The sequence below is a fragment of the Ascaphus truei genome, chromosome 2, assembly GCF_040206685.1.
Source record: "Ascaphus truei isolate aAscTru1 chromosome 2, aAscTru1.hap1, whole genome shotgun sequence".
Lineage (NCBI taxonomy): Eukaryota > Metazoa > Chordata > Amphibia > Anura > Ascaphidae > Ascaphus > Ascaphus truei.
Genome location: NC_134484.1, coordinates 106,793,654 through 106,865,742, shown reverse-complemented (window position 1 = coordinate 106,865,742; position 72,089 = coordinate 106,793,654).

The window sequence follows — 72,089 nt, the reverse complement described above, 5'->3', positions numbered from 1 at the left end:
AGCCTATCAGAAGTTTGTTCTCGTCGTACAGACGCACATGTACTGTAGGATATTGCTTGAAATGCTGCTTTAATTCCCAATGACGCGACTTGACACATGCGCAATATTCGAAATAATAGCATCACTTTTTTTCCCCCAGAAAAGAAACTTTGACATCAAGCTGAAAAAGGCAAAAGGAGGGATTTCGATGGACCTCTAATATCGCTTTTGTAAAACATTGCTTGTGCATTGTTAATCGGATTTAAAAATCCAATTAGGCAAAACATTTAGAGTTATTCTGAAGCCAGGGTCACGTTTGGTATGAATGGGTCCCGATAGCATTAACACAGTTCCCTTTTAAATCACTCCAAGTCCTGTAATATTTCCTCCACTTTATTGGGAAAAGGTAGCAGGGTACAGATACTTGTGGATGGTGTGTAGTGGTGATTATTAGTTAGAAACCGGTAAAAAGAGATGGCCTCACCAAGGGGGATAAACAGAGAAGGGGTTCTTTATACTCACTGTTTCCAGGGTGGAAAAGGAAGTGAGGTGCAGTGTGGGTAAAGGAATAGTCTAGGGGCAGACCATGTCTGAACAAACAGGAGGGGGGGCAGACTAGCCCATTCTGGTGAGGATCTCAGAAACTGCTGTAGCAGCTCACTGATTCCATGCTCGCAGGCAAGGAATGCAACATTGTTGCAAGCCACACAGGCACAGTATGTGTCTGCAGACTCCATGCAGCTGGGAATAAGATCTGACAGGCAAAAGCTGCAAAGGAGAGAGGGGGGTGAGTCAGAAATGTGGTTCTTGTTCCATAACACTCCCCGTCTGGTATCTGTAGATACCACTATATAACAGACTATGTGGAACATATGTGCAATGCATAACAAAAATAACATCACAATAATGCAAAGTCCATGTCCACATAATGAGGTGATACCGGCCGGTACCACTGGCGTGGAAATCCCTTGACAAAGTCTTTTAGCAAGAGATGTTGGGTGGATGAACCGCTCCAGGTTTGCTGGTTTCACCACAATGTCTTTCTGTGAAAGTCTCTGGCACTGTTTCCTTTCAACTTTGTGAGAGAACAGTCCCTTTGACTCTGTAGTTTTCTCTACAGAGTGCATCACCTCGTGGATGTGCCAGTCATGGTGGTTTGTCATCCTATCACCTGGCGTTTGGCGGGAGGAAATGGCTTTTGGTTCCTCGCGGAAGCGGATTACTGTCCCTGGAAGACTGGTTGTCGAATGTAGTCCATTAAAGGGGGCGTCGTTCAGGGAGACTCCCTGAAGCTGAGCGCTGGGGTTGAACATTACCCGTATTTGATCGGGTTCCTGAGGGTGGTAGGCCCCAGGTGATTGGAGGTACCGACATTCTTCGCCTTCCTCCATTAGAGGTGCTGGCTTTGCGTGGCCGGTAAAGAATATCTTCTGGATGAAGACCACAAAGTTGTTTTTGGTCTCTGGTTCCCTTTGTAGGCCGCAGAGGTGCGAGGTGAACCTAGAGATGGCATGTTCTCCATTGTTTGGGAAGCGCCTCCTTGGTGAACGGAATGGTAGCGGAGTCACCCGACTGCTTAGTCCGTCTTTAGAGAGCTCCTTGACTGTTAACTTTGGGAATCCTCTATCTCCCTTGATGGTGTTTGCTTGTCATCGTTCCTTGTTGTCTGGAACGCTGTGCACCGTAGTTCATCGGTACATTTCTCTTGCACGAGAACATCTCCGCGTAGTTTGGTGAAACGCTTTTGTGTTTCTTTGTTGACTGCCATCGGGAGGTTGTTTTCTCCCTGGACATGATGAAGAACAGTCTCTTTTGTCCTTGTAAATACCTTTGGGAAATGTCTCTGCAACTGTCCCCTCTTACGTGTTTGAACGAACAGTCCTTTTGACACTGTGGCTTCACCTGTGGGGCGCAATTTTTTGCGGCTATGCCAGGCGTGGCAGTTGGTTGCTCTGTTGCTTAATACTCTGTGGAGAGGAACAACTGTACGTCTTAATTGTGCCCTTGCTCGCGGGAGTATTGTCTGATTGTTTGTTGTTTTTAGGACGATCCCTTTGTCGGTCACCTTTGGGAGGTTACTCTCTTCCTTCGGTGGAATTGACTCATCATCCTTGGCTGTCTGGACTGCTGAGCATCCTAAGCCATTGTCGCATCCCATCGGCGTGAGGATGTCTTTGTTGGTCTCAGGGGTATGACCTTGCCTTTTCTCTTCACTTGGCCCTTCGGTCACTTGGAGATGGCCAAGACATGGTTCAGAGAGAGATGTGTGTCCACATTCTGTCACCTCCGTTCTTTGGGCATCAACGTAGTCTTGCCCGTGCTCTTTATTGGTGCACGAGTTACCCACTATCACCCATCCTAGGTCGAGTCTTTGGGCGTATGGCGCGTTGTGCGGTCCGTTATGCTGTTTACGGACTTTATGTACCCTCATGATGTCCCTACCGAGCAGCAGCAGGATCTTGGCGCCTTGTTCCACCGGCCGGATGTGGTTGGCTATTCCTTTGAGGTGGGGGTAATGGAGTGCCACGTCTGGCGTGGGAATCTCGTCCCTGTTTGTGGCCATGTGGTTGCACTCGATGTGTGGGAAGGGGCATGTTCACTTTGCCGTCTATTGAGCATATGGTGTAGCCATTCACTCTTCTCCCTGTGGTCTCCATTCGCCCTGCACACGTTCTGAGAGTGTAGGGAGAGGCACCATCTTGTATGTTAAACATGTCGAAGAACTCTGACCTGACCAGTGATCGGTTGCTCTGGTCGTCGAGGATTGCGTACATCTGAATAGCCTTCTCAGGTTGTCCCTGGGGGTGCACTGCGACAAGGCATATTTTGGAGCAGGACATTTTGTCACCTTCTTTTCCGCATACCTCAGTGCGCTGAGATGTGACGGATGTTGACTCTCCTTCTTCTTTCTCCCCGCCATGCTCCGCTACGGAGGATGGGTTCTTGAGTTGGTGGAGTGTCATCGCCTCTGGGTGTAACGCTGTCACGTGCTTGTCACTTTCGCACACTGTGCATTTGATCTCTTCCTTACAGTCCCTGGCTAGGTGAGTCGTGGAACCGCAGCACTTGAAGCAAACTCCGAATTCTCCAAGTAACCTCTTGCGTTCCTCTAGGGACTTCATCCTGAACCCAAAGCACTTGTTGAGTGGGTGTGGCTTCTTGTGTATGGGACATTCCCTGTTTGGGTCCCTTGGTTCCTTGTCTCCGGCGACCGACTGATCGGGAGTAGTTTGGGTCATGGGAGGCACGTCCGTCCTGCGGGCCGAGATGGGTGTTTGGGGGTTACCATATCTCGTCGCTGGTCTCTCGTTCTTCAGGCTGCTTGCACTGTATGTGGTTTGCGCACCTACGGTGAAACTGGGATCGTTCCTTGTCCTTGCCGCTTCGCGGATGAAGCTCACGAAGAATGAGAATGGGGGGTAGACAACCTGCTTCTCCCTTTTGTATTTGGAACCTTGTGAAAGCCACCTTTCTTGGAGGTTGAAGGGTAGCTTCTCCAGGATGGGTCTCACTCCACGAGCTGAATCTAGGGTGTTGAGACCTATTGAGGAATGGTCTTTCCTTGCGAACTCCAGTTCTTGCAGCAGGTCTCCAAGATCTCGTAACTTCGAGTAGTCTTTAGTTGTGATCTTGGGGAAGCTCTCGATTCTTTTGAAGAGTGAATCTTTGACTGCTTTGGGGCTGCCATAGGACTCTTCTAGCCTTTCCCACACTAGGTCAAGACCTACTTGGGGTTGGTGCGCGTTTGCCGCCCGAAGTCTCTGCGCTTGCTCCCTGGATACGTTCCCCAGGAACTTGACTAACAGGTTGAGCTCTTCCCTTGCTGAGAAGTCCAAGCTGTCGATTGCGTCTTTGAACGTGAACTTCCACGTCCGGTAGTTCTCAGGGCGGTCGTCGAAGCTGATGAGTCCTGCGTGCACCAAGTCGCGCCGGATCATGTACTTGGCTATGTCAGTCAGACCTGAGACATCGGCGCGTTTGTCCCGTTCTGAGGTAGTTGCTGGGACGGTCTGTGCGGTCGCCTCTTTCTTGGCGTGGACGCGTGATGGCTGCTGGCCAGTGTGAGGGGCTGTTTTCTCCCGCGTGGGTGTACCTGGATTGCGAGCCTGTTGTGGTGCATCCGTGTGCGTGCTGGCGTGTGGATCACTCTTGTGGCTGTGGCTATCCCAGGCAGCATGTGCCATTGCAGGAACGGCATCTTCTCCTCGTGGGCCTAGCAGGTCTTCGGTATCTGTGGAGTCGCTCCATCCGTGTTGAGATGGTGCGCTGGTGTTCACACTGAAGAGTCTCCTGACGTAGTCTTCAGTGCGTTGGACTGGATCCTCTGAGGCAATCCGTCTGTACGGTTGCTCCCCGCCATCCTGTCGCGCGGCTGCTTCTAGGACTTCAGCTTGGGCTATGGCGGCGGCGGCTTCCTTCTCTTGATTAAGTGCCTCTAGATCCGCATCCAATTCGGCCTTTTTACGCGCAGCGGCAGCGGCGGCATTTGCAGCGGCGGCGGTAGCAGCGGCGGCGGCATTGGTGGCGGTGGCAGCGGCGGTGGCATTAGCAGCGGCATTGGCAGCGGCGGCAGTGGCAGCGGCGGCGGCATTCTGCTCCTCCTCTTCTATGCGCGCTCTTTCTGTCCTTACGGCTGCCTCTCTGCGACTATATTCAGCCCTGGCACGTGCGGCCTCTGCGGCGGCTCGCGCCTTGGTAGCGTTTGTGCTTGCGCTGGACGCGTTAGACTGCGCTTATCTTGCTGATCTAGATGAGTGCCTGGATATGCTTGAGCGCTGCGATGCGGTCTCCAGGAGGAGCTCTTTTCTCTCACTTTGGGCGTCTGCGATGGCGGTCTGCATGACGCCATCGCTCTCCAGGTCAATCGCCTTTTGCAGATCGCGTTCCCGCGTGCTGTCTTCTGTGTTAGTTCTTGTCAGATAGGTGAAATATGCCTGTGACAGCGTTACGTAACGTCTATGGCTTGACTTAATCTGAGTGATAGCTTGCTTAATCTGGGTTTCTTGATCGCTAGCACTTGCGACATTACTTATCTCACGATCAGTGTCCTCCCAGGCCTTCTCTAATTTAGCGCGGTGCGCTTCAACGTCAGTTTCGTATTTTTCGCGGGCCTTTTGTGTCAGTGCGACTGCCCGTTTGGGCCTTGCGCCTGCCTGCGCCTGTTGCAGTTGCGTGGCGGTCTCTGTGTCTGAGTGATCGCTCTCCTGCGTGATGTCTGGTGAGGCTCTGAGTTCTGCCATGCTGTAGGTGTGTGTAGGCCTTTTGCCAGTGCGTGTGGCGTGCGGTCTTTTTACCTTGTCAGCGATGGGCGTCTGTCTCAGATGATGCCGAGCGGTGTCCTGCAGCGTGCAGCGTTGGGGTAGCTGTACTTACAGGTGTCCGTTGGCTCTGACCCGTGTCCTAGCGGGTGTCCGGCGGCATGGCCCTTGATGCCGCTGGCCGTGGGAACGTGCGCAGGGGTAGGTGGGAAGGTGGCTCCTCACTGTAGGGCTGTGCAAGGGGTGGACTCAGACAGAGAAAAAGGCAGTTAGGTATGTGTAAGAAGCACTGTTTACTATTCTGAAGCCAGGGTCACGTTTGGTATGAATGGCTCCCGATAGCATTAACACAGTTCCCTTTTAAATCACTCCAAGTCCTGTAATATTTCCTCCACTTTATTGGGAAAAGGTAGCAGGGTACAGATACTTGTGGATGGTGTGTAGTGGTGATTATTAGTTAGAAACCGGTAAAAAGAGATGGCCTCACCAAGGGGGATAAACAGAGAAGGGGTTCTTTATACTCACTGTCTCCAGGGTGGAAAAGGAAGTGAGGTGCAGTGTGGGTAAAGGAATAGTCTAGGGGCAGACCATGTCTGAACAAACAGGAGGGGGGGCAGACTAGCCCATTCTGGTGAGGATCTCAGAAACTGCTGTAGCAGCTCACTGATTCCATGCTCGCAGGCAAGGAATGCAACATTGTTGCAAGCCACACAGGCACAGTATGTGTCTGCAGACTCCATGCAGCTGGGAATAAGATCTGACAGGCAAAAGCTGCAAAGGAGAGAGGGGGGTGAGTCAGAAATGTGGTTCTTGTTCCATAACAAGAGTGACAGTGCAATTTTTATTGATTAGGATAGAATAATTGTGAGCTTTATAGAAACCTTATACAGTATGCTTGCATGTGTAATTAACCTGCTAAGAAACCCCAAAAATACAAGTGTATATCTTTTATTCTATATGTATTATTTATTATTCAATACATTTTGGCGCATGCGTGTGTGCCTCATTGGAACCTTGTTGAAACGCATATGTGTGTCATCACATTTAGGCGTGTGTGTGTGTGTGTCTCGTTGGAACCTTGTTGAAACGCATATGGGGCTTTGGCGAGAATGACTTCTCATTCAATGTGAATTTCAAGTCTGGAAAAAAAAATAGACCCCTTTTTTGTTTTGTTTCTCGATATGTGCTTGCATAACAATTTTGCTATTCTTAGAATCAATCACTAGCTTTTTAATTCGACACTACAGTCATGTATACTGTACTTTATGAGGTGGGTGGCATACTGTAATTTTTATTTGGGGTGTGGGGTTCAAAACATTCTGATGACCTGTTCAAAAGATTTCTTTGAACTAATAATCCTGCATACACACCTTCCCCCCACACACAATATAAGCCTAACAAACCAAAGTGAATTGAAATGATTATCGACACCTCCCACCAGAGCGATTCATTAGAGGTTGAATGAATTAGAGTAGAGGTTCATTTCCAGGCATTGTTTAACTGTGTAAACTGGAGTAGTATCACATCAACCCTCCCCCTCCCCACCCCCACACACACAAAGTGCAAATGATTCTTATGAATTTAAAGAAGGAACAATTTTATTTGTGCAGGATAATCATGAAAAATTAATAATACAAAAATACAGTAGGTCGCCTCTTCTTCCAAATTTACAATCTTGTCTTTATCTTCTTCGTAATGGCTGCACGACAAGAGATGACAACCCCGATAAGGCCACGACAAGAGATGACAACCCCGATAAGGCCACAACAGAAGGAAAGCATTCTCCCAAATCACCTACCCTAGCCCACTGCCAGAATCACACCAGGTCCAGCACCCAGGATTGTTACACTCCCAGACATCATCTTGAGAGAACTGCCCCAGCGCGTCCGGGAGAAATACAGGATCGGAAGTGCTGGTATAGCCCAGAAAAATGCCTTGCTCATCTTTAAACATCACGTCAGTTTTGAGATGTACATCGATTGGACCCACAATGTAAATTATGAAGGGAATAAAACCAAGAAGGCTCTGCCGGCAAATTTAAGGAACACAATTTTTGAAGAAGTGCAGCGTTATTTTATTGTTAACACTCATGTTATGAGAACCGCGAGGGACTCCATCAATTACTTTTTGAGGCATACAAGGGCTGTTCCCTGGAAGGCCAGCCTATTTCCGAACGCCTTTTCTGTTTGATTGTACTGTACTGTAGTTCAACATTTATAGAAAAATATTTTTAACAACAAAAAAGCCCCCCAAAAACAGTTGATTGTTTTAAATTGTTTCATTGTTTAATGATTTTAATGCTTGGTACTGTATAATCATTTATTTATATTTCTGTTTTGCATGTGCATGTCTGGAGCTGGGCGAAGATAAAGTGCAGGAAATCCCCCCTCCCCCAATATTGGCAGGTAAGACACAGTGCTCCAATCCATAACTAATTATAGTTGTAGTTATACTGTAGTTATACTGTAGTTATACTGTATATAGTTTGACAGTAGTTATAGTCCCATATTGTGAAATACTCAATGCCTTTAATGCACTTTAATGCACTAATTTTGTATTTTATCTTCAGAGCTGCAGCACTACAGGAACGGGGGACGGACATGTGTAAAAGTATTGTACTGTGTGTATATGGTAATAACAGTTAGTCATTTACACTAACACCCCCCCCACCACCGCCCCCTCTCTCAATGACAAAAGAACTACAGAATGCAATGCAGCCATTACAAAGAAGATAAAGACAAGATTGTAAATTTGGAAGAAGAATGATTTATTTTTCCATGATTATCCTGTACAAATAAAATTGCTCCTGCTTTTAATTACAGTGTGTGTGAGTGTGTCTGTAGGGGGGGGGGGGATAAAACCTCCATCTACTTTTCAGCCCCTGACAAAGCTCCACCCATGGAGAGAAACGCGTAGGGCGTATGACGGGATGACATCATGAAAGGGAAGTAGCTTCTGCCTGTGTGTTACTAAGTGTTGTGTCTCAAGACCGTCGCTACTATGTATGTATTGTGTGTGAAGTGTATGTCTTCAGATGCCAATATAGGGCTGTACTAGACTGTATTTACGGCACTAGCAGCTCTGACAGTGTGGATACTAGTTTGCCATCAGCTAAATTATTTGTAGCTAGGTGATAAACGCCAGCACAAGGCTGCATCAGACTGCATTTATTGCACTATTTGCATCAATAGTGTTTATACCAATCTGCCATCAGTTTATGATTCACAGTCTGCTTATATATCATTGGAGAAAGGCTATATCGCCAAAAGGTGTCTCATTTACAGCTATTCAGCTGCACCACAGACAATTGGTATCTGTGTTGCTTGTAATTATACTGTATACACTTTATATCTTTGCACTACAAATGAGACTACCAGATAAATCATTGCCTGATGATTACATTTATTATATAGGCACTGTACCCTATGCACTGTAACAAAGCTGCCAATATATGGCTGCAACAAACTTTATTTATGGCTTTTTTGATCAGTTTATTATCAGCTCAAATTGCGCGATTGGTGTTTGTGGAAACTGGAGTGAGGCCATCACACAAGTCAATTGCTTCATTTCCAACTGCTAATTAATCTGCATTACTCGGCTTCTCAGATAGCTTGCATTTCTGCTTTCTGAGATTATACCAGCCATGCCGCTTTGGAATGGGATTATTAGATAGTGTGTGCATTTTAACATGGTTGTGAATATATCAAGATGCTAGATCTTTGCAATTAGGCTAAGGCCCCGCTCCCAGAGTCAGCGCACCCGCACTGCTGACAGGCGGTGCGCTGAGATACACAGACCGCGATATGCGGTCTGTAGGGAGCGGGAGCCGGAGCGGGAGGTGGGCGGGTGGTGGGCGGTTTGACAGGGAGGGGTGGCGTGGCTTGAGCGGAGGGACCCGCTACTCTCCCCCCCCCCTCCCTCCACGGACTCGGGCTGGAGCTGGAGCTTCGGTAAGTATTAAACACACACACACGCAGGCACTCATACATACATACACACACACACACACACACACACACACACACACACACAGGCAGGCACTCGCACTCATACACACACGCGCGCACACACAGGCAGGCACTCACGCACTCATACACACACACACACACACAGACAGAGGCAGGCACTCACGCACTCGGGCACACACATACACACACAGACAGGCACGCACACACACAGACACACACACAGAGAAAGGCACTCACCTGCTTTCACTCCACACTCCTCCCCGCTCCCCGAAGCCTCTCCTCCTCTCGCAGCCTCCCCTCCCCATTGGCTCACAGCCACACACGTCACGCGTCAAAGCTAGAAAACACCATTCTGTGGTGTCTCCAGCGGCTGACGCGCGACAGCGTGTAGTCAGCTGTGCAGCCAGTGGGGACCGGGACCGGCTCGCGAGGATTCCCCTGCTGGTGGGGAACTCGCTACATTGCCGCCCGCGCCAACGAGCGCAGCGGGACCGAGGCCTTACTTGGCATGTATGCTGATGGGAATATCATCAGATGCCTGAGCCCAGATTCTTTTACATACACAAATTAGAGTGAGCTCTAATTGCAAGGACTTATGAGTTGTGGCAATTCTATTGTATAACTTTGACTGAGGGCATTGAGTTCAGATTCCTCTCTCATAATACAGCTGTACCCCAAACTTGTATACTTCCACAGCCATAGAGATTTCTCTATGAACATATATTCTATCAAATTATAGATTATATTGCACATTTACTATCTATAGACCATCTGCAATATTATATATACCATCATTAATACAATATGCAGGCAATCACATTGTGGAGATTTGCTTAAAAATAATTGGTTGAGGAGTAATTATTGGCAGCGATGTTAGAGCTGCGTCACGCCCCACGTGACTTTCATATCTAGTATATAGATTTTACATCTCCATCTTGTATACACTTCTTGCACTATAGCATATTACCATTCCATTGTATTATCCCCCAATACCAAACGGTCTTGTATCAATACACAATAACACTACCACAGCAGAAATAATTATACTTCACATCCTGTCTTTTTATTTGTTTATCTTTAAATACACATTTATGTTAAATTCACTTGTGTACATATATATTATATGTGCAGAAATAAAAGCTAAGTTTTAATCACCTGAGAGTGCACCACTCTAATGTGCTTATTTTTGGGACAACAGCCATCTTTTCAACTGCTGTCCTTTTTGATAACACATAGATAGCACCAGTTGCCAATCTTGGCAGCATAGGCAACCTCAAATACCCATATCAATTCATTTGTTGAGCGTTGTGACACCTTCTTTGTTTGATCGTTCTTTTTATGTTTTGTTTGGATTTAAAGGAACGGTGGGCCTGTTGGTGTATAATTTAATCCCTGTAAATAAACCCCATATTGAGAAATACAGTGTTTTCAGCCTTAAATTGGGATAAAAGAGATTGCAACATGGTGTGGGCATCACTATATATATATAACATAATATATATATATAATAATAGCAATACGATACCACTTTGACAAAGGTCCCATTCGTGGACCGAAACGTTGGTTTTGTGTTTATTTTTTCAATACACTTGTTTGTTCAATTCTGGAGTGCTGCCTGCTGATTTAGTTTCCAAACGGTATCGTATTGCTTATTCTTCATTATAGGATCTGCACCAACACCTGTGACTATTATTACGGAGTGCTTTCTGTTCTCTCTCTCTCTCTCTCTCTTTCTCTCTCTCTCTCTCTCTCTCTCTCTCTCTCTCTCTCTCTCTCTCTCTCTCTCTCTCTCGATAAAGCAACTGTAAATATTACTGTATGCTCATTTGCATGTCTTAGACAGGTCTGCAACCCTGTCTTTCCCCATTATCGCCCAGCATACAGCGCTTCCGCTGCAGCAAGGGATTCTGGGAAATGACATGCAAATGAGCACTCGGCGCTGTATGCTGGGTGATAATGGGGAAAGACAGGGTTGCAGACCTGTCTAAAACATGCAAATGAGCATACAGTAATATTTACAGTTGCTTTATGCTTTACTGTGGAGGGTTTTTGTCACTTTTTTTACCCACCATAACCTTAATAATTGTGGTGATATATATATATATATATATATATATATATATATATATATATATATATATATATATATATATATATATATACCCGCTTCAGCACGGTCTCTTGTCTTCCCTTCCTAGGGGAATTTTGCCCCACGTGAGTTCAAAAAAACTCTCCTCTGTAAATGCCAAGGACTGGACATCCCCGCTTCAGCACGATCTGTCGTCCTTCCTACCTAGGGTAACTCGGCCCCACGTGAGCTCAGAGAAACTCTCTTCTGTGTTACTCTCTTCTCTGTCCCCCCTTCTCTGGGAACAGCAGTGTCAATCACTCAGTTTGGCAGCTTCCTGTGTCTTTAAAATACGTCCCCATTCCCTCAGGAGTTAAGCCTTATTAATTAGTTTTCAGCTGAACTAGCTACTCTAAGGAAGAGTAACACTTTGAGCGCTGACAAACACCCTAGCTGCCCTATTCCAGCACCTAGAGGAACAGTGATGGTATCACTATTATTAGGTAGATCTTCAGGTGTAAATTACATAACTATGTCATTTGGGAGGCGCCTCCCTACTGTACTGTATATAAAGATCAGAAACGTTGTGAGTTTGGTCTTCACCATACAGGAGTGTGGAAACACATCATGCCACAATCAAAATAAATCTCTGAGGACCTCAGAAAAGCCGTTATTGCTGCTCATCAGTCTAGAAAATGTTACAGAACAATTTCTAAGAATTTGGGGCTACACCTATCCACTGTCAGACAGATAGCCTACAAATGGAGAAAGTTCAAGACCACAGTCATTCTACCCAGGAGCAGTCATCCTACCAAAATCTCTTTAAGAACAAACCGGCAAATCATCCAGGAAATCACAAAGAACCCCAGAGTAACAACCAAGGAACTGCAGGCCACTCTCGTCTTGGCTAATGTGAGTTTTCATGACAACTATTAGAAAAAGACTGAACAAGAATGGTGTTCATGGAAGGATAGCCAGGAGGAAACCACTGCTCTCTAAAAAGAACATTGCTGCCTGTCTGAAGTTCACCCAAGAACACATAGATGACCCACAAGACATCTGGAACAATGTTCTCTGGACAGACGGGTTAAAGGTAGAACTGTTTGGCCTCAATGAGAAACACTTTGTTTAGCGAAAACCAAACCCTGCATTCGAACAGAAGAACCTCATCCTAACTGTCAAGCCTGGTGGTGGGTGTGATGGTTTGCGGCTGCTTTTCTGCCTCAGGACCTGGATGGCTTACAATCATTGACACAACCATGAATTTTGCATTGTATTAAAAGATTCTAGAGGACGTCAGGCCATCTGTCCGTGAGCTGAAGAGAAAGTGGGTCATGCAGAAAGATAATTATCCTAAACATATAAGCAGATATACAAAAGAATGACTTCAGAAGAAGAAATTCTGTGTTTTACAATGGCTTAGTCAAAGTCTGGACCTAAACCTATGTGAGCTGTCCATGCAAGGAAGCCCTCAAAACTCACTGAGTTGAAGCAATTCTGTAAGGAGGAATGGGCCAAAATTCTTCAAAACCGATTTGAGAGACTGACCAGCACTTAGAAGAAATACTTAGTTGAAGTTATTGCTGCTCAAGGAGGTGGCACCAGGTACAGAATCTAAAGGTTCACATACTTTTTCACATATGGATATTGAATGTTGACTCTTTGTGAATAAGTAAATGTTGAAAAAGTATCATGTTTTGTGTTATTTGTATGATCAGGTTATCTTTATCTATTATTAGGACAGATTACGATCTAATAACATTTTAGCTTTGAAATATGTGAAAATCCTAAGGGGTTTCCAAACTTTTTGTCACCACTGTATATAAAGTGCTTACTGTATGTCGACCTATGGGGAACTGGGGTAGGTATGTTGTGGGAGAGGAGGAGGATCGTAAGTGCCTTTGGGAGAAGATGGGTAGAGGTCAATCCTTTGCAGCTAATAAAGTATTGCCATAAAATGCAAATTATATAACTGTGGTGTAAGTGTATAAGATTCCAATACCCATTGCAATTATTTATTATTTATAGGTGGAGTTAATTACTGCATAGCTATCATAATTCTAATATTGCACCTCAGTGTGTAGGACGTAGACAATAACATTGTGGGCTTTCTTTCTTTGGGGGTGGGGGGTGGGTTTGGGTTTCATCTTTACTCCACTTTAATGGAGTTAAGATTACACTAAAACTAGGTTACATCACCTGCAGTACTCCATATCTAAAACTATTATGCATTTGACATCTCCATTAAATATAAAATGGGCATCAAAAATAATCCCTACATCCTAACCTAATCTAACAAAAGGACGTACAGTTTTTAAAACATTTTTTTTTTACTATTTGCTATTGGCCATAGCAACAGTGTTAACCCTTTCTATTTTAGTGGCTCATACATGATATTAAATAGAATAGTACAGAAGAGGTGAAATAATCCAGTAGTAATAAACAAATCATTCAGAGTTTGGTAGCAAAACCATCACTCTGCATCTGCTCCAGCAGAGTTAGGAATGCATGAAAGAAATAAGTGTGATAGATCATATATATCATACTGTCATACGGCATAGTAGGACAAAACAAATCAACGAGGCTTGACTTATATCTGTGATGAAAGCCATCAAGGATGGATGTTAATATTAATTTGCTTTTTTCCCCAATAGACTATTCGGTGCTCAAATAGAAAATACACAAACTGAAAAGGGAGAGAAGAAGCCCCTAAATTACATTGCACTCAAAACCAATAAGAATATAAGTAATTAAAACATAACTTCCATTTATTTACACATAAAAATGGAAGACTGGCAAAATGTAATCATCAACTTTAAAATATACCAGTGGGAAAAGTCAGTATATAAGCATATTTCAACTCCAAAGTCTACAAGATAGATATATCACCAGGCCCGTATTATCAATTCCAGGGATCTTTCTTCATTCTCCGGGTGGGTATACACCCTATAGGTAGTTAGTGAAGGAGCCTACTGAACCAAGATAGATAACACCATCGAAGGGATTCAAACTACATGGAAATAAAGAACAGCTGATTATCTCAGTTATTTACCATTTGTTCATACCGCTAGTATGCATAGATGGGAGTATTCATAATCCTTTAGAAAGAAGCAAAATACCTATCTGCATACTATCAACCCCAATGCGACTACTGATGCACGTTTTGTGTGACAACGTTTCTTCCTTGGTAAATCCCTGCCAAGAGGCAGATTGTTATTTTCTTTCTTCCATGCCATCTCTCTAAGGGATTAAGATTACTCCCATCTGTGCACGTGATCCCTGGCATTGATTATGTTGTATTTTAAATGTTTATATACTTAATGGTATTGAATGCAACGTAATGACTCGTCCTCACTCTTTTCAGTTTATGTTTCATTGTTATTCCTTTGAGTGCACCTACCTATAATACACAATTTAAAAAAATCATATTATATAAGGAGGACAAAAATCTTTATTCAGAAGAAAAATCATTAGTAGAGATGGACGACCCTATCTGAATCTGATCCGTGGATTTTCCTGGGATTTCCAGATCAAAGCCGATCCACACGCTGAATTGCAAAGTTGAATTTAAGCAACTTTAGTTTTAAAATCCCTCCATGTGGTTCGGATTCTCTAATTTTAAAGAATCTGACGTCTGATTGAATGTGAATCCGGTCCACAGAATGTAGTTAAATTGAATCCAACATCAGATTCTTCAGATTCAGATTCTGTTCAGTTTGCATGTTTGGATTCTGAATCTATCAGATGGATTTTCAATAATAGAAATGCCTTTTTCACACTAATCCGCGTCGAATTCAGGTTTAGGTGAAAAATTCACCCATCTCTAGTCAGTAGATTATAGATGACTGTTCACAGGATTTGACTTTCTAAAAACCCATTTCATATGGCATCTTCATTTTATTTGTTGTCTAACAGATTTTTAAATGTGAAAAAGAAAAAATGTGCACAAGCGCTAAAGACTAAAACACCAGTGTGCCAATTGCAAAATATATATATATAAAGGCTGCCTAGTAATACTGTCAGTACTGACAGAGAAAGTGAAAGTGAAAACAAAGAAAAACCTGGCGCCAAAAGTTCATTGGATAATCCTGTACTCCTCAGGGGATCAGCACACTTGCTTGACACTTGCTTATTTAATAAATAGTTTTTATAGTCACTAGGAGTCTCTATGTTATATGTGCAGTGTGTGTATTAGTGTAGACCTGTTTTAACCCTACAGTGTTGCGCTATGATCTGTGTCTGTTTGTGTTTTTTCCCCTATATGGCCTGTCAAGCAAGTGTGCTGATCCCCTGAGGAGTACAGGATTATCCAATGAACTTTTGGCGCCAGGTTTTTCTTTGTTTTCACTAACAGATTTTTAACTTTATCAACCAGATATTTAGGTGTCTATTTAAAATATTATGTACGATGATAATAATAAAACAAACATTTTTGTAATCTAGAAAGGGGGTGGGGAGAGATTCCCGGCACTCAACAATGGGTTTATGCCAAAGAATAACGTAATGTATTGTATATAAAAAAAGATGCCTTACAGCTTGTACATTGCAAACAAAATAGACAATGTGTATATACAAAAAGACACAATGGTTGGTAGTGAGAGGGATGGGGTAGGGTTGGGAAGGGAACACACAAGGTCGGGGAAGGAAAGAGGGTGAGGAAAGGACACACTTGGTGGTATAAGACAACAGAAAGCACGAGTAATCTGTAGGCATGAGGGGGGCAACGTTTTGGGGCGGAGTGCCCGTTCCCACAGACCCAAGGGGCCTGTGGTACATCCCTTAAACCCCACCAACCCTCAGTTGTAATACAAGTATGGATTGGGTAACGTAAGACAGTAATCAATAAGAAGTCAGGAATGAACTGAACTAAGAACAGATTTGTATAAATTAAAGAATCTCTACTGACTCCTAATGTATGCAAAAGACCAACCACTTGGTTGCCAAACAGCAAAATAACCAAACAGCAAAATAATGACTCTGTTTTACACACACCTCAATCTCATGAGAACAAGTGACCAGCTCTAAGCAACATATACTGACCAGTCTGTACTCTAATCACAGTATCTGCCAGAAAAAAAGGACTGATGTTTGCACAAAACTGACTGACAAACCTTTACTGCAGTATCATCTTGGTTACAAGAATATGGTTCTGCTAATCGTATAGACAGTATCAGAATCCTGGTCTCAGGGACATATATGTGCATACACAGAACTCTAAACCGAATAACGTTATGTGTCCGTGAAACTGTGGGTCCTTATTGTGTCACTAGCTCAGAAGCAGTCAGACCTCCAGTGCAGCTGATGGTTGCCTTTGTAGGGCGCACTGTCCATCTGCATCATGATAATAAAACAAACATTTTTGTAATATTTTATAATGTTTTTATCAATGATGGGCTTGTTTGCAGGATTGAAATCCAAACTTTGCGGATTCGAAGTTCGATCCATGTTCTGATTTGAGCAGTTCAATAATTCGACGTTCGATTTTAACTCGAGTCGATTTGTATGTATTTACTAAACTAAACGTTTCATTCCAACTTTGCACAGATAACATGGAACAATTTACCATTATACTGCTAGAACTAGCTCTCAAAGACATTGCTGCCCTGTCTGGCAGTTAAGCAGAAAACATTTTGGCTCAGTAGCTACATTATGACTAAAAATAGAAACTGAATGATCTTATTGCCTCTAGATTTTGAAAATGTATGTAGGTTTGTGTCAAAATACTTATAAATATAATATAAAAATCCTGTGCATAATCAAAAAGCTGTTTACAATGGTTATACTTTGTTTAAGGAATAACAAATATTCATACAATATATCAATTTAAAAATGATACGTACCATGTGGTAATCACAGGAAAACACATTTGTAAACCTTTCCTATGAAAGTGTAATCCCTCCTGCAAAACAATTTGTGAACAGAAAAGCAAAGCACTTAATTAATGCATTTTTCCTTTTAACCCACTGATTAGTTTTTATCCAATGTAGTGATGCACAGTTTGATGACAATTTCCCTGTAAAACTAATGTTGCATGATTGTAAGAAAACGGTAAAAAAAAATAAAAAAATGTATCTTACCCTCTCTCCCTTCTCAGTCACTGCTGCTCCTACTCTGTGGCAAACATGTTTCCCAATCCTGGCCTTACCCACATAATGTATTAATCTTTTCACGTCCCACACCCTTCCCCAAATTCTCCTCCTCACTATGCACTGCTGATCACTCCAACCCTATCCCCATTACATCTCTCCCTTCCCTGCCCTGTTCCGGTGCCTTTTGGAATGCACAATTTATCTGCAACAAACTCACAGCAATACATGCAAAGAGGAAAAACCTGCCCTGCGCTCTGGCAGTTAGTCCCTGCACCCGTAGGTGTCAAATGTGGTCACATGGGATGGAGAAGGAGAGTACAATAGCGGACCTCTTAATCGATCAGAGCTGGGAAGGATTGACCTTACCTATTGAAGCTCTCAGACCTGGGTCCTGCTCTCCTCTGTGCTCCGATGCCCGGCGTGCAGCCTTCTGAAGTAGGAAGTAGAAGAAAGAAGTTCCGGCGCCCCAGACAGTGACAGAAATTCAAGGTACTTCCGGGTTAGTAGAAAAAAACTTTATTGAAGCCTCACAAACACATGGCTACACCACGATCTCCCCCTCAATATAGTCCACTTGTATGGAGCTTGTTAGCAGCGTGCGTCCGCCATTGCTCGCACGCATGTGATACCGGAACCCGGAAGGACTTTACTTGCGTCTTCACGATCTCTCTCTGGTGCCAAGGCAGGTCAGCCACCGTAGTTCCAATGGTAACTGTCCCTACGCGTTTCTTCCGCCTTTGCGGATTTCATCAGGGGATCATATATATATATCATATTATTTTACATATATATATATATATTATTTTACATATATCTTTATAAATGTATGTAAAATATAAGTATGATATAAGTATGATTGGCTGGCTTCATTTCCTTTAAATTACGTCATCATTTGTGTTAGCCATATCCAAAATCACATGCTTTTCACGGACCAATCAGGACCGTGAGAACCATTTGATGCAAAATGTGACGTAATAGGCCTATAAAAGCCTATGTCGTCTCATTTTCTAGCTTGATGCCGTGGGGAGAGGACCTCCCCTCAGAAGAAGATGGACCTGCGTCACAGAAGAAGAAGCCAGAAGACCCCGAAGACCCCGCACGGCAGACGGTGAAGAAGACTCAGAAAAGACGACCACAGACGGTATGGATTATAAAGACAAGAAAGAAGACACCACATTGGATTACAAAGGTTTATTATTTTATGGTTTGCTGGTTCCTGTCTTTGGATGTGTTGCAGACATAGCGGTTTTCCCTCAAGTCGGTCATTGGTCATCTAATGGTAAGTAAAGTCAAGAAATAGTCAAAAAAAAAAGTCAAGAAATATATTTTATTGTTAAATTGTAATGTTATTTTTTGTTTTTTTCTCACAAGTCGGATTTATTTTTTTAATGTTCTATTCATGCCCATGTATGTATGTATATCCCTCTTGAGCTATATACTGTACATAAATGTTTATTAAAGGGTTGTTTTTCAAATGTTTATTGCATTTTTTCATGTCTTCTACAAGTCTTTTCCCTGTTTGCTTACTATTTTGTGTGTGCAGTGTAATGTAGAATTACTTTTTTCATTTCAGATGATTATGATTGCATGGGTATATGTTGGGACCCTGCCTTAATTGTTTAATGTGGCTTATTTGGTGCATTTAGATTGCTTATGATCGTGTTAGTTAGGAATAAATTTGTTTATGCACTGGTTTTGTGTTTGTCTAGCAATCTTCAATAGGGATTTTTGTTTAGATTTGCTTGTAATGTATTTCGGATGGCATTAATTGTGTGTTGTTAATTTATTATTGTCGACTTGCTTTGTTTATATAGAATGTTTACTTTCAAGCGTGTATTTGTTTTGGAGCATTGATTGCAATTGTGTACATGATGTAAATATTATTTGCTTCATGTACACATTGTTCAATAGTAAGTTTTATACCAATTTACTCTTTACTGCTTTGGATAGGTGCTTGCTTTATTCTCTTATGAGATGTGTTTTTATTTTCATTTGGCTTTGTTTTTAATTTGGCAGTGATGTTGTCAATTGCAGATCGGATGTTTTAAATAGCTACATGCATATCCTTTTCCATTTCTTTGTAGGTTGCTTAATCAAACTTATATTTTACATACATTTCTAAAGATATATGTAAAATTATATATGTATATATATATATATGTATATATATATATATATATATTATATATATATATATATATATATATATATGAAAAAAAAGAAAAGAAAAAACAGGCGCACACCTAGTGCATTAACATAATAAAATTTGTATTTCAAGGAACATAAATTCTGACAAATGCCCACTCCGAGGGAAGAGTCTCTGGCAGCAGCAGGCCTCGATTCTCGTGGGCAAATGGCGGTCTCAAGCTAATCATGCCCTACGCGTTTCGTCACGGATAGTGACTTCTTCAGGGGTATCCCTCGGTGTGTATCAGACGGCTCCGATACAGCACAACCATAGAGGACCTGGAGGACCTTTGCGTCCAGAGGGTCCCTTCCCAGCCGAAGACTGAATGTGAGCTTCCGCTTCCGGTTCACCGGCTCACCGGCTACACGAGGGAAGTCACATGACGACGCCAGGACTTGGAGCTACACAGAGAGGAGCGAGTCAACGGCAAATGAGAGCCAATCTCATACATGCTATTTTATTGCTTTATCCTTGTGAGTGGGCATTTGTGAGATTTTATGTTCCTTGAAATACAAATTTTATTATGTTAATGCACTAGGTGTGCGCCTGTTTTTTCTTTTCTTTTTTTTCAGATATGGTCAGGGACTGGTGATCCCTTTTTATAACGAGCAGCAAGAACCTGGTGCTTTTATCATTGGAACAGGACTTTTAATATTGAAGGTTTTTTTGTATTTTTTCATTTTTTACTTTTTCACTTTTTTAATATTTTGTGTTATTAAACTGTTAGTTGTCTAAACCTATAGAGGTTTTTAATTTAGTTACAATTAGTGAATTAGTCTATATTGCATTGCATTTTTTAGTCTTTATCAATGTGTATCAGTTTTATAACTAGTCACCCCACCAAGCACTTTATATGATTAGCTCAACTGGTTCTTTTTTACTAATTAGTTATATATAGAGGCGCAACTTCATTCCTTTGTTCGTTTTGTTATATATATATATATAAGAATGATGAAGCCACTCTACAAATGAATGGGTGCAGGGTGGCTTAACCCATTCATTACTTTACCGCTTATTAACCGTTATTGGTATTAAGGGGCTAAGTAACACCACAATATATTTGCTATATGTTGTGGGTGGGTTATGTATAGTTTATTAAAAATTGATATGTTTCTTGTGGATGTGTGTATTGTTTTGAATGTGGGTATTGGGCGTAGGGGGTATTGTCCCCAAGGGACGGAGGGTAGGCCTCCTGGTGTGTTGGGGGTGATGATGGTTATGTCTCACAGGGGTGGGTAGTGGGGTGGGGTTTATTAATGTTAAAGTATTTATGTGTTTTGTAATAATTTGTTGGGGCCATAGACTTGATACTGCAGGCAACACCCGAGGGCCACCGCCAGGCTATAATACCATTCCTGTGCCAATTATTTTTACTATAGTTTATGTATAAAAGGGGGGTTTAGGTGTTGTTGGGGGCACAGAGCCTGATTGTGTTGTGTATAGCAATGTTTATTGGGGGCCATTGTCCCCAATAAACATGCTACTTTGACTTAACCCCTTCATTGCCTTAACGGATAGCCGCTAAGGTAATGAAGCAGCATTACTGTATTTTTATTATTAGTGTACATGTGCAGAGGGTCTCCGGACATGAACCGTGTTGGTTTTATGTCCGGGGACCCCCTGCTTCCCGAGATACAGGCACCTTTATGAGGTGCCAGTATCTCCTATGAATGGAAATGTCCCGCGTCACGTGATCGGGCTATCTCAATGCATAGGAGATACCGGCACCTCATAACGGGGCCTGTATCTCGGGAAGCAGGGGGTCCCCGGACATAAAACCAACGCGGTTCATCTCCAGAGACCCCCTGCACATCTACAATAGTAATCAAATTGTTATGTACACATTTTTTTTTCCAGCCAAGATTTGTGCAGAGCGAGGCGGATCTCGCTCTCTGCTGACAGATCTCGCCAGCGGAGCCCTTCTCGCCAGGGCTCGCCATCTCTCTGCCGGATTCCTCTCCCAGATATGCGCACCTTCCTGCATACTGCGAGGGGAATCCGCCAAAAACATGGAGAGTTTAAAGTATGGCGAATGGCCATTCTCGCAGTTCTCTGCAAAGGCCCCTACACTGGCGACACACTTTATTCGAGCTCGGCTAGTCCCACGAATTCGGGTATACCCGGGTGTATTGAGGTTTGTGACTGTTTTCTGCCCGAGTGCATTGGGTTATTTTCCAGGCAGGGATTGAAGCATTTTATTCCCACTGGCTGCAATACTGCACAGTATATATATATACTGCATTACAATTCATGAATTTATGCCATCTGGTAGACACGCGAAGCATTGCAGCCTATTAAATCCTAATCATTATCATTTAACAGATCAGCCGCCCGTCAGCCAGGCATGAACCCAGGCTGGGAAGGCAAACACAACGGGGCTTGTCAGAGGTGAGGAGCGGCGCATTTCAGGTATCTGCCAGGTACATACTGGGTATTTGCTCGAATAAAGTGTGTCGGTGCAGTATGTTTCCATTTTCTAGTCTACTGCAACCTATCCTTAAAATCAGTCAGGTCTCTCCTGATTTTGCCTGTCTGGGAGGGAGAAAAAGCTGCCCAGCAGAGCATAGAATAAGGAGGGTTACTGAAAATATCTATGGGTAAAGTAGGGCATCGTCCCGGAACTGCAGATGTTAGAGGTTAATAAACTCCCTCATCCTTTGCTGGAATGTTTAATGGTCACTGTGTGGGACATAGAGTAACCTCGTAAGTGTATTGTATATGTAACGGTGTTTCTCCCACCTTCTTGGAGATTCTGCCATTACATGGTGTATAGTGCTGGCTACCTGTTGGCTCACAGGATGCTGAGTGGTCCGCCGGTGCTATTGGGGACATCTGGACAGGCTTCTGATGTACATTACTGGTCTCTATCTCTGATGGTACAGCGCCTCCATCTGCTGCAGGCAGTGTGAAGGCAAATCCTGCAGAAGAACTATTCCACTCCCCCTTGACAGTTTTCACACTAGGCAGGAGTATAATTAACTGGCACTTCTTTATTCTTTCTGCTTCAGCACAGTATAACACAACTGCATCTGCTCAGTACAGTTCACACAGGTCTCAAACCTCAGAATGGTCCCTGGACACACACCCGCGGCCAATGGCACCTGAGGCAGTCCTTACTCTTCCCTTACTCCCTAATAGAGCCAGGGGAAAATATATCACCCCACTCCCCAAGGGGAGTGGACAGCAGGGTGCCAATGCCCGCTACACACCTGTGTGAGTACAGTTTCTTTCAGGTGTAGAGGCAACTGATTAAATGTAGCTGTACAACCAATTAAGTAGAGAGGGGGAAAGTACAGGGTCTGAGCCCAGGATTGAGCAGAACACAGGCTTTGTCCTACCTCCTCCCCTGCCACGCAAGAGAGCTGCTTACTGTGGGGAAAATCCCTGGATTGGTCCTGACATTGCCTGCACTGTTACCAGGGCTTACATATCAGGAACGCAGACTGGTAGCCAACACTAGGCATGGCTACATATATACATAGGGGCTTGTTTGTCTCCCCTGGATCCGGTGGTGCCCCCAGCTGTCATCATTTCCTCCTGCCGCATCACGTGGTTCCGCCCGACGCTCCCATCATACAGGGAGCATGCGCACTGTGGCGGTTGCGGCTGCGACTTACCATCACTGAACTTTTGATGACTCTTCTTATTTGTGGACACTCTTTACTGCTGGACTCATGCTAAGTATTTCCTGCATCTTGTTTTGACTTTGTTGCTTATTACCTGGCAACTAGTTATCCTCTGTGTGTGCCAAATTATATTCATCTTTATTGCATATTTTTTCTATTATGCACACACTGATTCAATACAGGGGTTGTTATTTCAGCAATTACTGACCGGCCGGTCAGAGTTGTAAGAGGCAAACATTGTTTCCTTCTACACTCTTATAACCCTTGGTGCAGTTATTTTCATGTGCTAAGCACTCAGTACCACTACTTTTATGTCCACATTATAGTTCAGTAGTATGCTCTCCTCCTAGAATAATTTAAATTCAGTAACAGCTTATTTCAGCTTGTTATGTTTGTCTTTAAGGAGTTTCAGTACTATCCTACAGCAGGTAGGACACCACCGCTCCCTTTTAACCCATGTATGTTTATTTGTATTTGTGATTAATAAATTTTGTTACTTTTGTATGCTAGAGTGCTATCAGGGGATTCTCTTTTTTCTGTGTTTGTTTTCATGTTATTCCCATACCCAGCACCGCCAGTGGTGTTATTATTTACACTTCATTGAACTGGTTTTAGCACAGTTTATTGATATAGGTCTGTTGCAGGCTTCTTTATGTATCATATATACATATATATACAGATATATATACAGATATATATATATATATATATATATACAGTGTTCGACAAACCTATACATTTGCACGCCCCGGGCGAGTGGATTTAACATCGTGGCGAGCTCCTATTGGCCCAAGCAGCACACGTGTGGTACTAGGTGGCGAGTAGATTTTTTTGTTCGGCGAGTAGATTTTTTGGTGATTTGTCGACCACTGTATATATATATATATATATATATATATATATATATATATATATATATATATATATATATATATATATATGTATATACACACACACACACATATATATAATATTTGCTACTGATAGGTTTTTCTTTCATCTAGCTAGAATTTGGATATCGATACATATACATGTAAGTGTTTTACATAATTTGTTTAACTTTTTATTAGTAAGTATGATCTACATTTCCTGGTTTACTGATATGTAAACACTTAACACTGTAATGTCATTGAAGGCAAACAAAAGCATGCAGCTATAGTGTTTTTAATGCTGTAGATTAATAAAACAAGTCATAACCAAGAAAATCACTGACTGCATGAATAATGTGGAAGTATGAAGACGGTCAGCGCAAAACTCATGGACCTCACGATGTTGATGGATCAGGATAAAGTTGAATAAAAATGGAATAAAAAATGGAACAGTATTAATGCATATCATCCACATGTGCGGAGGATGGGAGGGGGGGGAGGGGGGGTGTGGGTGGAGGATAAGGTGGGAGGGATGAGAGTGGAATTCCACTAAATACAATCAATGAAACATAGACATATAGTTTCAATGACTCACACGGGCTTGTGTGAGACTTCGACCTCAACGCAGACTGTAGTTTGGTAAGTGCAGACTCCTATGATGGAGTCACAGTAAACATAAAACTCACACGGCCTAATGTGAGTTCTTGCCCTCAGAGGGTGATGTCAGCCTGTATAGGTGATGTGGGATCGTCACAGCAAACAATCTCCCAATAGGTGTGGTGTGTGAGTGGCTCCTCTCCCCGTTGCCCAAAGACCAAAAATGTGTGCAAAACCAGGGTTAGCAATATAACAAGTCTTTATTGGTAACAGGTGAAATATGGACATAAACAAGCATGGCCGTTATAAAAACATAAACGTTATAAAACAAGGTGGACAAAATGAATAAACAGAAAGCACACTCACACTTAAAAGCAACTCTTGTTGCCCAGCATCAGCCGCGCGGCTTGATCCTGCAAGATCTCCTCCTCCGTTGGTGTTCTCACTGGCGCGTCCGGCAGTGGAACAGGAAGGGAAGATCTAACCGGATGTCCTGCGGTGGCTGAGTCCCTCTCTCAATGAGCTCCGGCAGGGAACAACGCGTTTCGCAGTAAGCTTCGTCAGGAAAGTACATACCACTTAGATTGTAAGCTCTTCAGAGCAGCGATTTCCTTTCCTATTCTGTGATTGTGTTTGTTGCTCTTATTGTATTATAATTCTGTGTAATGCATTGTCTTGTTTGTAAAACGCTGAGTACACTGTGGGTGCTATATAAATAAAGATATACATGCATAAATAATTGCATGTTTGCCATGTGTTTTTAATGTGCCTGTTCAGAAATGAGAAATTACTATAACTAATGTCATTAAGCCATCTACAAGACATTCTTTGGATGTACAATAGAAAATCATAACACTATACCAGCTTAATAAAATTAAGTACACAATAGGCCAAGAAGTTAAGTTGGGAACCAGCACCAATTAACATACCTGAGGGGAACATAATAGAAGTATAAAGGTAATAATGAGAAAAACAATTAATCACATACTACAACAAGACATTGAAAATTCATTTCCAGGTCTTATCATCTTGGAGGCAGGTGCTTTAATGTAGTGGCAAAGCGTTGCATAATTATTTTTAAGTGTAGCTCCTTTACCACCCTATGTGAGATTTGGGCCATTACCTGTGTATTCTTGGTGCAGTGCATACCTGTTGGTAATCCAGGAGACTACGAGTTGCTACACAGTGGTATGGGGAGAATCAAGACAGGCTTTCAGGGTTCTTAATTCTCACATGGCAGAGCCTCCAGTCAGTGTGGATCCTGAGATGGCAGGATGGTCCAGGCTGACACTTCCTCTTGTCCAGACAGTAAACCACACTCATAGATAATTTAACTAATGTTTATTGCATGGTCCCAGAAATAGCAGCAAATCCACATTCCCTTGAAGGTCACCTTAAAGCTTGAGGCCATCTAAGCCCCTTCTGGTGTTCCTCCTATATCCCTTCTGTGATACAGGGTAACTGTTGCCCACTCCACAGGGGGAGGGAAGAGCACACTGACTTCTGGGAGAGTGCCAGTATAAACCCTGGGTGATGGGCTTGTAACCCTGCCCCATAACAGGACAGGTCTGATACTAACAGGCATCAGATTAATGGCATGTGACCCAGCCGGTATCCTCCCACAGGATGCCACTCTCAGATTGTTGCTAGGCCCGCCCCTGGATACAGTAAAGGCCCAAGACAAGAAATAGTGCCCAAAGGCTATGCTATATAAGTATTGTAAATATTATGTCAGTTGATGATCCCACTGTTTGTAAATGTTATGCATCTGTTATTAAAGCATATCTTTACTAATTTTAGATTTAGAGATCTATTTATCATACAACAAAAAAGTTAAACTAAGTAATTTTGAATAGTTGTCTCTTGGGATCAATTTTTCAAAGTACTTTGTTCCTATTCTATGGGGCCTATTCTAGTAGCTTCGATACAATCACTGCCAAATCCAACAGTTTGGCATGACCGTACCTCACGGTCTAACATTTGTGTTATCACGGTATTCAGAAAGAATTATCGCAAGTCAGAAACCATGAGGTAGGAGAATGCTAATTCCGCTCAGGATAGCAGTGTCCTTATCTCAGCCTTTTTCTAAGTTCTTCCCCTGCGATCTGCCCGCAGTCTGTAAGAGCTGCACAGAGTGAACTGCATCTCCCTGCACAGCTCTTACAGGTGATCGCATTGCTTTTATTTTATTTTAATAACAGAGTATTGATGCATGGGGTCTCCCATATGGGGGCCTATAACTCAGGAACCAGGGGGTCTCCGGGACTGAAATGAATGCAGTACAGCTCCGGAAAACCCCTGCTTCAATACTCAGTTATTAAAATAAAATAGAAAAAGCTTAATTACCTTATCGGCTAGCCGCTAAGGTAATAAAGGGGTTAAGTCAGAGTACCTGGTCTCTTGGGGGTAGAGGGGGTGGGTGAAGGGGGTAGTTGCCCCAGGGTAGGTGGTTAGGCTTACCAGTAAGGTTGTGGGAGGAGTTAACCCCTTCAGTACCATAGCGGTGGTAACGGCTTTGGTAATGAAGGAGTTAACCCCTCCTGCTTCCTACCCGAGAGGCCTAATCACCCACCCTGGGGCAACTACCCCCTTCATTCACCTCCTCTACCCCTGAGAAACATTAAAATACAACAACACTACTACCCAACCCCTCTACCCCAACCCACCCCCCCGCCCCCCAACACATACAGTACAATAATGGGCAAAATTCCTATAATCCAAATATGGATAATAGCGCATTTGCCCATTAAAAATAAAACATTATCCAGCCAGCATATAGTAAAATAAAGTTCTACTTACCCCTGCCAGAATGAAGGCCGTATTTGTCTTCCTCCACACCCTCCACGTCCTCCGCGGGTAGCAACATAAAACATTTTAAGAAACCAACCCTTTAATCACCTTAGCAGTTAGTAACTGCTAAATTAATTAAGGGGTTACCCCAACCCCCCTGATACTCACTCTGGAGGTATAACCACCCTCCCTGGGGCAAAAACTCCACTCTTTTACCCATTGATTGGCACTGTGGCACTGTGCCACAATAGCAATGAATGGGCAAGCTAAAAAAACATAAGAAATACAATATATTATAATTTAATAAAAACAAGCATTTGCCAGAAAATGCATTGCTTGTCACTGTGCATATCTATACCCAGAAAGGGGCATAGATAAGCCCATTGGCAGTCAATAGTCAACCTAAAAGTAAAATACGCAATTAACTAAAAGCTAATCTATGTGTTTTTTTTACCTTTGCTGTATTCACCCTCATCCTACTCCGGCACCAACTCTTGACCCTCGACGCCATGCTCAACAGCTTGATGCGCAGAAGTCCATGGTCCTCTGTTGATTGAATAGATGTCTCCGGTAAGTTGTTCCGTTCTTCCTTCTTTTCTAACAGAAGAGTTAGGGTTGATTTTAGGTGATGTATGAATAATAATAGAAAAGTTTTGTGGCTTTTTCTGTCACTTTTAATTATTCTGCGAGTGAAGAAAACACCTCATAGCAGAATAATAGCATTCAACACAACATGCAGACGACCTCTATCTTACATTGTATCATGTTCCAGTTCTGCCTTATTTACTTATTTTGAGTCATCTTGAGCTAAATATCACTTTCTAGCCAAAGAAATGCAATGCAAGTTGAGAGATATCCTTGTCTAGAATGAAGATTTATAGGTGCAAAAAGATCATTAAATAAGTGAATAGGGACTAGGGAGAGACTGACAAAAAGCTCCATGAATTGTACCCAGAAGTACTTAATTTTATTATTTCTTCCTAAAATAAGACTAGCTAGTTCAAATACATATCTTTATGCAGTAGGTGCACAACATCCAGTAAAACTCTTCTCTGTTTCATCCTAACTATACACACACTGTAAATATAGTGTGTATCCATGTCAGCTTTTATGTTCTCATACTCCTGTCAATATATTATTTCTGCATTTCAATCACAGTGCACACAGTAAATTAAATGTACAGTATATGTACAACTAAGCACAGGCATACAAATCACAACAGGTTTACGTACTCCAGATGTGGAAGGAAAATTATGTACCGTATTAAAATGGCTTATAATCCATCATTATAGTGGTAGTGTGTGTAGCTGTGCTTGGTATAGCAGGGAAGGTGATAGACTAATTAGTGTAAGCATGAGGGGAAATATTTAAAATAAAGGTAATTTTTGACATGATTAGAAGCAAGTGCTATGGTATTTTCACATGAAAGGTCAATAAAGACCAATGGAGAAGGGAGTATGCAGAAAACATGTTATATACTGTATGCTGTACCGCAGGAGGTAACAGCAGAGAGGACCTAGGATCTAGACAGCTCCACATTGAATAAAATGAATAACAATGACTATAAAAAATATCTGTGTTGGCATAAATTAATGCTGAAGGATCAAAATATGGATCTAATGTACAGTATAACATTTCCTTATGCAAAAAAACCCCCTATATATTTATACAGTAGCTAATAATGCAAGTAGTAATCTCTGGAGTGCAACAGCATAAAAGAGGGGCAGAAACATAGAAATTGACAGCACATCTCATGTATATTCTTACCTCCATTTAATTTCAGGCTTTTTTCATATTTTGATACCCATATATCCCAAGCAGTTTTTAATTCATTTGTCCTTTTTGTTCCTTTTGGGAGGCTGTTTCATAAATTCACCATTCTTTCATTGAAGAACTACTTCCCTTCATTTCCCTTGAAGTCCTACCCTCCTGCTTCAGAGCATGACCTCTTGTTCTAACATTTTTCCTCCTCTAAAATATGTTTTCCTCCAGTACATTGGCCTAGACTCATCAATCTCTGGTAAAACAGAGTTAATATCGCTCCCAGGTAGTAATCTGTGGAGTGCTTGTTAGGAATCCGATTTCTCAGCGCCGTCCGCGCAACACACAGGCAACCCTCAGGGAGACTCAGGGCGCGCAGCGCAACCCCCGCCTACCTGCCTCCACATCCGCGAGCCGTCAGCTCCTCCGTCGCCGTGGGAGGCGCGGTCCCTCTGTCCCGAGCGCACACGTGCATCTTCCTCCGGCGCTGGTCGCGTGCACACGTAACTTACAGATCACGCGCCCAGCATCCATTCTTCAGCTTCCACTCCTGCAGTAAGGCTCTGCCCCCATATACAGGCTCACTCACAGTACTACCAGTGCTCACCTGGGTTGTATCAACCGCACCAATCCTGAAAGGCTCCCAGCAGTCCTCCTGATTCGCCTCCATCCCTGATTGGTCAGCCCAGCCTTATCAGGCCTTTCTGAGCCCTCACTCATCGCTCTACATAGTTTCTCTATGGAAGTTACTTTGTGTTCTACAGAGTGTGTGAGAGACAGAGAGAGACAAGGTATGAGAGAGACAGACAGAGTGTGGGTGAGAGACACACACAGAGTGTGGGTGAGAGAGAGAGCAACAAAAGAGAGAGAGTGTGTGAGAGGGTGTGTGTGTGAGAGGGTGTGTGTGTGAGAGTGTGAGAGGGTGTGTGTGTGAGAGTGTGTGTGAGAGGGTGAGGGAGAGAGAGGGTGAAGGAGAGAGAGAGTATGAGGAGGAGAGAGAGAGGGGGAGAGTGAGAGGGTGAGGGGGAGAGAGAAAGGGGGAGGGGGAGAGAGTGGGAGAGAGAGGGGGGAGAGAGAGAGGGTGTGAGAGAGAGAGAGGATGTGAGAGAGAGAGAGGATGTGAGAGAGAGAGGATGTGAGAGAGAGAGGGTTTGAGAGAGAGAGGGTGTGAGAGAGAGAGGGTGTGATAGAGAGAGGGTGTGAGAGAGAGAGAGGGTGTGAGAGAGAGGGTGAGGGGGAGAGAGAAAGGGGGAGGGGGAGAGAGAAAGGGGGAGGGGGAGAGAGAAAGGGTGTGTGAGAGAGAGAGGGTGTGTGAGAGAGAGAGGGTGTGAGAGAGAGGGAGGGTGTGAGAGAGACACAGAGAAAGTATGAGTGAGATACAGAGAAAGTGTGAGAGAGACACAGAGAAAGTGTGAGCGAGACACAGAGAAAGTGTGAGAGTGTGAGCGAGACACAGAGAGTGTGAGCGAGACAGTGAGAGTGTGAAAGAGTGTGGGAGTGTGTGAGGGTGTGGGTGAGTGGTTGAGACACAGGGAGGTTGACTGGTTGAGACACAGGGAAGGTGGGTGGGTGAGACGGTTGGTGGGTAGGTGAGACACATGGTTGGTAGGTGATACACAGGGTGGGTGAGTGGGTGAGACACAGGGACACTGGGTGGGTGAGACACAGGGACACTTGGGTGGGTGAGACACAGGGACACTGTGTAGGTGGGTGAGACACAGGGTGGGTGGGTGAGACACAGGGTGGGTGGGTGAGACACAGGGTGGGTGGGTGAGACACAGGGTGGGTGGGTGATACACAAGGTGGGTGGGTGGGTGAGACACAGGGTTTGAGACACAGGGTGGATGGGTGGTTTGAGATACAGGGAGGGTGCGTGGGTGGGTGAGACACAGGGAGGGTGGGTGAGACACAGGGAGGGTGTGTTGGTGGGTGAGACACAGGGTATGTGAGTGGGTGGGTGAGACACAGGGTGGGTGGGTGAGACACATGGGTGAGACACATGGTGGGTGAGACACAGGGTGGGTGGGTGGGTGACAGACACAGGGACGGTGGGTGAGACACAGGGACACTGGGTGGGCGAGACACAGGGACACTGGGTGGGTGGGTGAGACACAGGGACACTAGGTGGGTGGGTGAGACACAGGGACACTGGGTGGGTAGCAGGGTGGGTAGCAGGGTGGGCAGCAGGGGGGTCATGTGAGTCAAGGGGGATTATCGGCGGCATGGGGGGAGACTGTCAGCAGCAGAGGGGGACCGTCGGCGGCAGAGGGGGACCATCGGTGGCAGAGGGTGACCGTCGGCGGCAGGGGGGGACCATCGGCGGTAGGGGGGACCATCAGTGGCAGGGGGGAACTGTCGGCAGCAGGGGGGGCCATGTGAGGCAGGGGGGACTGTCGGCGGCAGGGGGGACTGTCGGCAGCAGGGGGGGGGGCATGTGAGGCAGGGGGGACTATCGGTGGCAGGGGGGACTGTCGGCGGCAGGGGGGACCATGTAAGGCGGCTGGGGGCCATGTGAAGCGGGAGGGAGTATCGGTGGCAGGGGGGGGACCACCAGTACCAGTTCTGCGAGGGCCCTGGCCTTTAATAGTTGCTTGGGTTGTCGCAAAATAGGTGTCATTGGGACCAATGGTACATTAACCAATCAGATTGCTTTATGTACCATGTATTTCCCTCCATTTATTATTGTCACGGTAGACCAGGTCTTACCAACACATTAATACCGAGATTCTGGATTGAGCACACAAGACGGGCAATATAAATTGTAATTTATTTCCTTTTAAGACAAACACACAATATTCACAATTACACTGGATAAAACACTTACTGGGACGGGGAAATGAAATTAAATGTCCACAGAAAAAAACAAAGTCTCTGGACACCCCTGCACGCATGCAAGTGGGTGCGCGATTTGTCGTGCGATAGTCCTTGGCTAGGGGCCCAACTTGCCACCCCTATATCTTCGTCGAAGGGAAAGATTTCATAATTTCCTTACAGGATTCGTTCAGGAATCCTTAGCTCAAATAAATTCTGGAAGAGCGGCACGATCCTTGGTTACAATGTTGTTAACCCTTCACACTCCAGAATCGCTGACACAGGAACTTGGACGTTTCTTGGTTGAATCATGTGAATCTTAGATGGAACTAACTTTCTGACGGACTGCATGCCCTGTTAAAAACTCCCAAAAGTCCATCCTGTCAGTCTGCAGTGAATCACTGTGAGGGAATTTTATCCCTGGCCACTCACACGCTTTGCCAGGGGGATAACCCCTGGCACCCTGGCTTCAGAAAAGTGACAGAGCATGTGCCAACTTTGCATTTCAGCCACTTAGCATATCTAGCCAAGCCTACTTCCCTGGAGACATAATGCCTCCCTGTCATAAATCAGTGGTGAGATTGACAGTCTTACCCCAGAGTAAAACTCCTTCCCCAAAGGACGTTTAAAAACGGCTTTTCATATCTAAATGTACTCATAACTTTAGTTCTGTAATACTTCCTGACACGTGAGACATATTAATACATTCCGGCACGCATGCCAGTCCCAATGACATAACCGGGTCATCCTAAAATTAAGGGAAATATTAATATCTGTCTCTTAGGACCTGCTAGACCTCACATATCTGTAAACATCATGTGCGACATGGTCCCACTGATACCCCCATGTAATTTTTATCATATTCCGCAGAGGAGGTCTCATGATATTCTCATATTTAATAAGGTCACTCAGGTTGATCTCTTCTGTAGCCACGCCCCTGGCCATATCCACATAGCATCCTGCTTCCTTAATGAATGCCTATCAGTCTACCTCACTCCTGCCTGTGAACACAAGATTTAACACCTCTAGTTCCTGTCGTTTGAAGGGACCATTTGAAGCTGTGAATACTGGGGCCCACTTAGCCTTTCCTGCTGATAAAGAGATCGCACCTCTAGGACAAATGTCTCTTTGAACTATTAGTCATAAGCCCCCGCTGGGACTTAGCAGACTAAAGATCCTGCCTAATTTAATGCTTAAAGATTAACCATATCTTAAAACCCTGTTGCTTAAAACTATACTGGTTTCAATAACCTATACTTTAAAACCTAACTTTATCAGTTTTATTCTAACATGAAATAAACATTTTCGTTACCCCCCAGTAAACTCTCTGCTTTATCCTGAGCGGGAGCTACCATAATTCATACCTTTATCACATGCTATGATTTCCCCCCTGAACCCCTATCCTGGATTCAGAGTGTGGAGATTCATTAACCTTGTGTCCCCATGTTAATTAAACAAACTTCCTCTATACCCGGAAACGCTGTGCCTCATTTTTACCTTATCCTGCTGTGTGCTGAAGCAGGACGTCCTAGTGGTGAGTCGCAAGAACGTTTTAAGGATGGGGTCTGCCCTGGGCTTTTATGTATCCGTACAAAAATGGGGGAAAGGGGAAAGGGATGGGGACCCTCGCATCAGCCTGTAATATGTGATAAAGTGAAGTCAACAACGGTGCAATAAGGGGAGAGAACAGAATTATTACATCCTTTTATCCATACAGCTCCTGAATCAATAAATATCACACATTGTCTGTTTTCACAACATTTTATTGTTTGGGCTGGCTCTCCCCCGATCCAGTCTGCAGCAACAAGATATCTGCCGTTCTCCTGCAATAGAAACAAGTGGTTATACTCAGCTGTTCTGCATACGTTGGTTACTCAACACTATATATACCCTGCGTGTAGCTCTCCACGTCACCACCTTTGAAAAAGCGCCCCAGCGAAACGTGCGTCAGGTGGGAGGCGGCTACAGGACTGACGTCATCACGTCATGACGCTCACATGCCGGGCAGAGGGTGAGAGGCACTGCTAAGTGCCGGTGTATGCGCGAAGGGATATTATGTTTGCTTCTAATTGTTATACTGTATATGTTATGATACTTATGCATGCTGGATTCACAGCATCTAACTCATTTCAGCGTTACTTTGTTTCATGAGCCTTGACGAGGGCTCAATACATTTGATAGGGGTACGGTGTACACACCATTATTTTACCCTGAGTATTCCTGTGTAACTGCTGTTTACATTTGCTGCATTGAATTTATCCCTTCCTCCCCTCGGCCATCTGTGTGTGTTTGCTCACTATTTTTCTGATGTCTGTGATCAAGCCTGCTATAGTGGCACATTTGAATTAGGGGGCCATAACTGGATACGGACTAGATCCGTGCCCCAGAGCTGAGTATTACACTTTGTGAGCTCTTGTGCACACTGTTCACGACAGTCTTGATAACTATTTACTTCTGTGTATTGTAAGACTTGATGAAGCTTGCTATAGTGGCACATTTGATTTAGGGGGCTATAACTGGATACGGACTAGATCCGTGCCCCAGAGCTAAGTATCACACTTTGTGAGCGCCTGTGCACACTATTCACGACGATCTTGACCACTATTTATACCTGTCTATTGTTAGGCTTGTTTAACCCTCTATTTAGGGGTCCTTCACGACCAGAGATATTAGAACATTGTTGCCTCCTGTGGCTATACGATTCTAAGTATTAGTGAGTTCTCACTCAACTGTTATATACTCTGCATAGCATTTCAGTATATACATGCGCATGATCAGTCCACCGTCACCTGTATCTACTTTACAGGCTTTTTAACCTTGTCATTGCTGAACTAGGGGGTTAACTATTTAGTTCATGTGAACTTCTCTCTGCTAATTAGCAGATAGTTTGGATCTTCTCCCCCCCCCCCTAGATCTCAGTTTTAGTATTGTGTATTTTTGTCTGTTTTATGTGTTGCGTTACCACTGTCAGTTGTCCATTGATTTCAACGATTTTGACACTTATTTTAACTAGTATAATTTTAAGTTTATCACCATTACATTACCATACACAACGAGTGCTGTCCATAGGGTGTCTTTGTTTTCTAGTAATAATTCTTTTATGTATCCGAGAATCTCTCTTGATTCCCAGATACATTTCTGGGGTAACTCATAACTTGAGAACCCTGATACATAGCCACAATCTGTAACAACTTTCTCCGGCAAACCCACCCTGAAACTAACCTCCTGAAAATCTCCCGGTCCCAGCACCTCTGGAAAAGGATAAAGCACAAAAATGGCAGTTTTATCATATTTTTCACACAGTCACAGTGATGTATACACAATGCCCGGGCCCAAGAGCTGACACTCTGGGACCCCAAAACACGGGTCAGGGGTAACCAAGTGGGCTTGACCTTTATTATAAGCCTGGTTAACCCCTTCCCTGCCACAATTATGACCACAGATTTTGGCATGCAGGGCATGGTAATGACTCACTAATCCCTAAGGTAGCCAAAGAGGGTAGGTAGTGTAGTTTTATTAGTGTTTTAAATATTGTATAGCCCTTAGTGGTCAGCTAGCCATGGAAACCAATAACTAGCTGACCACTTGTGATTCTAAGGGGTTAATATCTAGTTAAATGTTTTTTTGTTAAAAACAAATTGCATCACCTATTCCACACGGTAGACCCTCAATGTTTTACAAAGATGTTACCCCCATTTAACACATTGCTTGTTGTAATGCATATCCAAAACGGGGATTAGTGTTACAATACCCTTGCGTTAACCACATAAATATTGGATCACTAACTATTAATGAACAGCTGAGTTACTCGTATGCAAATGATATGCTAACGAGCATTAACCTAACAACACAGATCCACAAACCTTCATTAATGTTTGTGCATGGAAATAATGTTACGATAATTAGCTCACACCTAAACCTGCCGTTACTCACATCCAGGCCATGATTATCATAGCGTTATTTCTGGGAATAGCCTACAATGAGAAAGGGCAGGTCTTAAGTGGTACTCAAATGATTGTACTGAGTATAGGACTCTGACAGTGCCTATTCCATGTCTAAAGGCTTTGATGGAAAATCCTGTCATTAGCTACTGAGTCCAGCAGTGAGCTGGTTAATCTATAGTCTGAAGCAATTAATCAGTTTCCACCTGGATCATTAGTAGACTTAAAGAAACTCTGCAGTAGGGACTGCTGGGATATCTCTGATCCAGAGAGATGCCCTGGACTGCTGGAGAGATCATGTAGGGACTAGTCCCTCTGACCCAGGAAGGTGCTGGACCCTGGTTCACTATGGAGAGAAGCCTGCAGGAGAGCTATAAAACTGTCGTCCCCCCCTCCCCTCATAGCCAAAGAGGAAAAAACCATAGCCCAAAAGTAACTGACCTCCACACTGAACTTTGTAATTGTTGTTGGTAAGGGGCATAGCCCCCCAACCGATAGAATGCTCTTGCACTTCAGGGGAGCGGTGGTGGAAGCCATATAATAGAAGAAAAATCACATAGTACAATATAGCAAAAAATTCAATAAAGTGAACCAAATAATACTATAAATTTCAAATTCACAAAGGAGCAGGAATTATAAGCAGAGGTTCCAAACAGTGGCACAGTAGTCCCTGGATGGTATGATGCACAAGGTTCCTAAATCTAAAGAACAGAAAAGCAGAGCCAGGGTGCAGATCAACTTTAAATATATATTGTATCAGAAAAGCTCATAAGTGAAGACTTACACTGTATAAATGAACAGAAGCAGGGTACAGCAAGCTGCATACAGTATGTGTTCGGTAAGACGCGATCTCACCGTTCCAAAACCCCGCCAGGTGTCCGATCGTCTCTGTACCTGTCTGACAGCACTTCCGGTTGCGTTCGTTCAGCCGTCTCTGCACGCCCACAAGCGTCTATCTCCTCTCTTCAGATAGCGGATAAAGCCCCACTCTACGCGTTTCACTGCACAAATGGCAGCTTTCTCATAGCCAGAAATGAGAAAACCGTAGCCCAAAAGTAACTGACCTCCACACTGAACTTTGTCATTGTTGTTGGTAAGGGGCATAGCCCCCCAACCTACAGACCCTAAGACTGAGATTAGTCAGAGCTCCCTATAGGAGCTAGGTGTGTTCCTTTTTGCTGAAACATAAAGCAAGTGTTTTTGTTGTTTTAAACCGTTTTGATTTCCCCTAAAAATGTCTCCTCTTTTAAAATCTCTGCACACATCGCCTACAAGGACTTAACCCTATCATTACAAAAAGTATAATGCATCAAGTGTAAAGTCAGAAACCTCACACTAGATCCCTCTTACAACTGCACTCAAGGCGTAGAAAAAAAATATATATATGTATTTAGACTTAGTAAGTCATAGAATCTCAATATTCTTAATGTTGCAAATGGTATGAGTAATAATGCTGGGATAGCAATATTCTAGAAGATACCAACGGACAAGAGTACTGAAACATCTATTACTTTATATGAAAAACAATAAAACTTTATAACCCTAAGTTGTATGAGGGATCTAGTGTGAGGTTTCTGACTTTACACTTTATGCATTATAGGTTCTCTGTGTTCCTATGCACTGGTGTATATGTACTTATTATACTACTTAATCTGCAATTCAATTAGGCTGAGCGGTCGGTCATCTACAGTATAGTTGTTTACCATTACAAAAAGTTACGTGTCATACAAAGTTATATATTATGGATCATATAAATGTCTGAAACACATCTGATAATGACAAAATACATGGAACTCTGTTAAAGTGGAGTTAATATTGCACCAATAAAAAAAATTACGGCTCTATTACCGCAATTTTAAGATGGGATTCAACAAGATTGGGATAATAATTTACTGGGTACAATATTCAGGCTACAATCGCCATGCAGGAATAAATGCGACCAATAAATTACAGTTATATTATTTCTATCATAGGCTTCTGTAATTATTGTTATGATCTAAATAACATCAACCCGTTTGATGCCTGTGGTTACAAATGTGGTTACCAGGGTACTACAGCCACAAAAGTGGTTAATACCTTGCCAAACCCCAAAAACACTGCCTAACACTATTGGCTACCTTAGTGGCCAGTAAAGCATTGGCATCCAATGCCTTACTAACCGCTAAGGTAACCAAGGGGTTAACCCCCTCGCACCATTCTGAGAATAGCACTTTGTTTGGCGATAATACCACATTTTTAGGTTACTGAAGTTCGATTTATCTGGGCCAATGTGTCATGAAATTCACTATGGTTTTTAGTGAATAAAGTGAATGTAGGATATGTTTGTTTGACCTAATATAGTATACAGCATTGACTGTATTATGTATGGGTGTACAGTAATGTTTATCCATATTATAACAATAATTACCGAGAAACAGTAGTGATCAAAACTTTTAATCACACACAGTCAATTTGCTGTGTGTGAAAAAAAAATGAAGCTAAAATTAACAGGGAAAATAACAACAAACTATGTACAGGCAGTACTCGATTATCCGACCCAAAGCGTTACTCAAAATGGCGTTGTAAAGCGAAACGTTGTAAAACGAAACACGTTTTCCCATAGGAACACTGTTTAAATGAAAAGTTCCGTTCCTGAAGGCATTTTTAACACTAAAATACACCAAATATTTTATGCAGGCAATAAGATATGCAGCACACACATAAATTATATAATGTATATACTGTATTATATATATATAATATAACATAATAAATAATATATTATATAGTATAATATTATATAGTATAATATTATATATATACGCTCTTACGACGCTTTGCAATGTTGTTTATGTGAATGTGTATATATATATACACACATACACAACGTTGCAAAGCGTCGTAAGAGCGTTGGATAAGCCATTTTGGCGTTGTAAAAATGAATATAGGTATGCATTGCATAGCGTTGGATAAGCCATTTGTTGTAAAGCGAAGCGTTGTAAAACGAGGACTGCCTGTACACAAGAAAAATAACAAAAAACAGTATGTACTGTACTCAAATTCTCCTCCTCTTTTTTTGGAACAGAAATGCCAGGCTCACCCCTGGTGCGAGACATGCCATGCCTCAATCTTGCAAGGACCGTTGGCTCCGGAGGTAGTGTGGGCGATTCCAGAGAGGATGGAGGAGGAGTGGGCAGCACCTGATGTGGCTTGTATTCACTTGATGCAGCAGGGGTGGTGGGCATGGATGGAGCTCTTAGGATCTCCGTTCCCTGTAGCACAGCCTAAGTTAGGCCATTTACTTCTGCAGTCAGCTTGGCCAGACGGTTTGTGATGGCAGAACTGTGCTGCCACAGCTGGTGGCCCAACAGCCAGAATTGGCGACTGCAGGTGTGTGATATATGCACCAGATGACCACTCATTGTGTGAAATCCATTCTGCTGGATTTGCATGAGATCCTATTGCCCCTCAAAAACAGCTGCTTCATATTGCCCCTTGTTGGGCACAGGTCTTGAGTCTGAAGCTGGACATCTGGATGCTGGAGTTGTCAGCTGAACCTCCAGAGCAGTTGGAGCTGCAGCAGCTAGAGCAGCTTGATGAGCAGTGGAAGCAGAATCTGGAGAACAGACAGCAGGAGATGCGGCTGTAGCTGGAGCAGAAAGAGCTACGGCTAGAGCAGGTGGAGGAGCAGCAGTGGTGGTAGCAGGAGCAGCTGGAGAAACAGGAGGAACTGACTATGGAGAAGGGTGACCATCTCCTCACCCTGGTCTACCTCTATGGGCTCTGCAGCTTCTTCCAAGGGCTGTCTGCTTGATGGTTCTTAAAATAACTACATGATATAATCAAATACAGTCATACAGGACGTGGGTACAAGTAAGCACATTTTGATATGCATGAACAGCCATTTTTTAACATGTTTTTTATTTGGAGATAATTTTTCAAGGGCAAAAAACAGAAAACCTGATCCACAAACTGTTGCAAACATTTATACGGCCTTTACTCCCATGCACATGAATGAGGGCTGAGGCATGCTACAGTAACCTCTTTTTTTCAATTATGTCTTGGGAACTAACATACGCTACTTTAAAATGTTATATTTATAACATGTTTCCAATGGTAAACATCAGCTTCTCAGAGATACGTCAGCAAGCGCAAATGCCCCAGTTAGCAAAGCAAGTTTGCTTTTCCCGTGCGGATTGGTACTGACCCTTGTTCTGGATTGTCTCTGGCAAGGCCTCGAAACACACCATTTATTCAGCTACCACACTAACTCCAGAATGAACTTTGAGCTCAGATTGGCTCCCATATACTGTACATCAGGCATGTCAAACATGCGGCCCGCAACGGATATTTTTGCGGCCCGCTCACAACCAGCGCGGCGGTCGTGTGTGTCGGTGAGCGCGTGGGTGGCGGTTAAAAGTTTTGGCCGCGGGAGAAGCGAGCGCGGGTGTTGGGGAAGCGAGCAGCACGGGCGGAAGTAAAATCTGTCCTGCAGGGGCTGGAGGCGTACGGTGGCCGGGTGCAGTCAATCTGCACTCGTGCCGTGTGTGGGAGGACACGGGGGCGGAGTCAAAACCCCGGCGGAGAGACTGCATTCTCCTTGAATGGTGTGTGTGTGTGTGTGTGTCTGTGTGTGTGTCTGTGTCTGTGTCTGTGTCTGTGTCTGTGTGTCCAGATACCACTCACAGACCTTTTCCAGGGAAGGAAAAGCTGGCCTGCTGGGACTGGAGTCGGACGGTGGCCGGGCGCAGTCATCCTGCACACATGCCGTGTGTGGGAGGACAGCGGGGGCGGAGCCAACAGCTGAGATAGTTGCAAAAGACGTCTGTGAGACTGCCTCCTGCCTGGAATAAGGTAAGGACAAGGGGGGGGGGGGAGAGAGGCCGAGAGGATGATGGGGCATGGGGGGGGGGGGAGAGGATGATGGGGCATGGGGGGGGGAGAGGATGATGGGGCATGGGGGGGGGAGAGGATGATGGGGCATGGGGGAGAGAGGATGATGGGGCATGGGGGGGGGGTGGATATGATCATGGGGCATGGGAGGGGGATATGATCATGGGGCATGGAGGGGGGGGTATGATCATGGGGCATGGGAGGGGGATATGATCATGGGGCATGGAGGGGGGGGATATGATCATGGGGCATGGGAGGGGATATGATCATGGGGCATGGGGGGGATATGATCATGGGGCATGGGGGGGGATATGATGATGGGGGGGAGAATATGATGATGGGGCATGGGGGGGGGAATATGATGATGGGGCATGGGGGGGGGAAATATGATGATGGGGCATGGGGGGGAGAAATATGATGATGGGGCATGGGGGGGGAATTATGATGATGGGGCATGGGGGGGAGAATATGATGATGGGGCATGGGTGGGGGGGAATATGATGATGGGGCATGGGGCCCAGCCTGGGCAGATAAAGATGGGAGGCAGGGGGTGGGGAATATGATGATGGGGCATGGGGGCCAGCCTGGGCAGATAAAGATGGGAGGCAGGGGGTGGGGAATACGATGATGGGGCATGGGGGCCAGTCTGGGGAGATGAGATCATGATGATGGGAGGAGGTGGGGGTATTTTTTATATGTATTGGGGAGGTGGAGCTATTTTTTAAATGTATTGGGGAGGTGGGGCTATTTTTTAAACATATTGGGGAGGTGGGGCTATTTTTTAAATGTATTCGGGGGAGTGGGGGTATTTTTAAAATGTATTCGGGGGCGTGGGGTTATTTTTATATGTATTCGGGAGTGGGGGTATTTTTTATATGTATTTGGGAGTGTGGGGGTATTTTTTATATGTATTCGGGAGTGTGGGGGTATTATTTTAATATGTATTCGGGAGAGTGTGTGTGTGGGGCGGAGAGAAGAGAGGGGGGAGAGAGAAGAGGGGATTGAGCGAATGGGGGGGGGGAGAAGGGAGATGGGTGGGGAGACAGAGAATAGAGGGGATTGAGCGAATGGGGGGAGGGAAGGGAGAGAGAATAGGGGGAGACAATGGGAGAGGGGGAGAGAAAATGGGGGGGAAGTAGAGAGAGAATGAGGACAGGGCCGCCAACAGGCCCGGTGAGTCAGTCAACCACCCTCTCTCTCTCTCCCCCACCCTCTCTCTCTCTCCCCCACCCTCTCTCTCTCTCCCCCACCCTCTCTCTCTCTCCACCACCCTCTCTCTCTCTCCACCACCCTCTCTCTCTCTCCACCACCCTCTCTCTCTCTCCACCACCCTCTCTCTCTCTCCACCACCCTCTCTCTCTCTCTCTCTCCACCACCCTCTCTCTCTCCACCACCCTCTCTCTCTTTCTCTCCACCACCCTCTCTCTCTCTCTCTCCACCACCCTCTCTCTCTCTCTCTCTCTCTCCACCACCCTCTCTCTCTCTCTCTCTCTCTCTCTCTCTCTCTCTCTCTCTCTCTCTCTCTCACCCTCTCTCCCACCCTCTCTCTCTCCCACCCTCTCTCTCTCCCACCCTCTCTCTCACACCCTCTCTCTCCCACCCTCTGTTTGTCACCCTCACCCACTCTCTCTGTTTTATCTTAACTGCACTATACCTACACCGAAATAACCTATTCTGCTTTCTTCCAGATCTGACTCAAGTTTCACACGGGAGACATCGGAAGACAGGTAGAGAACACCTCCCCTCCAGTATAGTACCTTGAGGGACTGCGGATCAGGTAAGATCCCAGGTGGGATTGCTGCTTTGGAAATTGTTAAGAGGGGGCATCCTGACACTGGTTAATGTGTTCAGAAGTCATTCACGTCTGGCTTTTTTTTTGGTTCGGTTAGTGAGGTCAACACACACACACACACACACAAACACACACAGTACTTTTCGAAATAAACCTACGTTTCTATGAAAATGTAAGTTTTTTTTTTTTTGCGGCCCACCTAGACTTAAACCTTGTTTATTTGGCCCTTGTTAGCATTTGAGTTTGACATGCTTGCTGTACATTGTTTCCTGTGTCCATACAAAAGCATAGGAAACAGGGTCGTGACCAATCACAGCATGGTTGTCGTGCATTGGCCAATCACAGAGCAAGAGCTCGTCTGTGATGGGCTAATCCAGGCTGGGGGTCTGACCATATGGTAAGGACAGCCTGCAAGGGTGGGCTTAAGTTAGAGCGGTGATTTAGAACCATCCAATTGGATAAGTGTCTACGGGACTCCCACACAGCAACGGTTCCCGTGGCTGGTCAGATAGCTCCTGCAGTGCCACTAGCGTGCTGGACACCTACAGGGTAAACACAGCATTCAAATTTGAACATTACATCGCTAGCAGGCAAAGAAAATATTTCTGTCCCCTATTACAGTACATGTATGTTTATTTTCATGTTTGACCTCCTGTTAGCACTAGCATCTTAAATTAGTTGTTAATCCATTTGCCATTTAATTGGCATGAGTTTAGATCTGATTTAGGGGTGTAGAATGCTTTCCATACTAAACCTCTCTCTTTCTTTATAGGCAGCAGGCAGTGGATTAGCCATGTCATTAACCGTGTCATGCTGGTGCCTTTGCATAGGTACGAAATGGCTAATCTCTTAAATAAATACTGCTTGAATATAAATTCACAGTTTCACAGTTTACAGCAAGATGTGTGCAAAACATCATTCCTATTCATTTTCACAGGGAATCATTGACAATCACAGCTGGAGAAAGACACGAAGATAACATTAAAAACCTCATAAAACATAAATACTCACAGAACACCTCCCACCCCAATGTTCAGCAAATGTAGTTTTTGCCAACTTTGTTTAAAAAAAAAAAGCTACTGTATGTTTCACACACACCTCATAAAAATTGGGAAACATATTTTTTTCTTGCATAAACAAACAAAGTTTCTTCATTCAAACGTTTTACTCATTCAAATAAACTTTTGTGCACTGAACCAAGATTATAAATCACACCCTGCTGCCGGAACGGAAATGCTTTAAATGGTTTCATGGGCCTTAATTATTTCAACGCTCATCAAATAAAAGTCTTCGACATGGCCGGCAACGCATGTCATTTTTAGTAATTTTCCTTTTTTTATATTAAACATTCAGTTCATGAATAATTAGATTTATGCTGTACTTCCAGCCATATATTATTTCAACACATTTATTTTTTCATAGTCCTTCCATCAGCCCTACATTACCTTTTAGTATATAATTGTACATATTTTGCCTGAGGGTTCATTCTATTATTACACGCAGCATATGGCAAACTGAATACAAGCTGCTTGCAAGGGTGGAGACCTAATGCTGTAATCCAAATGCTGTAGAAAAGCAGCCAGGAAATCAAAAGCATCTTATGGATAACAGCAGCACAGACAAAAAAAAGAATCACATATGACTGCTTTGATAATACTTGGACCACAGCTGCACCTCCTTTTACAGAGACCTCTACTCAGCAGGACGAGAGCATGGCGGATAGGATTACATAACAAACCCTATGTGCTTGACATAATGTGTAGCAGATCTGCACAAGCAATGGACCGGAGGCTATGTCTGAATCTTCATGTCATTTTTTTTGTGGCCTTTGGTTTCTTCTCTTTTTCTATCTTCAGAAGGAAACCATCTGTGCATTATGTCACCAAAGGAGAAAAAAAAACAACAACAACACCAGGCATGAAGAGGATGAGAGGGAAGGGGGTGTCACAGGGTGACAATGCCTTGAGAAAAAGATGATAATGAGGGGAAGGGCGTATCTAATAAGAAGGGATATTGTTCATTCTAAGAATGTCTGCTTTATTGCACCAGACGTAGGACAGTTGGGTTGTTGCATAGTATTGTATTAACGGGTGTGATACACATTACATTTGATACAGATTCTCTAAGAATACAGAATTATTATTTAATTAGCCAATATTTATCTTTATGTTTATATTTATACCTTACAGCTACAGTCCAATTTTTAAACCATTAATATTTTCCTTCTTTGTTACGTTAATTTCATTTCTCTAAATCACTATTTTTTGCCTTGCTGTGCAAGTATTTCAGTATTTTACTCGGTAGCAGCTGTGAGAATAGCTTACCTTCATCTTTTCTAATAATGATTTGCTGCTAGCATCTGGCAATCCTGGCATATATTTTGCTCCACTTGCTTTCCATCAAAAGCATTTCTTCCTAGTGTCAAGCATTACTTTGTTTTCTATTCTAGATTTCTGTAACTTTTATCATGCCCTATGACATGTTCTAACAAGAGCTGCCCCACAAAACTACACTTGCTCCTACATGGCATTAAGTAAAAGCACTTGGCCATGGAAGTAATCCTTCTACGTGTTTAATGTCTGTTTAATATATTTTATAGCTTTTCAAGTATTGAGCTAGAAGAAAGCTCAAGAACAGCATAGGATTTAAAACACTTTACCATCATGCAGGATAAACTGCTTTCTTTGCACTATTAGGAGATTGTGTCTAATGAAGCGTAACACCTCTATTTTACTGTACCTCAGACTATAGGCCTGGTGCTGAGGTGGGGGCCTGAGTCATTATGCCAATGATAAATACCACACGTGTGTAGCAAACAAGGGGGACACAACACTTGGATATATAGATGTATATATTAAATGGTTAACAGGAATCTTGTGATCCTAAGAAAACAGGATCACCACACAAAAATAGCAATACAATTCTAATTACAGTCCACATAAGTGCTGCACAGGTGCGTGTGTTATTGTCAACCTAAGAGGCCTCCCAATACTGGATATGCAGGCCTATATTTGAAGTACACAGTCGAGCTCGTGTCTGTAACTGGGTGTAGCAGGCCTGTACTTTGGAAAGGTTTGTTTCAGTACCTCTATATCCTATGACTGCCGGGGATCACCTCCATCAACAGCCTCTCGTCTGTACTGCTTCAGAATCTCCGCTGTTGGGCTATCCAGCTCGGGGGGCTAGCACAGTAGTATTAGTAATTGAGTGCTTCCTCTAACACTACTTCAACCAAAACAATATTGAAAATATAAACCCAGCAACCCTATGAGAAGCTCACAAAAGTGCAATTAGGGGTATCTTTATTCACATGCCTCCCTGAGAAAAAAAAACTAAGAAAAAAATAAATTATAACACTAAGCAATACAAGAAGTATAAACAAAACATAAAAGAACAGCGGATAGAAAGACTATGACAGAATTAGTTACAGCTAGAGGAAAATGTAATCTATTCACGACAAAAAAAATTGAAAATCATTATTTTGTTTTCAACACAAATACTACAGAAAAGGAACAAGATGGATTGATTGTTGGCCAATCAATTTAAACAAAATCAATACAATATTAACAAGGTATGAAAACAGGATGAAAATGTATCACAAGACCCAAAAATTATTAAGGAAGAGTTTAGGTCATTCTATGAAAAAGTATACACTATAGAAGCCACCCAAAATAGAGATGAGGCACAAATTAAAGCAGACATAGAACATTTCCTAGGAGACGCAAAAATTATAACAATTGGCCCCGACACAAGAATTAAGCTTTTTGCACATATTTCATGGGAATAGATAGACAGAATCATAAAGGAACTACCCAAAGGGAAAAGCATGGGCCCAGATGGTTTACCCCACACATACTGTATTATAAAATATTTGTAAACTCAATCATTGCATACATACATACATACATACATACATACATACATACATACATACATACAAGGCATGTTCAACTTACTTAGAGAGTCAGGAAATGTGAACCAATACATATTGCAGTCATCCCGAAACAGGGAAAGACAAACTAAACTGTGCAATCTATCGCCCAATTTCGCTTATAAATGCGGATATCAAAGACACAGAAAAAGCGTTTGACAGAGTGCAGTGGAGATTCATGTGTAGCCTGCGGGATTGCATAGGAATTAGAGACATGTTTAGGCAATATATTAAAGCCCTATATACAGTAGCAATTCTTCAGCAAAAGTCAAAGTAAATGGACACGTTTCATAATCATTCAATGTACTTAATACTTAACAGGGCTGTCCATAATCCCCATTGATTTTTGTATTGGTAGTGGAACCATTGGCAGAAACAATAAGTAACCACTTAGACATAACGGGGATAAAAATAGGAAACAGGGAACATAAGATCGCACTACACAGGGACGACATCCTTCTAATTATAATGAAATCACTAATATCATTGTCAAATATAATAAATGTCCTGGGGTAATATAGTCAGGCATCCAATTTTAAGATTAACCTATCAAAAATGGAATCGCTAAATATTAGCCTTCCAACAGCAATAGTATCTCAGGTGAAAGAAAATGGAGAAAAGAAAGAATTGCCGGCGCCAAATCAGTCCTTTAAATAATAATAACCAAACCGTCTCTTGAAAAGTCCCAAAAGTGTCATTGAACAAACAGGCAGTGAAGGGGTCAACGAACGGCTCACACCAAATAATAGTGCAATATGTAAAAAAGAGAAGAAAACAAACAGATAATAGTGCAGTACGCCAAAAAAGTTGACATTAAAACATTAAAAACTCACACATGACAAACATAACACACCAAATGATAGTGCAATATGTAAAAAAGAGAAGACAACAAACAGATAATGGTGCAGTACGCCAAAAAAGTTGACATTAAAACATTAAAAACTCACACATGACAAACATAACACACAATGACAGACAGACACTAGCAAGGCTATAATCCTAACAAAAAGCTATTTATTAACATTGAAATACTGGGTCCGGAGGATACAGCACTTAAGTTCAGAGGGGTAAAATTGAAACCCTACTTACAGGACAGTAGATGGTAAAAGCAGTAAAGCTGAAGATCGCTCAGGTGCTCCTCTCTGATGATAACTGGAGCTCCTTTAGGGATTGCCTCGTGTGGGGGATGGATGTTGGCTCGCACGAAAACCGGAACTTCCGGGTGGATGTGACGTCACACGCCGCGGTGTTACCGAAATCACTGCTCCTCTTCCTCTCCTTTCCCCCACAGCCTACACAACTGCTGCCAATATCCTCCACAACCAAACAGACGGCTCTAAAAACAGAATAATCTCCCAACGACGTTTAATGCACATGCGTGCACTTCCTCACTGAGGAGAGTCTGTTTGGTTGGTATCTTCCATGATAGTTTTTTCCTTTTTTCCTTATTTAGAATTTCCAATTTTTGGGTGTTTGACATTATACTATGTTCTTTGTTTTTAATCTCTATATATATATTTTTTATTTTTATTTTTCTTTCCTTCCCCCCCTTTTTGGTTAGTATATTATATAGTTCATCATGTGTTATGAAGTTTCTTGCTGTATTACAGACATGCCAGTGTTAATATGTTTTCATTCATGTGTTTATTACTACCTGCTGTGTCCAATTTGGTTTTGACCAATCAGATGTGGCTCACATGTATATAAATTGCGTCTGTGTACCGAACCATATACTCTTTGATAAAGTCCCATGCTAGGGATGAAACGCGTTAGAGTGGTTCTATTATGATGTCCTACCTTTTTTTCTAAATAAAATAATTTTATTTTACTAGCTTGTAGTGTTACTAGGAGTAGTGACCATCCGCCTTTCCTACTTCTTATTACCTATTTGGTATGGAGCACACAGCAGTCTCTGAGGCTACAGGTGTTTACTATCAACACTGAACGGAGGCGGTATCCAGCTGATCTGCGCTACAGCAACACCCTGCATGCAGTATCCCAAGTCCCGGCACGGCCGTTTCTTTCTGGAGGCAGACCCAGTGTGATCGGAGGGTTGGAGCGCTCTACCCGGGGACCCCAGTGCAACACAGCTGGTGAGCTCTGTGACACTGCCTACACGTCATCTGCCTGGGTCACAGCACGGCTGGTTGCCTCGCGGTATAGAGCCCCAGTGTTATCTATGGGCTTGATCGCACTACCCGTGGGACCCCAGTACAGCGCGGCCGTGGCTTTCGGAGACGCAGCCCCTACGTCATCAACATCGGCGAGCTGAGGGTTTTGGCATACACGCCAGGCAGCAGATGAGTTGCGGTGTCCACCGACAGATCAGCGAAAGGAGCACCCAGGTTCTTTGATTCCTCTGCAGCTGGGATTCCCCTGCCTTATACAGGTTGGAGGGGATTTTTTTGCTTCATTGCAATGCACGGCTGAAAAGGTGGCAGGATTACCGGTCGGGTCAGGTTAGCATTATTGGGACTATTATTGATCAATAGTTGATGTGGCTGCGGTCTCACTGCTTTGTATCTTTGGTTCACATTTGCACATTAACCCCCGACTGGTGTGCCCATACCTTCATAGCCATCTTGACTTTATTCCTTAATACTTATTATCTCACACCTGCCTAAAGACATTCCAAGTTACTCCTGGACAGTGATTGCATTTTTTGCTTCTTTTGTATGATTGCAGCATTGGAACATTGGAGTTCACTCTCCATTTTTTCTACTATAGACTTTTTTCTGTTTGCTCATCATATAATATTTACTCTCATTATTATTATATTTATATGATATCATTTAATCTATTAAGATATTTTTTATGATATATACTTATAGATTTTCTTTTGCAATTTACTACACAGGATAATACACACAAGCGGTTACTATATATTTTTTCATTAATTTATTTCCATTAGGATTTTTATAATATAATTGAATTATCATGGAAGAATCTATTGAAAATCATGCTGTTGTTTTATTAGAAGAAGAACTTGATACATATGTTCGTTCATGTGGAGATAACACTAAACGCTCCAGGAAAGCTGCGCACCTTTTTGATGGTATTTTAGATATCACTTGTGATGAACCGTCAGATTTGACACATTATTTTGTAAAACTAGAAAAACTACTTGTTATGAATATAAGACTCTGGTGGGATATCACCTCACTAGAGAATTATATTAGATCTAATACAGTAGAATTCCCAGAGGTCTACGCATTAAAAAGGTGCCCTCATTTGGCTTCACTAGTAATAAATTTGAGAAAGAATGGGTAAAAATTTTGGATACATGTTCCATACAGCTTATGGAGTTGATTATTCAACATAAAACATCAGAAAAAACTGTACTTATGGAAGAAATAGCGACTCTTCAAAATAAGCTTAAACCATTTTCCAAAATGGAACAATTTATCAAGAATGATAAAACTCTTTCTTCTAATGTGGACTCTATTGAAGAGACTATTAGTGAGAAAAAACATTCTAAATTTGAGAGAGACCGCATTGATTATATCAAAAGCCAAGTATACTGTTGGCAAAAACCACAGCCTACAAAGGAATTTATAGGTTCTAGTACACCACGAGGCAAACAAAAACAATCAAAAAACTGGTCTTATAATAATCCCAACAAATCTATTTTAAAGAACACTAGAGGGGAGACGTCTAGTTTTGACTCAGATGTCTCAGATTACGAGGCAAGGTCCCAATCAGTGTCCTTTGATAGATTTACAGGACACTCTAGGGATGATCGTGGAGCAACGGGCTATGAATCTAGAGCTCAAACTACTACGTTTCAGTCCAAAGTTCCAAAATCATCTGGCCAACCCTCCTCGGCTTTTTTACAGTCAAACCCCAGAGGCAGAGGAGAACACGAAGGTCCCAGAGAAAACAACGAAAGCAGAGGCAGATCCAAGAGGAAGAAATACGAGTAAATTCCCCTGATAATGTTATCAATTTGTCAGATGTAGATCTTTCTTTGGATCAGCTTAAGCTTTTGAACAAGGGATTAGGGTTCGCCCCTACGCAGAACTTTCACTTATTCCAAACAGTAATTGATCTCCAAAAATTTACTCGCAAGCTCTCCTTAAAAAAACTATTTTCCACACGAAATCGTTTATTAGGCACAGATGTTGATGTGGTTCCCTCAGAATCTTCACAGCTTGATAATAAGACCATAAATTTACTAAATTTTCAAGAAAATTGTGTTATCACTGATATGGAAAATTTGCTAGAGTCACAAGGAGAGCCTTTAAATACTTTTGTTCAACCATTTTTTGGGTCTGAAGACTCTGGGTATCGAAAAAAAATCTTTATTTTGCCCAAACTACAACAGAGGCCCATCCATAACCACGTTTGAACATTTGGTTGAACGAGATTTAAAATTACTCTCCCAAGGCTTTTCCTATTCCAATGTTAATACTGGCAATTTGACATATACAGAGATTCAACAAATTGATTCCATTAAGAAAAATCATAACATTGTAGTAAGAAATGCAGATAAAGGGGGAGCTTTGGTTATATTATCCTCTGACCAATACAAACAAGAAGCACTAAGACAATTATATGATGCTAAGTTCTATCAACCTTTAAAAGAAGACCCTACTTCTAAATATGCCTTGGAATTTACAGAATTGTTGTCCCTCGGGAGGATTCTAAATGTTATCAGTTGCAAGGAATGTGAGTTTCTGAATTGTCCACATCCCGTGATTCCGTTATTCCACCATCTCCCAAAGATCCATAAATCGCTAGTCAACCCTCCTGGACGACCAATAGTGGCGAGCATTGGATCTTTGGGAGATGGGTTATCGCGGTATGTGGACAAATTCTTACAGCCCCTGGTATTTCAATTACCTTCCTATATTAGGGATACAGCAGATCTCATTGTCAAATTACAGGCTGTTACATGGCACAAGGAATACAGGTGGGTGACATTAGATGTTTCCTCCCTGTATTCCATTATTGATCACAACCACGGTCTTAAAGCGATACGACATTTTCTCGATTTATCCACATTATCAGTTTCACATTGCACTTTTTTACAAGAATCAATATTCTTTTTACTCACGCACAATTACTTTCTTTTTGATTCACATTTTTATTTACAAAAATTAGGCACTGCAATGGGCACGAGTTTTGCACCTTCATATGCTAATTTGTTTATGGGTTTTTGGGAGGCACAATTTATTTATCACTCTAAAAATCTCTTTCGTCAAAATATCATCTTTTACAAGAGATATATTGACGATCTTATATTAATTTGGGATGGTGATGAGCACTCTTTATTTTCGTTTATTCACTATTTAAACACTAATGATTATAATATCAAATTCACTTATGAGCACAATATTAATCACATTCATTATTTAGATTTAACCTTGTATATTGACAATGAGATGTTTATTCAAACCGATATCTATCGCAAAAAGAACTCCAGGAATATGCTTCTCAATGCGCGGAGTTGTCATCCCCGCTCATTGATAAGGAATATTCCTGGTTCTCAATTTATGAGATTAAAAAGACTGTTCTACCAATGACATTTTCCTGTCAAGATCAAAAGAAATGTTTGACAGATTTATAGCCAGGGGCTATTCCACACAAGACGTAGAGACAGCATTCTGTAAAGCTGACTCTATGGATAGAGATACTTTGATTAAAAGAACCAATTTAAAATCAACTAATTCTAATAATATATCTTCTATAAATACACAAACTCCATTCTTTGTAACTACTTATAGTGCTCAATCACAACTTATTTCTAAGATAATATCTAAACATTGGCATACTCTTCTCCTTGATGAGGATATTGGCCCTTTATTATCTAGTGGCCCTAGATTTACCTTCCGTAAGGCAAAAACCCTAGCTTCCCATCTTTCTCCTAGTCTGTTTGACTCCAAATTAAAAACTGCTAATATTAGCACCATACCTAAAGGTTTCCATAAATGCGCAAATTGCTCAATGTGTCAATACGCATTACCTTCTAAATTTATAACCTATTCAAATGGGTCAAAGAAGTTTTATATTAACACTTTTCTGAATTGCAATACATCCTTCGTTGTATATGTTCTTCTGTGCGCATGCGGCCACAGATATGTGGGACGCACAATTAGATCTTTGAGGTTACGCATAGCTGAACATACCCGTCTGATCAAGAGGAAAGACTTGGTCCATCCTGTCTCCAGACATTTCACCCAATACCCTAGGGGAGGTATTGGCAACTTCTCCTTCACAGCCATTGAACATATACCCCGTCACCCCAGGGGAGGCAACAGGGAGAATAGATTAAATCAGAAAGAAATGTATTGGATATATATTCTTAATACTCTCTATCCCTCAGGAATGAATTCTGATTGGGAATTGAAACATTTTTTATAGAGGTATGAAGAATATTATAATACATTGTATTATGTCTATATCATCTTACTATTGACATTTGTATAAAACCTTTTGCTACTTATTGCTATTCTAGGAAATAATAACAGAACAACTTGAATAAGTTATGAAATGTATTTTATTTTATGAACAATACTTATTTGTATTACTGTATTATCTGTACTTACCTGTACCATTGCATTAATACTTAACGGTACCAATTATGCATAGTTGATTTTTATCTCCCATGATTATTTTCTTACTTTCCTTCTCTTCCATGATAGTTTTTTCCTTTTTTCCTTATTTAGAATTTCCAATTTTTGGGTGTTTGACATTATACTATGTTCTTTGTTTTTAATCTCTATATATATATTTTTTATTTTTATTTTTCTTTCCTTCCCCCCCTTTTTGGTTAGTATATTATATAGTTCATCATGTGTTATGAAGTTTCTTGCTGTATTACAGACATGCCAGTGTTAATATGTTTTCATTCATGTGTTTATTACTACCTGCTGTGTCCAATTTGGTTTTGACCAATCAGATGTGGCTCACATGTATATAAGTTGCGTCTGTGTACCGAACCATATACTCTTTGATAAAGTCCCATGCTAGGGATGAAACGCGTTAGAGTGGTTCTATTATGATGTCCTACCTTTTTTTCTAAATAAAGTAATTTTATTTTACTAGCTTGTAGTGTTACTAGGAGTAGTGACCATCCGCCTTTCCTACCTTTTGCCCTGTTAGCAGTCAGTTTAGTCAGTTCAGTCAGTGACACAGCTGCAGTGCTGTGTGCTCTGACAAGAAGGGTCAGTGTACAAGGAATCAGTCTCTGCAGCTGCAGAGATAAGAGACATGGATCACTCCATGCGGGAGCCACCCACCGCCAGGCAGAGTTACAGGACATCGCTGAGGAGATCGCAGAGCGGCGGATCCTTTGTGAAGTGTCTGCAGTCCCAGGTGCCCAAGCACTGGGGCAGGTATCGTATTTTAAGTGCACCAACATACCGGTACATCAGGCGCTGATCCTGCCTCTAGGTTTTGGGTTTCTTAGAGGACTCGTGGGACTCTGGGTACACGGTGTTGGGGAGGAGTAAGGGGTAAGGGTATAGCCCAGTTAGGGGAAAGGTTATAGTTGCCAGCTAGTGGCAGAGGGTGACACAGCTGTGTTGCTATTATTTCTATGTGTATTGTGTTATGTTTGATTCTGCATATAGTATTTGGTTATACTTATACTCCTGTGTATGTGGTTACTATTTGTGGGTCCTGTGTAGGGAACATTCTACACTCCTAGAATCCTACATAGGTGGAGGCGCTGATCAAAGAAACGTTCCAGAGAAGCACACCAGGTTCCCATCAGCGGAGGCTCAGGCCTCCTTTGAACCTGCAGGTATACGCACCACACCTGGTAAAATATAGGTTCCCCCTCACATACAGTACACTCTATATGCGATTGGGTGGGGGAATACCTGTTACATTACAAGCGGCTTTTTTTTCTATCAGCTAGCGTACGTAAAGGTTAAGAACGCTAGCAGGGGAAAAAAACCAACACGTACGCTGTGGCTGTTCTGAGCTATTTTGAGCAGGTACGTTAAAAAATGGGCTCAAGGCCTTAGTGAATCGCGTCCCTGGCTTCACTTTTTAATGAACCTGCTTTTTTGCAAAATCAGAACGCAAAGCCATTGAGCTTAGTGCATAGCCCCCACAGTATCAAAATTTGAAATCTTATGGACACCATGGAGTAAATACATGGTGAATGGATACAGATTAACAAGATCAGAAACTAGATGAGATAGGTTTAACCAATAATAGAATCACTAGTGGGGATCTCAATAAAGGCAAACAGTGATGCTGGGACAAGAAGGTTACCAAGTCACGCAACTATGGATATTAGCACAAATACTGATTTTTATTTTAGATTAATATCTTACACTATACTTTTGTTCCTATTGGTATATTAGTTTATTCTAATTTTTTTGTTTGGGTTATTTCTAAGGATAATAAGTTTCCTTACAATATTATTTGGACTCATAAATGTATATAAATATAGTTTAACATGTTAAGGCTATAGTCATACTATACCTATGCAAGAGGATGTATGTACAGTATATGAGATGAGTAAAATGAATAAGACTGAATAAGCTTCTAAGACAGACCAAAGGCAAATGTGAGTGGAGCAGGCAGGAGATTTTTTTTTTAAGTAATGGTAAATAAATGTGATTGAAGCTAAAAAATGAAAATTAATAAACAAAGTAACAACTGTTTCATGTATATTATAATATCGAAAAGGGAAATATACAGTATCAGGAATGATGTACGTCAGCTGTAGGGAAACTAAAATGAAAATGAAAATAAAGAATTTACAAACAAATTCCCTTATGGCCACTAGGGTAGAATGTAGTGTTCTTTCTGAACTGACAGGAGACCATGTACATACAGTAGAATAAACTCTCCATATATCGATAAACTTAAATAAAAAAAATACATGGCAGTGATGGTGCTTAAAAGAATAGACATCTATATGATATAGAGAAAAATAATGGTCCTTAGGGTAACACTCCCTGATCATTTCATTATTTAGGTAAGCAAATATCTCAACTATACATCTTAATATATAAAATCGAAAGGTTGGTGCTAGCTGCGGTTAATCTGATTGGTCCTCAGCCTCTGGCCAATCAGATTGGTGGGTCTGACGTCACCCAACTGCCTGTCTCTCTCTGTCTCTCTATGTCTCTCTCTCTGTCTCTCTGTCTCTCTCTCTGTCTCTCTCTCTCTCTGTCTCTCTCTCTCTCTCTCTCTCTCTCTCTCTCTCTCTCTCTCTCTCTCTCTCTGTCTCTCGGTCTCTCTCTCTGTCTCTCCGTCTCTCTCTCTGTCTCTCCGTCTCTCTCTCTGTCTGTCTCTCTCTCTCTCTCTCTCTCTCTCTCTCTCTCTCTCTCTCTCTCTCTCTGTCTCTCTGTCTCTCTCTCTCTATCTATCTATCTATCTGTCTCTCTGTCTCTCTCTCTCTGTCTCTCTCTGTCTCTCTCTCTCTTTCTTTCCCCCCCCCCCATCACACTCACCTCCCTCCCCGGCGCTCAGTCACCTCCCTCCCCAGCGCTCCCTTCCCTCCCCGGCGGGGGGACAGGCAGTGGGCAGGCAGCTCGCGGCGCTGAGTGCCTAAGATGGCGGCGCCCGGAAGGACCCCCTTCCTCCCTCGCGGCGACGACGCCGAGTGCCTAAGATGGCGGTGCCCGGAAGGACCCCCTTCCTCCCTCGCGGCGCCGAGTGCCTAAGATGGCGGTGACCGGAAGGAGAGGTGACATATCTGTGTGTGAGTGTGTGTGTGTGGGACACTGTGTGTGTGTCACTGTGTGTGTGGGACACTGTGTGTGTGTCAGACACTGTAGGGTGGGGACCGGAGCTGCGCATGGAGGGGGAGGAGCGGAAAGAGAGAGGGGGGAGCGGATAAACATACAGGGGAAGTGGAGAGGAGGGACCCGGAAATTTTAAGCAACCCCCCCCTCCTGTCCACTGCCCCCCCCTCCTGTCCACTGTCCCCACCCCCCTCCTGTCCACTGCCCCCCCCTCCTGTCCACTGTCCCCCCACCCCCTCCTGTCCACTGTCCCCCCCTCCTGTCCACTGTCCCCCCTCACCCCTCCTGTCCACTGTCCCCCCCACCCCTCCTGTCCACTGTGTCCCCCCTCCTGTCCACTGTCCCCCCCTCCTCATAGCGGGAAATTTAACTCACGGGCAACGCCAGGTCTCTCAGCTAGTCAATAATTTAAAACATAACTTTTATTGGATCAAATGAAAAAAATCTAAATATCTACAATCATGATCCACCTTCAAAGTAACATAATTATTGCTGCCCCGTTAAGTGGATGGTACTGTTCCCACTCCCTTCAAGTATATCCTCATCAATAGGATAATATCTACAAGGCCTCCTACCTTACAGATATAAAGTAAAAAAAAGAAACTATATTATTTCAGGGATTTCACTAGGGACTTGTCTCAAGTGAATTAACTTGCCCTATTCTCATATCAAATCCACACCCCAGAGGGGATGTTTTCCTATTGTTCCCTCATAATGTAATATTATATACATATATTACATACATACTGTATATGAATATTATAAAAAAGGATAGGATACAGAGGTAGCCAGACACTGTTCCTGGCACCACGGTCGAGGAAACAAAGGTCTGTGGTGACAGGGTAAGTGTCTGCTGTGATCGAGCTGTGGAGCGTCCATGCTTCCGAATGGGATCGTTAACTCTCTGGTGCTTCGACCACTGCGGTCATGTAACCACAGGTGGCAGCAGCACTGAAGGCACTTAGTCTTGCTACATCTGTAATATGAGGAGAGGGAGGAAGCCCAAGATATGTTTTTTCAGACATCCTGGAGTAAGTCTGTGTGTCCATCCAACATTTCCAGGGTGACATCACACACCCAGCATGCAGACTGAACTACACAAGTAAAATATTGGTTTGGATATTTCTGGATAGGATTATGCTTACTGTATTCAGTAGTAATCACTATTTTATTTATGTAGATATCTTCAATACATAAATTATCATTAGTGGGTAAAGGCAAAGTGCCTGAGTTGAAGGATTTAGGAATAAAGAACAGTTACGCACAGTGGTACAACTGCCTAAAAATGATTCATACTTTGCCTGATTCCGGTTACAAAGGGAGAGGATCTAATTCTATGGATTTTAGAAAGGTTAATATAATATTTGTGATCTATAAACAGGAAACGCTTAAGTCATTGTAACCCTGCTTCTCCCTCCCCCGCCCCCCAATCTCATGTAGGGTATACTAGGGAAAATGCTACACTGGTTACAGGATATAATGTGGTGCAAACCTGCTGGCAACAGGGGGCCCTGAGTCTCCTGCGATGGTATAGGGGATATCAGGACAGGCTTCTGAGGTAGAACTGAGTGGTACTCACAATAACAGCGCCTCCATCTCCAACAAATCCCCAGAGCTGTGGGGAAGACCCTCTGAAGGAGAACCTCTCTCAGCTTCTTCCTGATAGAGTGCAGTCTCAGGCCAGAAGTCGTTTGAATCAGAGGAATACTTTATTGGACCAGTGCATGGATGACTGCCCATAATACAGCAATGTGCTTAGCAGCACATCAGGTATAAGCCCGTAGGATGGCCCTGAACATACACTCCCAGCAAACGTGCACTGAGAGCAGTTCCAGCTCTTCCCTTATTCTCTATCAGAATAAGAGGTATGATCTCCCTCTGCTCCTCGAGGGGGGAGGGCCTCAGACTGGCAGAGCCCTGCACAGTCCAGATAGGGTAGACCAGTCTCTCTCAACGGCAGAGACACTGCTAAATTCAGGAAGTGCCATTCATTAAGTACAGATCCAGTAGACCCACCCCTGTGCCTCTGATTGACACAAAGCCTGAGTACTACCTTCTCTGACTCACTGAACTGCAATGTGTGAGGAAAACCAATGATTACTCCTGGAAAACCTGCCCTTACCACAGGTATTACTGCACAGGAGGAGAAAGAACCATAGCCCGAACATACCCAGGGCTACATCGTTATGAAAGAAAATTCAAATTTTCTATAAATAGCTGAGATAACAAAAAAGTAACAGACTCTAGTTATGTAATAAAAAACAAAGTTGTACTACATACCGCTTAGTATCACCACACTGGTTATACAATATGCTATACTGTATGCTGCAAATTATTCAAGCAAAATTTAATTGCTTTCAGATTTACAAGGTGTACAACCTTTCATTCTGTTTGGGTATTTTTGCCTAATAGCCTAATGCTAACATTCACAGATAAGAATCATAACTGCATTGTTATATGTTTGTGATATTTATTACACTCCCTCCTGGGAGTAACTCTGTTCTGTCGAGCTCTCCCAACAAGACTAATGATTTATAGAGGCCTTGCAATCTAGCACATTCAATTACTGTTGAATGTGCGTCTAGTTTTTACATAACACATCAAATAGTCATTAACTGCCTTGGTGAAATCCTCAAAGTGTAGGAAAGCATTTGTAAATGAAAAATCATGCAATCGTAGAAACAGTATGTCATCCAATACAGTGTACATTTGTGTGCAAATATAACACATTAGGCCTGATTGGGAAAAGTATTGGCATTCATTTTTTATATTAAATACCACTGCCTTTTTTCACTGATGAAGTGGCAGAGTGGTTAAGGCTCTGTACATGGGGGTTCCAATCCCATCCTCATCTTGAGCTTTTTCTCACTATGCCCCTTCTTGTCTCCTGCTCATAATTGTATCCTTAACACCTCTACTGCTCTCCTTAAGACTTTTTCCCTCGCTGCCCCTTACCTGTGGAACAACCTCACACTCAGCATATGCAAAGCATCTTCTCTTCCCCAACAGCCGGGACTCATTGTTATTCCAATCTGATGTTTTGGTTGATCCACACAACCTTTATCAAGGTGTGGGCAATGCAGTGATAAAGCCAATCAAATATATACCTTACAAATAACCCTTATGACCCATCAGATACCTTCCATCAATTATTGTTGTGTGTGAGCTCTCCTCCAATGCAGGTCACAATCCTTTGACGAGACACGTACAGTAATGATGCATAACCGCAATGACATCATGAGCCTGTGTCTAAGCAACGGATAAACAAAAGTCCCCTCTAGCATCCTGAAAAGACTGTACAGCAGCTCTAAGTCTGTGCTGTACTGTAAATACTGTGATCATGAGATTACATGAGACGCCATGCTAGTTTCACAAACAGTACATAAATACCAAAAAGTGAGGTGAGATCTAAATAAGATAATTATAAATAAATCAGGGTATATTTCTCAAACATAAAAGGTGAATAAGCAATACAGCTCAACCCCCTTATAACACTGTGCTTGGGGTCCAAAGAATCACATCGCGTTATAAGCGGATCGCGTTAGAAATAATGTAAAATTGTATGCATTGTACAATAAGGTATTTAAGATACCAATAATCGTGTTGTAAAGTATTCATAAATACGAAAATTGGGAGCCGCGCTTGCATCGCGTAATAAGCGGATTCGCGTTGTAACAGAACGCGTTATAACGGGGTTGAGCTGTATATAGTATAAATCACAATCACAAACAGATTAAATTACATTTCTTAATCTAGCAGAGAGAGCAAAAACAAAAAGAAAACCATCAGAAGGGGCTTTATGATATTGGTACAAGATCATGCTACCGACTCTGTAACTCTTCTGTTTTTTAGTTTGGCTGAGATTGGTAGAGAGGATTTTGGGAAGCAGAGTAATTTTGACTGTTGCTATTCCCCCAAACCAAGAAAATGAGTAACGGGACCAGGTTTCGAGGTCCTATTATAGGGCTTTATAAATATAAAGAAATTTTACCTGATATAGTTAACTATAGGTTCTAGTTATTTTTACCCTTAAATATGACAGTGTCTATCTTTGCAATCGCAAAATCCAAAGTCTTCTTGAAACCCGGATGTCCTGCCAAACGGGAAGCGTGCCCCCATTCCAGAATCTCAGGAATAAACTTGGGCTCCATGTATAAGGTGTCCTTCGGGATTTCAAGATCGCTAGGAAGGTGTCTTTGAGACATGATGATCTTCTCAAGATTCTTGAATGCAGCGACCGCGAGGATCTTTTGCTTGGGAAGGATAGACTCGGTAGTTTTCTTCGGTCTCTCTTCAGAAGAATTTTGTCTAGAGAGAGCATCCGTTTTGACGTTCTTAGTGCCAGGAATGTAGGACAAAATAAAATTAAACCTGGAGAAAAATAACGACCAGCAGGCTTGGCGGGGGCCTAAGCGGCAGGCATTCTCGATGTATAAAAGATTTTTGTGGTCTGTGAGAATAGTGAATGGCTCTTTTGACCGCTCCAACAGATGCCTCCATTCCTGAAAGGCCAACTTGACGGCCCAAAGTTCCCTATTGCCCACGTCATAGTTCCACTCAGCTGGGGAAAACTTCTTAGAGAAAAAACCGCAAGGGTGAAGTTTATCCTGGGGAGAAAATCTCTGGGATAGGACTGTGCCGGCCCCGCAGTCCGAAGCATATACCTCTAGGGTGAATGAAAAATTGGTGTTCGGGTGTCGGAGGATGGGAGCTGAGACAAATGCTTTTTTCAATGTTTCGAAAGCTGTGACTGCCTCAGGAGACCAAGACGAAGGATCAGCTCCTTTTTGGGTCAGTGCCGTGATCGGCGCGATGATGATGGAGAAGTTGCGAATAAATTCCGGTAATAATTGGAAAACCCTAGAAACCGCTGAATAGACTTGAGGGAGTCCGGTTGCGGCCAATCCACTACGGCTTTAAGTTTCTCAGGGTCCATGGCCAATCCCGTGTTGGAAATAATATACCCAAGAAAAGAGGTGCTAGACTGGTGAAAGAGACATTTCTCCATTTTGGCAAACAATCAGTTCTCTCGGAGGCGGGAGAGTACAAACTTAGTATGGATGATATGATCCTGTAGATTCTTGGAAAAAATAAGGATGTCATCCAGATAAACAATAACAAAACGATTAAGGACATCCCGAAATATATCATTGATAAAGTCCTGAAAAAACGCCGGGGCGTTGCATAAGCCGAAGTGCATCATGAGATATTTGTAGTGGCCGCTACAGGTGTTGAAGGCGGTCTTCCAGTCGTCGCCCTCCCGGATGCGAATAAGATTATACGCCCCGCGAAGGTCAAGATTGGAGAACAGGTTAGCACCTTGAAGTCTGTCGAAGAGTTCAGAGATGAGTGGAAGTGGGTAACGGTTCTTCACTGTAATGCGGTTCAGTCCCCGGTAGTCTATACACAGTCTGAGAGTACCGTCCTTTTTCTTGACGAAAAAGAATCCAGCCCCCGCGGGCGAATTGGAATGCCGTATGAAGCCCCACTTCAAGTTCTCGCGGATATATTAGTTCATGGCTTCCGTCTCAGGTAGAGAGAGGGGGTAGGATTTGGATTTGGGCAAAATGTATCCAGGTACTAAGTCTATCGGACAATCATATGATCTGTGAGGGGGTAGTAGTTCGGGTTGAGTTTTGCTGAAGACATCCAGAAAATCAGCATACGGGCGGCAGGTAAATCTCCCTTAGGGTTGGATGTATTGGCCAGCAGTTGAGGCGGAAGTACAGCTGGTGGAGATGACTCCTCTGACCTTGACCTCCAGATAATGGGATCTTGGGATGTCCAGTTGATGTGAGGATTGTGCTTCTACAACCAAGGTAAGCCAAGGGTGACTGGTGTTCCGGGAGCATGGATTACATCAAAAGCCAGGGTCTCCTTGTGGGAATGAGAGGAAAGGGTGAGGGGGCAAGTCTCCAAGGAAATGTATGCTGGGGTGAGCGGACGGCCGTCGATCCCGACCAAGGCAACGAGAGACTTCTTCCTAATGAGTGGAATCTGGTTCTGTTAAGAGAAGGTTTGTTCCACGAAATTTCCTCCCGCGCCGGAATCGATAAATGCCACAGTGGAGGTGCGGAAGGTAGGACCCGAGAGGGAGATGGGAATGGTCAACTTTTTTGGAAGTTCCTTCCCGGAAAGGGGACAAGGAGATTTAGCACCCAGGGAGAGCCCCTTCATACCCACTGGGTTTGGTCGTTTCCCGGGGCGTAGTGGACATTCACGGACCAGATGCTCGGAAGTAACCCACCGGCTTGGTGAGCTTGTCGTATCGGTGCCCGAGGACGCTAGACTCCAAGTTGCATCGGCTCCGGAGCCTCCAGAGTGGGTAGCGGGGAGATGGCAGGTCCTGTGGTTGAAGAGAACCTGGGAAAAGGAGCATGGAAGGGCATAAATCAGTGATGCTGGCACTGAGCGCGGCATACCTGAAGGCGCTGATCCACCTGAATGGCTTGGGAGATGAGTTCCTCCAGAAGCCCTGGCCTGGGTTGTGAGGCGAGCTCGTCCTTCACAGAATCCGTTAAGCCCGGCCAGAAGACTGAGACTAAAGCCTCCTGTTCCCATAGTGTCTCTGCTGCTATGGTCCTGAACTCCAAGGCGTACTGGGCTATGGGACGACGTCCCTGAGAAAGCTGAAGCAAAGAGTCAGAGGCAGTTTCTAGGCGTGCGGGGGTATCGAAGACCTGTCGAAAGTCTTGTATAAAGGCTGCATAGTCGCGGGTGATTTCGGGACATAGTTCACAAATCGGGGAGGCCCATGCCAGCGCATTCCCTGTGAGTAGGCTGTGCACATATGCCACTTTCTTACGACCAGTGGAATACTGCTGCGGGGCCATTTCAAACTGGATCTCGCATTGATTGAGAAAACCGCGACAGGTGTGCGGATCCCCCGCTTACGGTTTAGGTGCCGGGTTCTTCGGGCCTGAGGTCGCGGCGGATACCGGTTCTGCCGACAGCGGCGGTGCAGCCACAGGTGGTGCCTGAAATGAAAGGTCCTGTACCTGTTGAGTGAGGAGAGCCATCTGATCAGGTAGGACTTGTTGATACATGGCCGTCATCATGGAGGTCATGTCAGTCTGGTCTGCGTCTTGTGGGCTCGACATAAGGTTACACTGGTACTGCCCACAGACCAGACTCGTCCCTTATACTGAGGCGGGGACGTACTGTATATGTGCACGCACCTGCAGCAGAAGGAGCGTGTCCGGAGTGTGGTGTTTTGGCGTTGCCAGGCCAGGTGGGAATAGGTGTAGCAATACTTGCAGGTACCGGTACAGAAGATACAAATCGTTGTCATTAGCCAAGGTCAGGGAGAGAGAGATCTGGGAGGTCGAGATCCAAGCTGTGGTCTAGGGATGAGAGAAGCTGCAAGGTCAAGTGGGAGCCGGGGTCCAGAGCCAGAGAGGGACGTCCGCCAAGCCGGGTCGCAACCTGAATAAACGAAGAGCAAAGGGAAAGCCAGAATAGACATCCGCAAGCAGAGACTATGTCGAGCAATGTGAGAGAGGCAAGACAGGTACTATATACTGCGACTGACCAATAGGGAACAGAGGCAGTCCTGGAGGAACAAGAGGAGCTGTCCTGGATTGGTTCCTATGAAAGGCAGCCAGGTGGGGAGCTTTAGGGTTAAGTGGCAGCCTTTATGAGAATTGGGGGGCGTGGTTTCACTGCTAGTGCAATGAATAAATTATCCTTGCCCGGCGCGCGCTCTGTAAGATCAGAGAGCGCGCACCCGGGACCAGAGGGAACCGCCAGAGCCCAGAGAGACCGCAGGGCAGTGCTAGTCTGTTGGGAATGAGGGGGCGTCCCCGCACAGCGGGAGCAGGCCGAGCGAGGTGAGGAAGTCGTCTCACGACAGCGGGGGCATTCGGAGGTGAGGAGGGGTCGCACTGTGAGCACCGCGATCCCCGCATCCTCACAATTTATAAGAGAAATTGGGCGGTCATTTTTGCAGTCTGTCGTGTCTTTCCCTGGTTTGTGTATCAATGACATTGAGGCCTTTAGAATCTCTTATGGAATTTCTCTAATTTCCAAAAAACTATTGAACTGTTTCTTTATAGGGGGATAAGTGTTGCAGAGATTTTTTTATAGCATAGCCCTAAGAAACCTCCGGGTTTTGGGTCTTTCACGTGCTTTAGTAGTTGTGTTACCTGTTTTACCTTTTTGTTTGTTATAGCTTGGTTGAGATTGTCTAGCTGTGTCGAGTTTAGCTGACGGAGGTTACAGTCTTTCAGTAGCTCCTTCATTTTTGCTAGTGTATTTTGAGTAGTCTGTATTTTTTGTCCATTATATAAAGATATATAATAGCTATGGAATACATTGAGGATTTTTTTATGGGTCATGGCTCATTTTACCTGTCTCTGTCATGATGGCATGAATATGTGTATTACTCGGTTTGTTATAAGGTTCTGTTCATTTCTAGTTTTTGTAATTTCGTCATATATGTTGGAAGAGTAGGCTTGTTTGTTTTGAAGTTCTAATTGTGCTAGTTTAGTTTACAAACGTGTGATATTGTACTGCCTAATTTTATTCCTGCTTGATGCTTTATTCACTAATAGTCCTCTTACCAATACCTTTTGAGCGTTCCAAAAGGTATTTTGAAAGATGTCATTGGACATGTTGAATCTATAATAGTTCTCAATAGCTACTGTAGGCGTACCTCATCCACTAGCTCCGGAGCACTAGGGGCTCCCGACGGTAGCTTCCACAGGGTGCCGCCATCTTGCGCGAGGTTCGCGCATGCGCAGTGAGTGCAGGAGTTGCGGCGGCCCTCAGACAGTTTGTGCATGTGCAGTGCAAGCGTGTGAAGAAAGGCCAATTAGTAGGAGGCTCTCAGCAAGGACTACAAGTCCCATGAGCCTTAGCAACGGCCACATGACCATGCCAGCCAATAGGGCTCTAGGGTTCTACTGAGAAAGGAAGTAAGAAGCTGACAGGAGAGCACAAGTGTGAGTAGGTGCCAGGAGAGGATAAGGGAAGAAGGTGCAGAGAGGCAAGTAGCCTCTGCACTAGGCCAGAACCCTCCAGGCCTGAGTCAATACTTAGCTTGTGGCTGCTATAGGGAAAGGCCCAAAGATAGGGATCCCGCCCCTTTAGTACTGACGGAAGAGTGAGGGACACAGCAAAAGCTGAATACTCCGGTGAGAGGTCTGGGACCAGGCCTACTTAGTAGCAAGAGACATTGTCTTCAGGATGGACCACCCCTAAGGAACGACAGATCCAGCGGTGTCCAGCACATCGCGGAGGAGATCGTGGATCGGCATATCCTTTGTGAAGATATCTGCGGGCCCAGGTGCTGGAGCACCCGGCAGGTATCATTAATAAGTGCACCAACAAAGTATACACACATAGTGGCAGCGCTGACTACAGGACCAGTGTGGGACAGGTTGTACTGTGGACACGGTGTGGAATACACGGTGGTGGGATACTGGGATACACCTTGCATGGTGCGTGGGCAGTTATACTCTTAGTCATAATAGAGTATAGCGCATTAAGAGTTATCTATGTACAGTAAAGTTCATTTCATTTTACAAGTGTGTGTTCATTGTGATTGGGTCCTGTGAGGGGCTCCTCCCACTCTGTTGGGATCCCTCACAGGTGGAGGCGCTGCACCGTATTGTAAGTAAATCACCCCAGGCTCTGTGTGGCAGAGGCTTAGGCTCCTGGGAGCCAGCAGGTAAAACGGCAGCACCGGTAGCTTTCTGTGTTCATGGGGCAACAGGGCTACATATCTCTATTCACTCAGGAGCTCCGAAGGGTCTTCGACATTCCAGGACGCAAGGTAATGGCCTCTTCTTCCCTCCTGCATATCTCTCAAGGCACCAGGACAGTGGCCAGCTACACAGTTAAATTTCGGACACTCGCAGCAGACACGGAATGGAACAATGAAGCACTAGCAGCAGCTTTTTGGCAGGGCCTTACAGGGAATCTCAAGGATGACCCTGTCGCACTGGAACCTTCAGCAAAGTTATCTCCAAAATTCATCAGGCCTTTCGATTTCATTGAAAGGGTCAATCCGGTAGCATACCGGCTACCTCATCCACCGTCCATGAAAATGCTGTCGGTATTTCATGTCTCCTTACTAGAAACCTTTGTACAGGATCCCAGAACTTTTGTGCCCACGACTCCTCCGGAACCTCTCCTAGTGGAGGACAACAGAAGTTCGAGGTGCAGACGAACCTGGACTCTAGACTGTGCAGAAATCGCCTCTCTCAAAAGTGCTTACCCGGCGATGTCTTTCATCTAAAGAGAGAGCTGCCGCTACCTGCGCATATCTCGCCAGCAATCAAAATATTTTAAATTAATTTTAATAGTAGTGTAGATGAGCAGGGGGTCTCCGGACCAGAACCGCATTGTTTTCAGGTCCAGAGACCCCGTGCTTCCCAATATACAGGCCCCATTATGGGTGCCGGTATCTTCTATGCATTTAAATGTCTCGCGTCATGTGACCGTGGGAATAAAATGCATAGGAGATACTGGCACCTCATAACGGGGCATGTATCTCAGGAAGCAGGGGGTCCCCGTAACCTGAAATCAACTCAGTTCTGCTCCGGAGACCCCCTGCTCACCTACAGTACACTAGTATTAAAATGTATATTAAAATATTTTGATCGCTGGCGAGATATGCACAGGGAGAGGCGGCTTTAACCGCGGTATTAACCGCTAAGGTAATGAAGGGTTAACTCCACCCACAACCCCCAGCAAGGCCTAAACACCCACCAAGGGTCAAATACCACCTTCACCCACCCACGCTACCCACAATAAACATGGCACTGGTGGTTAACCCCTTCATTGCCTTAGCGGTTAGCCGCTAAATTATGAATTTGCCTGTAAATGGAGACTCCCGGCATCAATCCGATGCAGGAAAAAAGCATTTCTTTCTAAGTCCTGTCTCGCCACCTACTCAGCAGATTTTCCCCAGCCTCACACCAACTTTTCCTGGCGTGAGTATTTTTGGGAGAAACTCGCCATACTAGAGCTGCGATTAGCCTTGATAAGCTAATTGAGGCTACTACAATTGCACGAGTTTCAGAACCTGCTGATAAGTGGCTTATCGCCACTCACCCGGTGATCTTTTTTTGACGACTGCAAAAATGGTCAATTTATGCCTTTATCGCCCACTTATCGAGGCTTACAGAATAGCAGTAAGCATTTTGGCCCAAAAAGGCCTTGATAAGTTATCGAGGCTTATAGAATAGGCCCCATTGAGCTTATTCTGTAAAGTGTACTAGCACTGATTTTGTGCTATCCCATGGAAAGCCGTATTGACCTTAATGGGGCTTTCTGTGCCACAGCATCTCATTGATCTAATTTGATAAAATAAGGCCGATTGATGCAAGGCCTAAGGTATGATTTATATACATTTAATTATTATTACTTTAATAATTGTACTTTTCATTTCATCATTGTGCGTTTATCACTTTGCATTGCAAACAGTTTTGCTCTGATGTTGTTCTGTTACTGTAGGTTGGCACTCGTTTCCCAGCTGGATTTTTAGGTTTCCCGTCAGAAGAAATAACTACAGGTACAGTATGTCATGAAATGCTTCAGGGGGAAGATATACAAACAAAAAAAGAGGAAGAACAGTGTGATCAGCGCTAATGCTTACAATACAAAACAGTGACAATATAAGTAACGGTAATTACCATAATAAAACTTTAAACTTAAAGTTGGGGCTGCCTAGGCAAAACAGGATTAACAAGAACCAATTGAAACAATAAATACAGAAAGCCTACGCCTCCAAGGTGAAAATATATATATCTGACCAAATATAAAGTCAAATGGGGATGGCAAGCAATCTTGAGGGGAATCTTCAATGAAGTCTCGTGGGGAAGACAAACATATGTAGCCATGCTGTAAAATGGCTGCAGTCATCTCTCCTGCTGACAGTAAGGCCTGGTAAGTTATGGGCATGCCAGCAGTAATCATGGAGGTTTGCCCTCACACCCTGGTGAGGTGCCCTATGTATGGATGGGAGTGGTCACAGGCTCTGACTCCCTGGTTGGTGATGTCAGAGTTGTGTCAGCCCCCAGAGGATACATAAGGCACAGCACTGATCAAAAGTTAGTTCAGAGGTTGTTGCTAAGTAGTTGGAGGAGTTCAGAGTTGATACACTGCAGGACTAATGAGACTGTGACCAGGGACCTGGCGCAGAGTAGATATCTCTACGGGGATAGGGAATCCCTACATTAGGAGGACAATACCTTTCAAAGGGAAGTACGGTGAACAATGGAGGGCTAAATTCACCTATTGTGGAGGGCAGCTGGCCCACCGTACTAATAAAGATGACTCTGATACAAGATACCCTCGTGTGTAAGTGTGGAGTGATTACGCAGGGGGCTGCACCACAGAGGAGTTCCTCACCAGGACCATCCACAAGCGGACGCTGGGATCCTGATGAGGTGGAGGCGCTGCACTGGATATAGGTAGGACTCAAGCACACTACCTCAGCTGCCTGTCTGGGTTGGCAAATCCCCACACACCATCATGCGGGAGACTCAGGAGTCCTGTTGCCAACAGGTGCACCACCAGACATCACACTGTAATGGGGACTGGTTAGACCACAGGGGCCAATATGAGATTGGGTGGGTCAGGCCAGTTCAGAAAATCCGTTACATTTGGAGGCGCTGCTGAGAGAGACCTGTCAACAGGACAGGCTTTTGCTAGGTCACTTGGAAACAGGGAGAGTGTCTGCTGCCACTTTGTGCTGCGTTGGGACGGACCTAGGGGTAGTCAGGGGCTGATGGAGTTTGTCAGTTCGCAGGGACGACCTAGGGGCCTGAAAGGAGTGGGGGTTTGGAGCCGGGCTATAGCTGTCCTAGTCACCTTGAGGTAGTGCTAGTTGGTAGGATGCCTAAAGGGATAGCCTGTTATCGTGGTCAGGAATCCTGGAGAGGGTCTGCGCTAGGCTAACCAAGATAGGTAGACACCCCAGTACTGCATGGAAGCCCCAGAGTACTCTAGCCCATTCCAGACCACTTACCATAGGGAGCACAGACTGGGAGGAAGGAGATACAGCAGACACTGAGAGAGTGAGCCTAGCCTGAGGTAGTGCATACATGAGTCCAGCCTACATTAGGTACACATGGTGGTGCATCAGAGAAATCTTTATTGTACCGGTGTGGTGGCTGCCCCGCAGAGAGGAGCCCCATGTACAATCCTACTGAGTACAACGAGCAATTGGCGACCGCAAGAATGGAGGATCCGCGCAGTGCGGATAGTCCAAAATGGCGACCGGAGATTGATGGGGAGAGCACCTCTAGGCGTGCACCCCGCTGAATAACAAACTGTTGTCGACATGTCTGTAACGAGTCTGCTTTGGAGTGAGAGCCGTAACCGCCCCGTTTTGGTCCTGCCTAGGACAACGAGGTGCCACCCTGGAGGATTGTGTTGAGGACATTGTTGTGACCGGAGGAGAACACAGTGAGAGTGAATGTCAGTTGACTTGCAAACAGATGAACGCTACCTCATTCATTGATCCGACTGACAGTGTAACCCAAAATGGCAGCTCCCGCTTCCCTGGGAGACCGCATGGGCCGATTGCAGACAATTCTGCAGAGGCAAAAATTGCAAGGAATTGGCCAGAAGTGGCGCCAACAGGAGAGCCCCGCCCTAATGGGGGGTATGGCGCGAAAGCTACGGCCGCGCCTTCATGGACAGTAACTCACCCAGCCCCAGTGCTGAGTCAACCACTTAGTCTGTGGGACCCTCCCCTAATATCAACCAGGGGGAGTGGTTTCCAGCTATGCCCCGTGGGTATGAATCCCGCGGGCCCAGGAGCTGGTGCGCTGACGGCCCCATTACCAGAAGTAGTTCCGGCAGCTGAAATTGTGTGCAAGAAAGAAGGATACTTTGCACGCAAGGCAGCTGAAAGACAACGGCTGGAGTTGGCGGCAAAAGAGGAACCCCACCCTGTTGGGGATAAGCGCGTGAAAGCTGTGGTCGCGCCCTCTAGGACTGAAAGAGGTGCGGCCTCAATTAAAGGACATCCTATTCCATTGTGGGACCCGCCCATAATCGCTACTACTGGGGGCGGATTCCAATTGTGTCAGATGAGGGCGGAGCTAAACCAAGGAGTGGCTGATCATTCAACCCCTGTTGGTCACTCACGCGGAACCAGCTTCCAGAACAGACCAGTGTTAAAAGTGGCTCCCACCAAGACCATGGCCTGCTCCCCAGATGTGAACCAGATGGTATCAACTCAGCTCTACGCAGTACCCGGCGGGGTACTGGTGATCCGTGTAGGGGACGCGGAGACAGTAGTGGGCCTCTGCCTGCAATGCAGACTGCCCGGTGGCACCATGGGCACTGGGGACAGTGTAGCACACAATACCTGTGGCCAATGCCCACCTTCGTGCCCATTCAGAACAATGACCCAGGGGGGAATACGGCTAGGCTGTCCGCCGAGTCCCCCGGTGCACTATGGACCAAGGGTGCGGATCCCGAGGAATGTGAAGTGGTCGGTCCGGCAACCGACCGAGAGAAAAGAAGGCGGTCGCCGTGCTCGGCGACCCCAAGTACCCTAAGTGCGGATCCCTCGGACGAGGGACCCAAAGAACCAACTATTACCCTTGTCTGGCCGGTGGCGGTGTCCGGTGGAGGGAATGGGGTAAAAAGACCACATACCGGAAGTGACAGTGGAAGGAGTCGAGTGTCACCGGTGGAGCGGAGACCGGAGAGGCGGAGCCCATCTGTTCCGGGGACCGGCGGGTCCAGTGGCAACGGGCGATCCACACCCAACCTACGGACTGGTAAGGATAGTCCCTTTCCTTGCCAGGCCCCGATACCACCGATCGAGGAGGAGAGGCCGTGCCAGGCCAGGACGGCGCACGTGGATGCAGAAGGACTTCCGGACCTAATCGTGGAGGAAGAGATCCCGCATGGAGGTCCATCCCAAGATGGCGGCGTATCCGACTCCAGCGATGACGGCGTTTCCGGCGGAGGTGGCGGAACGAGCGGAAGCAGAGGACACGCGTCTCAGCGATCGGGTGGTGGTTCCCGATCAATTAAAAAGACCCGGAGCAAGCGGCGGACCGAGAAGGGTGAGACGCAACCGGCGATACCACTGTCCAGTGGTACGGGACAATCCAATGAAGGTGAATGGGTCGGAACCCCGCGGCTGCCATCTGCCTATCCCTATGCCCAACCCCACGCCCTAGATAATGCCCCTGTCCCAGTCACCTGTTCCCGGGGATCATCATCCAGTTTGGGAGTGTCGGACGGATCCTTGGGGGTTGGTGAGAACCGGACTGGGGAAAGACTGAGCAGCTTTGATTCCGGGGATGGCTCAAGGGGAGGAGGACAATTGGGACAGGTATCAAAGTCCCGGTGGGTGCCTGAAGAGGCGGATATACCTTCTGGGGAGGCCCCAAAACATGAGAGATGGTCCAGGCCCCGTTCTGCAGGGACTTCTGGGGTATGCTCCTGGGGAGGTACAGAAGAGGGAGACTCTCTAGAGTGGGCCGAGAAGCCTCGGGAGACCCGTTGGTGGGCGCCCTTATTTGAGGGGTACGTAGGATGGATGGACCGCACGCGGTTCTTATTAGAGAAGGATGACATAGTGGACTACTGGTGGGCTAAAGGGGAGTTCACGCCCGCCGAGAGGAAAAAGGAGATGCAATTCAGGTGGTTCATGATAGGCAGGAATGAAATAGAACCCATGGGCCCTGGCATATTGTCCGACCCTGTAGACCCCGATGAGCCCTTATCCAGGGTATTACCAGGGAGAGCAGGGAACGCCAACCTAACTAGAAGTAGTAGGGCTGAAAGGGCGATCACTGCAAAATATAAGTACTCCCATGGATTGGAGTACCCGTACGTTCCTGAACCCCTCATGCAGGAGATTG